Genomic DNA, 55,185 nt, shown 5'->3' on the forward strand with positions numbered 1-55,185 from the left:
GGTCCTCTAAGGATTCAGGCTGAGCCAGCCATGAGGAATAAGCCAGTAAGCAGCACTCCTCCATGGCCTCTGTGTCAGCTCCTGCCTCCAGGTTCCTGCCCTGCCTTCACTGATGAACTATGGTATGGAAGTATATGCAAAAATAAACTCTTTTCTCTCCGAGCTGCTTTTGATTACGGTGTTTTAACACAGCAACAGAAACCCTAACTAAGACAGTCAGAAGATTAAAAAGAAATGTTAACTGGAGAGAGAGCTCAGCAGTTAAATGTACTGCCTGTTCTTCTAGAGGCCCCAGGATGGATTCCCTGCACCCATGTGACAGCTACAACTGTATATAACTCCAGATTCAGGGGATCTGATGCTATCTTCTCTGTGGGTACTGCATGAACGTGATACACAGACATACATTCAGGCAAAATATCCATACACATAAAATTAAAAATAAATAAGTCTTACTTTTAAGAAAGTACAAATGGTCACAAAGTGAAATCACCTTTGTGAGCCAAAACTATCTAGTTTTTTTTTTATTGTTATTTATTTAAACATCACAGAGTCAACTAGATAATGCAGAAGGCCACCACACCAAAGGCAGGTGTAATTTCTGCATCTTTTACTGCACTTCTGTTATGTGTGCCCATGTACACTCAAAAAGAGACTTCACATTCTAAGTGCATTCCATGGTGTGGATCCTGGCCAAAACCTTGAAAATCACTGACTCGGATAATTCCACAAGACCTGGGTTTTTAAACAGCATGGTCTGAGGCTGGTGAGTGAGTACCAAATCCAAAATAGTTTGGTGAACTCTTACTTCTCTCTGTGGTTACCCCAAACCTAAATAGTTAGATCAGTACCCAATAGGATGGATATGGCACTTCACCTCGTAGCTTACTTTTGAATGGATTTTGTTTGCATTTTGAAAAGACATGGGGTATTCGGAGTGTAGGTGGGGCTATGGTGACTTTTCTAATCACTAAATGTGACACCTCATGGTGCTCTCACAACAAGGAGACAATGAAGGAGGCACCAGCCAAAACAGAAAACAAAAGAAATGTAAGGCTGTCTATCTGTATCTGCATTTGAACTATCATTTTATTTCATTAAATTTATTTCATTCCATATAGTGAACAAAAAGTTAATCAACTCTTTGATGGACTACATATAAAATAAAAATGTGGTTCACAGCATACAATATACCAGTCCCACGTAGGTTCACAGAGCTGATGTACTGAGCTTCTAGCATTTACCACTCGGCCTCACCAATGGCTTTTGCAAATACATAGTCTCTCCCTCCAAAGCACATGACACCATCCTTCAAGTAGAATTTCCATCTGTTCTTGCTTCGGTGAATCTGAAGAGAGAAAAATAATCCAGACTACATTTGTAAACTAAGAGGTCACTTCCATTCTTTAAAATAGCAAATGGGATTATTCTGACCCTAAATGTAAGACCTCCTCAAGATACTTTACTCATTCTTTGGCAAACATTTGGGTTCCTGTAAGCCAAACTGTAGTGCATTCCTGCTGAGCTCCTGGCCTGGCTCCAGAGAGCAGCACCTAGACCCAATCCTTCCTTTGTTCAACCACACCTTTTGTTTCTCCTATCACCCTGTGTGAATCTTGTCTGAGAGTCAAGGATCAGAGAGTCCCCCAAGAATCAAAGGCCTGTGCAAAACTTGGTTCAGGAAACCCGGAAAACCACGGTACCTGATAAATCAAGTAATTTGCACTTGGCATTTGGTCCCTGGAAGCTCCTTTTAGGTTGCTTTGAAGGTGCTGAAATTAACTGCTAAACTGTAAATAGAGAGTAAATAAAAATGCCCTAGGTGAAGGGATAGGGCTTCAGTCCTTCGAGGTTGGACACCCCTGCAGCCATGAAAGGCTATATTCATTCTTTGGATGCATCTGAGTCTTCATTCCACAGATCCCAGTTACATCCACACACTTAGTTACACCAAACACTAGCTTAAGTATTGGAGATATATCAAGTCATTCGTACACCATGGGAACCATCACTCCACATCTAAGTATCAATGATTGGCCCCACAGTTACTAGAGCCAAGTCTGTGGATTGCTCAGGCCCCTTATGTAAATGGTTTCGTGTGTTTCATACAACCTACACACATCCTTGTGGAAGATTTACATAATCTCTAGGTTATTTGTAACATCTAATGCTATGCAAAAATGTTTTTAAATAACAGTAATACTAAATTGTTCAGAAAATAGTGACCAAAACTAAGTCTGCACATGTTCAGGAAACATTTACATTTTTCAAAGGTTTTTGATCCCCTTGGTTGACTCTGCAGAGGAAGTCACAGGTATAGAGGGCTGACTGTAGACATGTTATGTATGTTTTTTTTAAAAAAAATCCTGCCTTTGAAGAGTTTACATTTTATTGGAGATGGAGACCAAATCTGATAAATTATCATTTTTTATCTATATAAAATGTTAGAAGGAATAAGGAGATTTTGTAGAGAAAAGCTTATTTTTATAGCACTTAAAAGCATTTCCTCTGTCTCCTTTAAGTATATCAAATTATGACTCAAAAACACTATATTAATACCCACTTCATACACACTAGGATGCCAAGGATCTGAATGTCACATGGCAAGCAATAGCAAGGATGTGGGCATCCCAAACAATGCTGGTGAGACTGTCCCGTGCACATACTCCATCCATTTGTGTCTCTGCTTTACATCGGGCTACACTCTGCATGCCTGCCTTCCATCCCTCTCTCCGAGATACAAATCATTCAAGCCCCATTTCAAAGGCTCACATTGCCCGTGAGGGGTTCGTGGAGAATTCTAGCAACAAATGATTTCTTGTATTTCCTTGCTACTTTTAGGTCTTGCTGTCTGCCACACAGCTTAAGGTTTGATTCATGTGTCAGCGGCATTTGCCTTACTTGTCACGCTATTCTAACATCTGACTTGCCTGCCATCTTATCGTGTGTGGTTTTTTTTATCCTGTAAGAAATCGTGTGCTTGAATAAGATCGTCCCCTCCTTAAGACACAGATTATCATTTAGGGGCTGGGGATGCAGCATGTGCTACATCCTAGGTTCAATCCACCACGGGGGTGGGGTGGGGAGAACAATGATTATCACTTTCAAGTGTCACTGTCCCATACAGCACAGTGGTAGACCCAAAACACACCCTCAACTTTACAGAATTGGGCTGCAGATCATTTACTGAGAATTAAGCCTTGCTACACAAACGTAAGGACCTGAGTTGGAGACCCAGATCCACATGAAAAGGAGCTGGGCACAGCAGTGCATGCTTATAATCCCAGTGCTGGGGCAGCAAGCATGGGCGGATCAAGGGGACTTGTTGGCCATCCAGCCTAGCCTACTTTGTTAGCTCCAGGCTAATGAAAAACCCTGTCTCCCAAAACAAGGTAGAAAGCTTCTAAGAAACAATAGCAGAGGTTGTCCTCTGGTCTCCATGCACATACACACCCATACACACATGTGCACCCACACAAGTGTGCAAATAATGTACATGCACACACATACAGGACTAAACAGCTGTTCTATGAGTCACTTGACTGCGAACTGGAACTCGCCATCATATTTCATACTATTTTATGTACCTTCCAGTATGAGTTCAATTAATAAACCCCAAGTCCAAAAGGTGAGCACAGTACCTTATCATACTGACAGACAATTACATTATCTGTGTCAAACAGGTCTGGCACGTCCTGCTCACTGACATCATCTCCGGAATTTAGAGGATCCTAAAGATGAAAGATGATCACATTAAGGGATTTCATGATGCTTCAGTTTTTTTTCAAAGATAGAAAGACATAGAAGTAAAGGGACCTGAAGAGACAGAATAGCATTTTTGCTTCAAAGTCAAATAACCTGGCTTTGAATTCCAGCATGACCACTTAATAATTACATGATCAACCTTGGGCAAATGATCAAAATTCTCTGTATCTCGGTTTTCTCATCTATGAAATGACAAGTCCAAATGAGACCCACAGGACGCTGGGACTGTTAAAGACGGTGACTCAGAGAAGGCATTACCACAGGCAGATACCTGAAGGCAGCCGCAAGCAAGAGTCAACAGCCCTCACCAACTTAGTCACCATATCCCACTCAAATGCCACCATGTTTATTAGAAAGAGGACAGAAACTGTCTCTCCTAAGCTGCCTACTACGTCTACTTAAGAGGAACAAATATGAAACCAGTTCCTAATCACGTCCCAGCAGGTGAAAGCACAGTTTAAGGTGGGAATGTTAAGGCCCTGCATACAAATCACTGATTTTGAAAGGGTGAAGATGAGATCAATCTTAATTAGATTTGCATTTGGCCATGAAGCACACAAAAGCACAAATCTCACAGTTAACAAAACCGAGTCTCGGCTCAGGTGAGCGCCTCACCTCTTCCATGGTGTCTATTTGGTGGTCTTCGTTGTCACTGCTGTTGGCTGTGGAATCTTCGTTGGACACACTGTCAGCTTCTTCCTCCAGCACCTTAAGGTCGCCTGCGTCCGAGATCCCTGGGAACTCATTCTCGTCTATGTCTCTTATGCTTCCCACTTCTTCAGTGGAAGAGTTATCACCAGTTCCATCTATTTGAATTATTTCGTTAATATCATCATCAGTTACCTGAATATTCAGGTCCCTCTCAGAAGTAGAATTCTGCGAAAAGAAGAGGAGCTGTTGAGTTCTTCAGGTCAAACAGGGCATTAAAACACTGAATCTGAATGGTCAGTGACTGGCAAACACCCGAGTGGCCATTTAAATGTATCTTTGCCTTCTAAGATCAGTCTCTAAACTTGGAATTCTGTGATATCTTTAGCATTTCTAACAAGAATGATTGTTTGGTTATAAGTTAAGTAAACATACTACCATACGCTGGCACCAAATGAGCTCACTGCTTTCACATAATATTTGCCACCATATGTGTGTGTATGTATGTATGTATGTGTGTGTGTATGTATGTATGTATGTGTGTGTGTATGTATGTATGTATGTATGTATGTATGTATGTATGTGTGTGTGTATGTATGTATGTATGTATGTATGTATGTGTGTATGTATGTATGTATGTATGTATGTATGTGTGTATGTATGTATGTATGTATGTATGTATGTATGTGTGTATGTATGCCCTTAGATAGCCCGTACCTACTGAATTTTAACTTGATTAAAATGGCAAAGACAGTGACTAGAGAAATTATGCAAATTCCAAAAGACTCTATAGGTCAAAGAAGCTAACACAGGATAGCTATATTATTTCACTTCACCAGAGGCACCTGTTGTAGAAATGTTCATGGAGATGAAGTAAAATGAGGACTACCAAGGTGTGGGAGGAAGAGAGAGATGGGGTGTGGGGGCAACTGTCTTAGTTAGGGTTTCTATTGCTGTGAGGAGACACCATGACCACAGCAACTCTCATAAGGAAACATTTAATTGGGGCTGACCTATAGTTCATAGGTTTAGTCCATTATCTTCATGGCAGCACACAGGCAGACATGTTGCTGTACAAAGGTAGCTTGAGAGTTCTTCATCCAGATTGGCAGGTAGTAGGAAGAGAGTGAGTCACTGGGCCTGGCTTGAGCATCTGAAACCTCAAAACCTGCCACCAGTGACACACTTCCTCGAACAAAGCCAAACCTACTCCAATGAGGCCACACCTCCTAAAAGTGCCACTCCCTATGGGCCTGTGGGGCCATCTTCATTCAAACCACTACAGGCATCATTTAATGCTTCTCTTCAAGATGAGGAAAACCTTCCGGAAATGCATAGTGATGGTGGAAGAATTTAATTATTAACCCTGGCTATATAGATACCTTTTACTTTCATCATTCTCTCTCTCAAACAGAGCTTACAAGCATCTGGTAAATATTTTATATACATTTTCAAATTTAAATCTAAGTGTAACATACTGAGATGAGACACTATGGCTTATAAGACCACAAAGGCAGCAAAGAGTGAACCGGGATTGAAACCCAAGCTTGATTACAGAAGTTCCCCACCAATGCTGCATATGGACTCTCATTCATCTGTCCCGGGTGGGCTAGAGCTCCCCGAAATGTCAAGGCTGTCACTGGTGGGCTAGAGCTCCCCAAAGCTCCAAGCTTCTTAATAAAAGGAGGTACTTTATGTAACCATAAATACCCCAGAATTTACAGCACAATTCTTATCCTTTTTGACAAAATCAGCCCCTTAAAAAACTAATCAAAGTGTGTGTGTGTGTGTGTGTGTGTGTGTGTGTGTGTGTGTGTGTGTATTATAAAAAGGGAATATGCTTTATGGACAAAACCTCAGATGAAAACACTCAGCCAAGGTCTTGAAATGTGTACCATGTTTCTAAGAGACATGTGCCTGATATGAACAGAGTTGTACATGATAAATGATTTTTCAGGACTCCTCTCTTTTGTGAAGATGATTAACATAAACATTCATTTTTTTTCTCATTAAAAGGACTTTATGTGAATTTAATCATTTATTTTAATGACTAAAAAATAAATTAAAATCATTTAAAAACTAATGGGAGTCCAGATCTGGTGCCAACAGCAGCTCTCTGGAGGCTAAGGCAGGAGGATCCTGTGACTTCAAGGGCACTGTCTCAAACACAAAACCTTGGTAATGAGCGCTAGATTCTGCATAGTAGCACAAGGCCGTGCTGGCTGTCTGGGAAGCATGGGGACAGGGACACACGTTATTAACAATGGGTCATGTTGGCCCTCAGGACTAGGTGCACAAGGACAGATCAAGGGCACAGAAAAGACAGCTAGCAGACCTCAAAGAGCCTTCACATATCAGCCTAAGAAACTGTTGGAATCTCCCAGATCACTGAAGCTAGGCCCAAGAAGCTTTGTTCTGGTTTGAACAAACATACTTTCTTAGTACTCCTGTGTTTGTGGTGGTTCAGGCAACACAATTACACACCTCAATGCATCGTTTTAAGACACTACTTTAACATAGGAAATATTCAACTTATTTATGAGTGGATGGCTAGCTTCTGGGATGCATATCCATATAAATATTCTCTACAATGAATCCTCACAAAGTCCTCTTTAAAAATAACCTTACATAGAAGATTTAACATTAATAAACATACAAGTAATTAGTTTACATGCAATTAACTTTTATAACATTGGAAACAGACTGCCTTCACAGATGGAATGAAGGTGCATCCCTTATGCAGAAATGAATGGCTATGGTGTGACTGAACTATAAATAAGTCTAAATTACAGAAACAAGATAATGTTTATTCATGGACAAAAAAATGGTCGCTGTCACTTACGATAAAAATGCTAAAAAGAATAGCACTGCCATACTATCAAAGAGCAGAAGCCAAACAAACTATCACATCACAGCTTTGCTTGATTCCATTAAAAAAAAAAAAATCTGTCCTGGGGTACAGGACGCTGAAGAACAAAAGGCCCTTGGTTGTGTGGAATGTATAAATACATCTCTCTGTGAAAAGAATGATGGCCATCTCCAAGTGCAAATACTATGTACCCGAGTCTCTCCTTGTCTATACAAGATGTCTGACCATCAGTCAAAATCAAAAATAACAGGAAACCAAAAAAAGCAAGAAAGGTCAACTATAGGCAAGAGAGCCAACCAGGAGAATAGGACGCAAATGTCAGAATCAGACTATGATTGACATTAGGCAATCCAGTGGGAAACATGGGCAATGTGGATAACATGGTCCTTGCATGGAAATTTCCTTGGACATATGGAAATACCAGTCAAGTGGAAATTCTATCAGAGTAGAAATTCCACGTGAAGGAGTCATCAGTACAATCAATACAGACAAAGGAAAAATCAAACGTATGCAGAAAAAAGAAAAGAAAGAACACAAACAACCAGCAAGCAGTTTAATAACTACACCAGGTATAAATGGTCTAAAGCACCAGTTACAAAGCCATAAGGCTGGACCAACTTAGCAACACTTGATACTATCCTGTGTGTAAGAAACCACTTTAAATATCGCGCAGGTCAGTTAAAGGTATCTAAGGCGACGGCTGCTGAGATGGCTCCGTGGGTACAGCCGCTTGCAGCCAAGCCTCACAACCTGAACTTGACCCCTGGGGCCCACACTGTAGAAGGCGAGAACCTATTCCTACAAGTTGTCCTCTGACCACACATCCATGCTATGACACATACATACATCACACACAGACACAAAATAATTTAAATGCAAAAGTATTTAAGTATGGAAAGACAACATGTACCATGCAAACACCAATCAATCGAAGTAAAACTAAAATGGTGATATTAGACTCAGAACAAGAAATAGTACAAAATATACATAAGAATATTGTCCAACAATAAGAGTCTTTTCAAGAAGAAAACAACAATCCTAAATTTTTATCCATGTATCAATACTGTCAATATCACTTCAAAAATACGTAAATCAAAAACAGCTGGGGATGTAGCTCAGGAGTAGCAGCCATGTTTATTATACACTAAGGCCCTGGGCTCAAGCTACAAGAACAAAAACAAAAATAACTAAAAGAATTAAAAAAAATAAATATGTTCACAACTGTAATTTCTCTCAGTAAACAACAAAGGCATTTGCAATAATTACTCAGTAACAATGCAGAAGACCTGATCAATGCATGCAATCTATACGACCTAACTGACATGTATAGAATATTCTATCCAAAAATAGCCAAACAGCTTTTTATCAAGAGCACTTGAGGGCTGGAGAAATGACTCACCACTGATTGCCAGTGTCAGGCAGCCTACGACTGCCTCTTCCTCTCAAATGCCAGGGTTAAGGGCATGCGTCTTCCCCCACTGCCTCCCCCAGGCAACTCTCAGCAATCCTTTGCTGAGGAAACTTTGTCCACCTGTAAAGGGCATCTACAGAAAGCCCACAGCCAGCACAGCACTTGCTAACAAGACTCGACATTTTCCCCCTTGGGATCAAGAGCAAACCGCTGGCTCTCTCCACTCGAATTCTGTACCAGAAGTCTTAAAGAGATGAGGAGAAAAAAAGAAAGAACAATGTTGACAAGGAATCAATTAAGCTGTTTCTGTTCACAATGATTATAACTATATAAAACAATTCCAAGGATTATACAGAATTACTTGGTCTTAACAGGTGACAGAATGTAAGATTGGCTTACAAAAATCAATTGTGTGTCTGCACAGTAGCAACAAATACTTAACTGAAACTGTGAAGCGGTACATTTGAGGCAGGATGGGAAAAGAAACTGTCTACATTCACTAACACTGTTGCCAGCTTCCAGCATAACACCCGACGGCAGAATGCAGTGGGACAATGTACTTAAAGAGTTTAAAATAGGGAAAGGGTGGAATGCAATCCCCATCCCAACAGAAAACACTGCTGTGGTTTCTATAGCTGTTGCCACGCTTCCCTGTCTCCCCTGCATAAACTCTATGCAGTTTACCTGGCATCTTAAACAAGAGGGGAAGATTAAAACATTCCCAGATAAAAGGTAAAGGGATCCATCACCACTGGTTCCCCTCGGAGCCCTTTGGGTTGAAATCAAAGGCCACTGTCAGATAGGAACTGGGAAACAATAGGAAGACATTTTCCAGGAAAAGGGAGTTGATGATAGCAAATACAGAACTGTAATTTCAGTTCCATTGACTTTTTATTCTTCTCTAAGACTCAAGAGACAAAAGCATAAATCTATGTTAACGTGTCTAACTATGTAAATACAACCTGTGACAATAAGGAAAAGCAGAGAATGGCTGAATTATGAGGAAGCAAGCTTTTGTGTGGCTGAATTTGTTGCTGTTGGACTCAGCAACAAATGTGAAGATAGTATATTTAATCCTCCTAATAACCAAAAGCTATAGAAAACAGCTATGGAATATCACACAGTGGGAAAGATAAGGAAATCAAAATGTACTAATACAAGAATGCCAATTAAACAGAAAAGAAGGAATTGAACAAAAACTCAAGGTACACAGAAAACAAGAAACAAAATTGTAAGAGTTAGCCCTTCTCAATCAATAATTACCTAAAACATAAATGAGTTAAATTATCTCTCCCAATCCATTTTGGGTTTTTTTTTGTTTGTTTGTTTTTTTTTCCCCGAGACAGGGTTTCTCTGTGTAGCTTTGCGCCTTTCCTGGGACTCACTTGGTAGCCCAGGCTGGCCTGGAACTCACAGAGATCCGCCTGGCTCTGCCTCCCGAGTGCTGGAATTAAAGGCATGCGCCACCACCGCCAGGCCATTTTGGGTTGTTCTAACAAAATATCTCAGCCTGAGAAATCTATAAAGAGGTTATCAATGATTATGGGACTCCAAAAGGAGCCAGCACTGGTTAGGGTCTGGTGAAGATATCACAAGCATAGGGAAGCACAATGGAGGGACCAGAGGGAGAAGTGACCGGAAACAGAGCCAAGCCAATGTTTTTTCACACCTGAAGTTCATGGAGACACTCTTTGAGCCATCCCATTTTAGGAGCTCAGCATGAATCTACCCTGATGGTGAACCGTGGTTCTGGCTGATTTCACCTTCCCTTTTCAAAAGCTCCTACAACCTCAGCTCCACCTTTCTGGAGAATGAACCAGCCGGAGCAGATTCTGTCCAAATTATTTCGCAAAACAAAACCCACAGACTGCAGACTGGATTGGAAAGGGCAGAATTCAACCATCTGCTGTCTACACGATCCTAACTGAAAAATCTAAGAACATGCATGGGTTGACAAACGAAAGGACAGAAAAATAAATGCCACACAGTAGCATTCAAAGGAGCTGCAGGGCCTGTGTCACTGTCAAAAGGAAAAAAGAAAGGAAAAAGAAAGGAAGAAAACAGGCTTTAAGATAAAAAACACTGTTACAGGCCGGGCGGTGGTGGCGCACGCCTTTAATCCCAGCACTCAGGAGGCAGAGCCAGGCGGATCTCTGTGAGTTCGAGGCCAGCCTGGTCTACAGAGTGAGTTCCAGGAAAAGGCGCAAAGCTACACAGAGAAACCCTGTCTCGAAAAACCAAAAAAAAAAAACAAAAAAAAAAACCTGTTACAGAAAGAAAAAAGAGAGGGAGAGGAAGGAGGGAGGGATGGAAAGAAAAACATAGAATCCTAAAAGATCATCTCATCAACAAAATTATAATTAGAAATGTCACCAAATGCCAAAGCCACATACACGACAAACACTGAAACAATGGAAGGCAGAGACAATACTAGAACAGGAAGAGACCTTAACACCACACTTCCGGGTGTATACAGACAGAAATTCAATGACATAATAGTGAATGTAATGATCTAATCAATAGGACTTAGGAAACTCTTCCTCTAGTTCATTTTCTCTCAGTGTTATGAACACCACGAACAAAAGCAACTCGGAGGAGGGAAAAGTTTATTGGACTTAACACTTACAAGTCATGGTCCGTCACTGAGGAAAGTCAGGGCGGGAGCCAGATAGGAGCAGAGACCGGAAAGGTGAGCACAACTGCTTCCTGGCTTACTCCCCGTGGCTTGCTCGGCTACCATCCTTATACAGCCCAGGCCCACCTGTCTAGGGATGGCACCACCCACAGTGGGCTGGCCCCGCCTACATCAGCTGGTGATAAGAAGCTACCCCACACACATCCCAGCAGGTCAATGGAGGCAATTCTTCAACTGTGGTTCCCTCTTCCAAGGTAACTCTAGTGTGTGTCAAGTGGACAATAACTAACGCTCACAGACACACAAAGGAACTCTCCATCCAACAAAAGCAGGATATATTTTCTCAGATCACAATAACAATCACTAAGATTAATTATTTTAGGATGCAAGACAAATTCAGAAAAAAATCATACTAAAGCATCTTTTATGATGATACTAGAAATAATTGTGAATAAAGTTACTAAAACAAAGAATTTAGAATAAATATTAGACATCCATAACTAGAACATGGTAGCATGAAGAAAACTAGAAAATCTATAAATATGTATCAATTAAACATCATATCTTCAAACCCAATGGTTTAAAAAAGAAATTACAAGATCTTAAGGTCTTAAATGAAAGGACAGTTAAGTATGGAGCACATACTCGTAAGCCCAGCACCCAACAGGCTGAGGCAGGAGGATTGTCAGTTCAAGGTCAGCCTGAGCTCTCAATAAATAAGTAATAAAATTTAAAATGAAGGGCACATAACACACATTCCAAAGCTTATAGGTCCTGGAAGGGAATTTTAAAGTTTTAAATACTTATATTTGAAAGACCAATCTCAAATTAACAACCTAACCTAACACCTTACAGGATGGCAGTGGTAGTGGGGATCCAAGGTTTTCAGAAGTACTAATAAACAGAAATAAGACAGAAAATGGGGAAAGATGAAAGAAAAATCACTAAAATTGAAGGTTGGTTCTACAGACAGATCAATGAAGTCGATGCCTCTTTATCTAGACTGAAGAAAAGGAAAAAGAAGAGTCAGAGGCCTCAAGTCCTAAGTAAAACAAGTGACATCACTACTGACCTTACAGACACAAAGAGCCTTCAGAGAACCCGAAGGACACAACTCCACCAACAAAATGAGAACTCTGGGGGAGCTGGGGAGGTGGCTGAGCAGGTAAAAGCATATGCTGCTCTTCTCAGTCCCCACACCCACACTGGGCAGCTCACAGACACCTGTAACTCCAAGGGACCTGACACCTTCTTCTGGCCTCTACAGGGGCCTGCAGTCATGTGCACAGACACATACATACACATACACAATATTAAAAATAGATCTCTAAAGAAAATGGAAAAGTAAATGAAATAGACAAGTCCTGGAGACCCAGCCCTACCAAGACTGAGTCATGAAGAAATAGTCACTCTGAACAGACTGTGGCTGTGGTTCTCTGTGTGCATATCTGTAGAGTCAACACAGTCCAAGAGAAGTCCCAGAGGCTGGGTTTCAGGTTTTTGTTGTTTTGTTTTGTTTTGTTTTGTTTTCAGTTAAGAAGCTGATTATCACATTTATATGGAAATGCAAAGGAATTAGAAAAGCCAAAATGACTTTGAAAAAGAACAAATTTGAAGGACTCTTTCTCTTTAAAGGCCCAGCTTACTTTAAAGCCACTACAATAAAAACAATGCCACACTGGTGGAAAGCAGATAGGCATGGATCGTGTAGGGGAGAGAAATAAACCTACACAGGACAACTGTGTTGAAGATGAACCGTCCAATAAAGCCACATGCTTTACACGGGGCTTCTCAGATGTTTACGCATGGCCCCTTTACAATAGAGAAATATTTATCCAGCCCCAGCTATACAAATTCCAAAACTAGGAAACCACCCAAACCCCCTACTGGTGGCCTAGGGTACAGGGCTACATGCAACAGCATAGGGTAATCTCAAGCATCCCGCTAAAGCTGCACTCTGCACAGTCCCAGTTGATGGTCATTCTGGAAAAGGCCACTCCTGCTGAAGGAAAACCGGTCCAGGGAAGGACTTTGGGGACTGGGGTAGAGGGAAGGCACCAACTACCAATGCACAAAGGGAGTCCTAGGAGTAAGGCAAAGGTTCTCCAGCACAGCTGTACTTCCTTCATATAACAGCCTGTGTTTGTCCAAGTCCACACCATACACCAAGAGAGGTGACTTTTAGTATATTTAGATTACACCTCAATGAATCTGACTTTTGGAAAGGGAGTTAGTCAGTCCTAGTCCTGAATCACGTGCCAAATGTGCTTTTCATTTTAACAGCAAAAAGCAAACCTTACGTTACAAATATCTCTTGTACAAAATGGACTGAAGTCCTTACAGGACTTGTTAAATGAGCTAGCAGCTTACTAAGGACTATGGCAAATTCCAGGACTGGCTGGGGAGCTGGCTCGGTGGGTCAGAGCACTGGCTGCTACCGAGTCCAGATCCTCAGCATCCTTCTGCCACTATGTGGGTGCTGGGAATTGAACTCAGGACCTTTGGGAGACTAGCCAGTGCTCTTAACCTCTGAGCCATCTCTCCAGCCCCCTCAGCATCCTTCTGAAAGCCAGGTGTGGCTGCTGAAGCCTGGAAGCCCAGGTTGAGAGGAGGCAACAGATCACTGGGTAGTCAGCTAGCTGGAAAACCCTAAGCTCCCAGTTCAGTGAGGCCCTGTTTGAAGGACACAGGCAGAGACCGGCAGAGAACAGTTTTCCCGTGACTGTGTGCAACATCCATACCACCCTCTTCTCCCTCCCCAGTCTCTCCCTCCCCCTGAATCTCTTCACCTCTCTCCCCCTCCCCTTTTCTCTCCCTGTTCCTTCCTCCCTACCCTTCTCTCCAGGACTTTTCCAATTGAATTAAAATAAGACCCTGTTTTTCTTAAACTAGGGAAGCTCTTTTTACTCAGAGGGAGAAGCAGTATTATAAACTCAAATTTCTAATAACTTCAATAGACTTTTTTTTATTTCTAACTTCTGTCTTCAGAAGCAAACATTGGAAAGTTCACATAGATGCTCGCTCTGACATCCTTCTGGCTGGACAACCAAAGAAGCCAATAATGTTCAACAGCATTCATAGTGAATGGGGAAGGACCATGCACAGGGAGATTCAAGTATTTCTCATGGCCAACCACCCACCAACAAATCCTCCAGAAGAAATGTTATGAAGGGGCTGTTGTTCCCTCCCCAAAAGAGCGAACAGTTCCCCAGACATTAAATAGAGGCTTCAGTGCTGTTCTTTAGAAAACTGAAAAAAAAAAAAAACCCTGCAGAAAGAAGAATATAACACTTTGTCCACATTTTTGATATATGCATTGAAAAAAAACCCAATAATTCAAACCCGTGGCTTGAAAGTCTTTGAGCTTTATGTCAAAAAAGAGGAGAGGAGAGTTCTGGAATTACTGGCTTTTGCCCAGCAGTAATACAGACCACATGCTGAAACCCACAGCATGGGCCCTCTACAGAAGCAGAGGAACCCTGTCTTGTGGAGGGAGCATCCTCGGACGCTCCACTGGTGTGCAGGGTCTCAAACTCTGCCAAGTACCGTTACAAAGTTGTCAGTCTCCAGCTTGAAAAGAAAAAAGGGCTCACAGCATAGGAATTGTTTAATGATGTCAATGTGTGAATGGAAATTAAAATTGGATGCCAGCTGCCCTCAAAGCAACTGGTATTTTTACCCTGTTGAATGTTAAAGGAATGTCAGCGCCGGTTCTTCCATGAATCCTGTGTGAATGTGGAAAATGTCAGCAGTTCTGCTGCAAGGCGATGTAATGAGGCAGGGTGGCTGCCTCAGCCTTTCTTCTGTACAGCAAACCAGCTGCTCAGTGGCCAAGATCTTCTACTGCAGGAGGTGTCTAAAGTGTGTGTGGGTTTTGTGGCTAGGTAGTACAATAAGCAAATAAAATAAGATTCCTTAGGATAAAGCTTTGCCCAATCCAGCTTCCAATCATTACAATTTAAGACATAACTATGTTATTGCAGCGGCGGGTAAGACAGAACTTCAAAATACAGGGTAATAAACACAAAGCATAAGAAACCTAAATTATAATTCAACAACCTCTCGCATTCCATCTTCAACCTAAATTATGTACAATCCAGTTGTTCACAGGGCAGGACCAAGCTTCTCTTATTCTTAACAGAAGCTGAATCTAGATCAACCACAATATGGTGACAGCAGCTACACATTCGCAGGCTGTGACAACAGTTCCCTGTGCCACACTACCCCCGTCTGCCAGGTGTGCCGTTCAGACTCCTTGTCACTGTGACAGGTACCTGAGAGAAATAATTTAGAAGAATTTACCTTGTCTCATGGTTTCAGGGCTCTGAGTTCACTGGTTTGGGCCTCCAATGAAGGAGACCATCATGGCAATGGAGCATGCTTTGGAGGAGGCTGCTCACCATAGCAGCCAGGAAGACAAGAATATTCATACTTCTGGGCTTTCTATTTCCTCCTATATTCCATCTGGACCCCTGGCCTATTAGATATTTCCAGTCATATGCCGGGAACATGAAAACACTCTCATCGACACACACAGAAAGGTACTTCAACAATCGCCTAAATGCTTTTCAATCCAACCAAGTTGACCATCAAAACCAACCTAACTACATCGAAACTAACCAATACAGCATGGAATATTATATTATATTTGATGAGTTTAAAAAATGTTCATCAGTTTTCCTTATCAGATAGGGCTTATAGAGAGATTTAGAAACTGTCCCGTGTCTGTGACATGGCTTAGCAGGGGAAAACATTGCTACCCTAATAGCCTGAGATAGATCCCCAGAACCCATACAGAAAGTCAGAGGCAGTGGTGCACATCTGTAACCCTAGCACTCCTATGGCAATATAAAATGATTGCTGCACCCATCATCCTCCATCACTGTTCCCATCATCCTCCATCACTGTACCCATCATCCTCCATCACTGCACCCCATCATCCTCCATCACTGTATCCCATCATCCTCCATCACTGTACCCATCATCCTCCATCACTGTTCCCATCATCCTCCATCACTGTACCCATCATCCTCCATCACTGTACCCATCATCCTCCATCACTGTACCCCATCATCCTCCATCACTGTACCCCATCATCCTCCATCACTGTACCCATCATCCTCCATCACTCTACCCCATCATCCTCCATCACTGTACCCATCATCCTCCATCACTGTACCCATCATCCTCCATCACTGTACCCATCATCCTCCATCACTCTACCCATCATCCTCCATCACTCTACCCATCATCCTCCATCACTCTACCCATCATCCTCCATCACTGTACCCCATCTTCCTCCATCACTGTACCCCATCATCCTCCATCACTGTACCCATCATCCTCCATCACTCTACCCCATCATCCTCCATCACTGTACCCCATCATCCTCCATCACTCTACCCCATCATCCTCCATCACTGTACCCATCATCCTCCATCACTCTACCCATCATCCTCCATTACTGTACTCATCTTCCTCTATCACTGTACCCATCATCCTCCATCACTGTACCCATCATCCTCCATCACTCTACCCCATCATCCTCCATCACTCTACCCCATCATCCTCCATCACTCTACCCATCATCCTCCATCACTCTACCCATCATCCTCCATCACTGTACTCATCTTCCTCCATCACTGTACTCATCATCCTCCATCACTGTACCCATCATCCTCCATCACTGTACCCATCATCCTCCATCACTGTACCCCATCATCCTCCATCACTCTACCCCATCATCCTCCATCACTGTACCCATCATCCTCCATCACTGTACCCATCATCCTCCATCACTCTACCCATCATCCTCCATCACTCTACCCATCATCCTCCATCACTGTACCCATCATCCTCCATCACTGTACTCATCATCCTCCATCACTCTACCCATCATCCTCCATCACTGCACCCCATCATCCTCCATCACTGCACCCCATCATCCTCCATCACTGTACTCATCATCCTCCATCACTCTACCCCATCATCCTCCATCACTGTACCCATCATCCTCCATCACTGTACTCATCTTCCTCCATCACTATACCCATCATCCTCCATCACTGTACCCATCATCCTCCATCACTCTACCCATCATCCTCCATCACTGTACTCATCTTCCTCCATCACTATACCTATCATCCTCCATCACTCTACCCATCATCCTCCATCACTCTACCCCATCTTCCTCCATCACTATACCCATCATCCTCCATCACTGTACCCATCATCCTCCATTACCATACCCATCATCCTCCATCACTCTGCCCCATCTTCCTCCTACCCTTGAAGGGGTAGAGGATGAGGATACAGCTCAGTACTTGCCTAGCATCTGCCAGGCCCCGGGTGACATCTTAGTAACATAAGAGACAGAGAGAAAAGAGAGGAAAAGGAAGGACCAAAGGAGGGGAAGAAGAGAAGAAAGGAAGAAGAGAGAAAGGAAAATAGGGAAAGGAGGAGAACAAGGAGAAAAGGTAGAGAAAAGGAAAGAAGAAAGAAATTGTAAATATTCTGAAGATACAATGTCAGGTGGTACATAATTGTCCACTGTACAGACTGCGAGCTGTGCTAGGGGATGAGTACTCTATTATCTGAGCATGATGTTTCATTTTCTATATAACACTAAACTGGATAAATGGAATTAGCTGTAAGAGTTTATGTTTGTAAAGAGAAAACAATATTGCCTTTGATTTTAATACATTATTCTTTAAGAATTTCATATAATTTATTTTTATCATACTCACCTCCCACTTCTTCCCTTAAGTCAAACTGACTTTTGAAACTTACCATGACACTATGAAAAAATAGAAACAATTTTCTATGGGAAAAACAAAACATACATAATTCTGATTCGTCTTCCACCTCAAGAGAACAACCTAGAATATCTAACCACAGGCTACCGTCTACTTCCTACTACCAAGAAGATGAACACAGAACTCTACCTTCTCTGACGCAGGGAGGCTGCCGGGCTCCTCTGTTTTCCTCAGTTCCTTTAAGGAGTCACATCCATACATCCTGTCTTTAAGGCCATGAAGTTGGGTGTCGAGCATGTGGTGATGGAGAGCTCCCTGAGGGCCCTGGGGGAAAGGACCACCATGCAGGTTCTGAGTCATGTTTGCTGAGACACCCAGCACCGGCTCCAGGCTAGACTCTGTTAGGGTGACATGAGGCGGAAACCCCACACCTGGAAGGTTGATGTACTGAGAGCTTTCCTGTGGCCTCAGCAAAGTTTCCGGCACAGCCTTATGCTCATTTCCAGGGAGACCACGCCTATCGGTGGTAGCATTTTCTAAGTGTTTCCTCTCTACTGGAGTGGAATGCAGAATGGCAGGCTGTAGCAGCACAGGTTCCATTCGGTGCGACTTCTCGGGAGCTGCTGGGAGCGAGCAGGGGTGCAATGGCGGAACGCTGGTCTGTATGAGTGAAGGTTGCCCCAGCTGCTGCAGGACTTGCTGAAATGGGTGCTGGAGAATATCTGTTCTTCCAGAAGTCTGTGTCACCATGACTGGTACATTAACTTTGTAAAGGTGACCTTAAAAAGGAGGAGGAAAAGGTAAGTATAATGCGATTCTCTTTCAGTTGTGTGTGTGGTGTATGTGTGGTGTCTACAGGTGTGCTCACAGACACCAGAGAAGGACATCGGTGTCCCATGCTGTCACCCTCCGCCTCATTCCTAAGGCAGGAGCTAGGCTGGTAACCAGGAAGTCCCAATGGTCCTCCTGTCTTTGTTCTGTGCGGCACCAGCTTTTTTCATAAGTGATGGGATTTGAACTCAGGTCCTGAGGCTTGCTGTGTGAGCGCTCTTACCCACTGCCATCTCCTCAGCCTAGTCTAAGAGAATTCTAATTTATTTCAATGAATAAATTGATATATGAATAAATTAATAGTGAATGTCTCTAGGAATTATTTTAAGATATTTTGTGTTTTCTGCAATAAATATTCATTACTTTTAAAAAATACCCTTTTTTAAACTCTAGCCTTTCCCCTCCTATTTTTAACTGACATAATTTGGTCATACAGGCCACCAATATTTAATCCACGAGTCTCTTCTACTGGAAAAATGGATGTTATTGACGCACAACAGAATTTTAACAAGCAGTCATGGAAAATGTATTGCACGTACTTAAGATTTGCATGACACAAAGTCTCTTCTCTCTCCTTCCTTTACACTAACACTCAGAAGGAAGCTATATTTTAGCAGTGAATTAGAAACGTAAACTTCACAGCAACCCAAATAAGTCTGCACATTTTTCAAACCAAGAGAAGGTCCTGCAAGTCTGTCCTTTCTACTAAGCCATGAACTGTGGAGTAAGAAAGGAAGCAGGAGTCGGGCAGCCTTGGTTAGCACTACAAAACAGAGGTGCATGTCTTAGTCAGGGTTTCTGGTGCTGCGGTGAAACACCATGACCAAAAGGCAAGTTGGGGAGGAAAGGGTTTACCCGGCTTTTACTTCAGCATTGCTGTTCATCACTGAAGGAAGTCAGGACAGGAACTCAAACAGGGCAGGAACCTGGAGACAGAAGCTGATGCAGAGGCCGTGGAGGGGAGCTGCTTATTGGCTTGCTTCCCCTGGCTTGCTCACCTTCTTATAGAACCCAGGACCAGCAGCCAAGGGATGGCACCACCCACAATTGCTGGGCCTCCCCCATTGATCACTAAATGAGGAAACAAAACGCCTTACAGCTGGATCTCAAGGAGGCATTTCCTCAGCTGAGACTCCTTCCTCTGATGACTCTAGCTTGTGTCAAGTTGAGGCAAAGCCAGCCAGTGCACACGCTTTCACTTTATATTTGCTAAAACTGAGATGAATGGGTCGGCAAGCTGTCTCGGAAGGTGCCGTCCCCAGGACTCTCGTGATGGAGGGGAAGAAGCAGCTGCCACAGGCGTCCTCTGCCCTCCGTGTGCACACATCTCCACCCCACAGACACACACATAAATTAAACATGACTCTACATTTTTGTGTTAATTTTTTAAGATTTATTTTATGTGTATGAGTGTTTAGCGTGCATGCGTGCGTGCATGCATGTGTGTGTGTACCATGTGCATACAGTACTCATGGAAGTCAGAAGAGGGCATCAGAGTCCCCTGGACCTGAAGTTATGGAGGGCTCTGAACTACCAGGTGGATGCTGGGACTTGGACCCAGGTCCTCTGGAAGAACAAGTACTCTTTACCACTGAGCCATCTCTCCAGCCCCTAATTTAATGTTTTTAATGAAAAACAATAAAATTAAGCTGGCTAATTTGAATTGAATGTGAATACATACTAAGTCTCTAATTCCTAGGAAAGAGAACTGGGGATGAGCCGTAGGACAGGTCCAGCTCAGTGTCTTCTGTGCTGCATTTCTTTCCTACCAATCACAACTGCTATTTATTTTCTACTTTGGAAATTTTATTAGAGGCTCCTATCACCTCTAACATACAGTTTACTAAAACTCAGGAAATCTTTCAGGAAGTGGAGGGAGGCTGTGAAGGGTTGATACAATCAAACTACATGAGAAATTCTCAAAGAACAAATACTTGTTAAAAGATCACATCACTTAATGTCCATGCTAAAATGAATGTCCTTAGAATAGCTCTCACCAGAGGCGGTCTGCAGGGTCACACCCGCTGGGACGTGGATCGGATAGCCAGGAAAGGCAAAGTTCGCACCACAGCTGGAGGTATTCTAGACATAACAAGCGTTTATTAGGAAGTTATAAAAAGATCCAAACCATATATTTTATCACACTATCACAGGGACTCAAAAGTATGATTCTCTAGAACACCATAGTTTGACTACACTTAACATTTAAGGCTGGACTGGACCGGTAGCTCAGCAGTTAAGAGCACTGGCTGTTCTTCCAGAGGACCCAGGTCCTCTGATCACTAATTGCTTAGTCCTCAGGAAGTCTCATAGCATTAGTGATCACAGTTATCATAATCCTGGCACCCACATGGCAGCTCACAACTGTAACTCCAGTTCCAGGGGATAGGACACCCTCACACAGACAAATGTGCACATAAAAAATAAATAAACATTTAAGGCTAACTTCTCTGACTAAACAGCATGTCAACATTTGGTTCAAATCATTCCATCAAGAGGAATTCCACTGCAATAGTTAGCCACGGGTCAATAAATCATAACGACTAGACTGGACACCATTCCATAACACTGGCCCCATGCACAGCTCTGCCTGAACCTCGGATTCTCAAGGGGCCAAATGTAAGAGTCATAACTGTTTGCAAGGATCTTCCAGTCTAAATTGATCTTTAGCTGCATTTTAAAGTAAGATATAATAGTGCATCTATAATGTATAATTTTATATGATTAAACCTAAGGTTTTTAAAATCCACTAAATGGAGACAAAGAAACATTTTTGTCTATCAGATCTGAAAAAATGTAAGAGGTAAGAGTGAATTGAAGTTCCTGAAAATGCCAGATCACTGTTAATAATTCTGCAAACTGATTGGCTGGTTAGAACTTCATCATCATAGAGAGTTGGAATGTTGCAGATTGAGAGCCAAAATTATCTTGGAATTTGTTTAGTTGCCATAACAGCCATGTATCATCCACCTATGTATCTGATCTAACATCCTTACTGACAGTTTGAACCTCTGGAATCTATAAGAAGGCACTAACTTCCCCAGCCCAGAAGCCAGGAGTGTCTTCAAACACCTCTAAAATCTACCACAGAGATGTCACTTTTTTGCTATAATCTGACTGCCTGATGTCCTTATCATGTATTTACTAGATACACTGGCTGAATCTTTGTTCTGTGACTATCAAAGGTCATATAAACATTTCTGTGATAAGTACATCATTCATGGCAGCCTGATCCTGTGTGCTTAGGCTATGGTCACTCTCTCCCCTAAAGCAAGAGCTGAGTTCTACTTTGGCATAAGCAACATGCAGTGTTGCTGAGGGCGTGGTGAAAATTTGCTTTTCTCAGACTGACTGTTTCTATAGCATGCACGCTGACTGGGACAACTCTTTGGAAGGACAATTTTGCAAATACCAAATGAAAGACATGCATGACCACTATCTCAGAAATTCAACCTCTAGGAATTTACCTGATTATCTCACAAACAGACATGTGCAAATATAACCAATAAAATTCTATTTTAGAAAATAGAAAATGTCCATCAACAAAATATTGCCTAACTACTATGGCAGGTCTTAATTTACTAGCAAAGAGAGTTGTATATTATAGTAAAGGAGAGTACCATGGGAAGAAAGGAGGGAAAAAGGAAACAGGGAAGGAGGAAGGGACAGAAGGGGGGATAAGATCACAGAAACAGTGAAGAGCAATTCTACTGTGTACCTAAAAGATAATATAGTATTCAGGAAATAAGTTAGTGGTTCCATTTTAAACAATTACAATGATTATCTGTGGGGAATAGGCTCTTTCAGGGTTTGCTTTATGAATTTGTTTTTATTTTTTACAGAATAGTATTTTTGTAATCAAGGAAAAAGATATTTCCATAAATCTTAAAGACTGAGACATCCCACTGGTCTCTCATCAAAACAAAGCCATTCTCAAGAAGACCCTCATGGGGGTGCTATCTTAATGAATAAGGCAAATGGCTGCCCGCTAAGACTCGCACCCTGGAAAGACAGCGTGAAATAGTTCATGGATTATGACCATCAGTGCCGTGGAAGAGAAGGAAATGTGGAAGTGTACCTGTCTATCTAAAAGCTACTCGGTTTTCTTTTTTTTTTTTTTTTTTTTTGGTTTTTCGAGACAGGGTTTCTCTGTGTAGCTTTGCGCCTTTCCTGGAACTCACTTGGTAGCCCAGGCTGGCCTCGAACTCACAGAGATCCGCCTGCCTCTGCCTCCCGAGTGCTGGGATTAAAGGCGTGCGCCACCACCGCCCAGCGTAGCTACTCGGTTTTCTATACATACAAATAATTTTATTTCTTGCCTCCAAGGCCTAAAGAAGAAAAATAATTCTACTTCACCCAAGTAAAAACAAACAAAAAAGCAAAATATTCTACTCAAATACAATGGAAAACTATCAGATAACTACTCTTGAAGAAAAGAAAATCGGGAAAAAAATAATCTCCTTCAGAGGCACCAGGTACGTACTTACACAGCACATTAAATCCCCACACACTGTAGTTCCAGGAATGTCCTAAGCTCAGTGAGCAGGAGCACTCTGGGAGAGCAGGGTACGGGAACACTCATTCACTCACTCATTCACTCAAGGCTCCTGAGGTTTCCAAGGCATAGAGACCTCTGCCGACACCTCTGGCTTTCCACCTCTCCTCCCACTCAAGCTGAGGGCTGTCAACTCCGTCTGTGCTCCACCGTCTGCCAGCCCTCAGTGAAGGGACAAGCTACATACCAGGTCTTCCGGTGTAAAACTCGGGAGAGGTCTACCAGCGGGGACCAGCAACGATGCTGCATGGAGAACAAAATGGGGCACAGCCATTAGAACTTACCTCTTTACATGGCCACATGTAGACTGTTTCATCTTTAATATGTATTTACTGAAATTAATTTGTCTTGCACTATAGTCTGATCACAGTCAATTGTAAATTATTTCTTAAACATATTCTCAATGGATCACGTTAGACCAAGCTAGATTCTAAACATAATGGCTCCATGTGAGGGGGAAAGTATTAAACTATATTTTTCCTAGCAACTTTAAAGACGTTACGACTAAATTACTTTAAGTTATCAAAGCCAAAGATCTCATTAAAATAAAACAGACTGTACTTCAGAAATCCATAATGAAACACACAGATTGCCTTTGGTAGTCAGGGAAGCTCTAACTCTCCGTGACAACTTTTCACCAGGGAAAGAATAATATTAGAACATTGATGAGAGATGATACAATCGATAAAAAGCACATAAGCTGGGACAAACACCAACAATAAATAAAGAAAATGTGGTGACTGAGTGGAGGGATGTCTCAGTGGTTAAGAGCACGGACTGCTCTCCCCTCAGACCCGAGTTCTCCTCTTACACCCCATCGGGCTCACCTGTAACTCCAACTCCACAGGGAGTTGATACTTCGGACCTCTGTGGGCACCTGCACTCATGTGCACGTACACACGCACGTACAGATGTGGAAGCATAATTAAAAAATAAATTTTTTAAAAGAAAATGTGGTTCGCGTACACAATGGAATTTTAAAAGAAAAATGAAATCATGACATTTGCAAGAAAATGCTTAGAGCTGAAAGTCCTCATGTTGCTCAGAACAGCAGACAGCTCATGATTTCTATCACGTGAAACCTGGATTTAAAATCGGTGGATGTGCGCTCGCACGCCTGTGAGACGTATGTCTGTGTGATGGCACGAGGGGGGACCATGACTGAGGAGGAAGAGATCTTCACGGGGGAAGGGGGAAGAGACGGGAATAGAATATGTGACATGACTATGGTGAGGGAGAGGGAACCAGCAGAGAATGACGGGCGGGCAGGCGCAGGAGAGGACAGAGGGGGAGGAGCCAATCATATCAAAGGCTAATGACACACATGCAGAAAATGCTGTAATAAAGCTCGCTACTTTTGCATGCTAATTTAAAAATAATTTCTAAAAACAATGTCATTTTTGCCTCTAATGAAAGCAGGTTTTTAGCATGCTAATGCAGCCACGTATGTAGTGAGTGTGTTGTTAATTATGGCTTTTTCACACACCGCAACTAAGGAACATTGCCCCAGGTCTGTTTTTTTGACGCTAGAATGGCTCCATAGAAAAGCAATAGAGCGCTGTTTTCAGAGCTAACCATCCTCCCCACGTTAAGCAGAAGTGAGGCTGTGGATGACAGCTAATGAAGCACACAATTATTTTTATCTTCCACTTATCTATGGCTCTGGTTATTAGCAGGCATTCTGCTAGAAAAGCCAAAGGAAGAACTGGAGTGTCAGGAACTCAGTGGTATTAGTCATGATTAGCTGGAGTGAGCAAAGCAGAAGCCACTCCAGCTTAAGCCCTGCTCTTGAACATAAAAAACTCTTCTTCAGCATCTGAAACGCGAGAAAAACCAGCAGTGACCCTTCTCTCCTAAGCCCCCTTGTGATAAATCCTAAAGGACAATTCTCCATATTTAAGGGGCTCAAACAACGCTATAAGGGAACTGCTAACACTTCTTCAGAGACCCCAGAATCAAAGCCAGAACTGACGGACCTGGGAAGTTCCAGGCACCTCCCCCACACTTAATTTTAATATGAGGTTTGCAAGTTCTATCTCTACGTTAAACTTGCCTGAAAATTTAAAATATTCAACCTCGTTTCATAACCAAGTAACTTTTCATTAAATATGTATCTTAAATGAAGTTTTATAATTTCAGATTCCATAGATTTATTCTAGGAACATTAAACTCAAAACAGTACATTTTTATAATGATAGCAAGAATTTAATTCTACAGTATAATGTAAAAATTTTCAGCATAATTATCTTATCTAACAATATTTAAATTTGCAAATACCTTTTCCCAATCCACAACCAAAAATTCTGATACATTATAACATTTGCTTTACAATTCCTGATCTCATTTGGAGTCTATACAAATCTTAATATGTGAGCCACATGTATTAGTTAGGGTAACTATTGCTTTGACGAAATGCCATGACCAAAGCAAGTAGAGGAGGAAAAGGTTTATTCAGCTTACACTTCCACATCACTGTTCATCACTGAAGGAAGTCAGGGCAGGAACTCAAACAGAGCAGGAACCTGGAGGCAGGAGCTGGTGCAGAAGCCGTGTTGGGGGCTGCTTACTGGCTGGCTCAGCCTGCTTTCCTATAGAACCCAGGACCAGCAGCCCAGGGATGACGCCACCCACAATGGGCTGGGCCCTCCCCCATCAATCACTAATTAAGAAGACGCCTTGGGCTTGCCAACAGCTTGATCTTAAGGAGACGTTCTCTCAATTGAGGTTCCCTCTTCTCAAATGACTCTAGCCTATGTCAAGTTGACATAAAATAACCAGCATAGCACACGATTAAAAAATTCAATATCTGGCCATTTTCCTCTTGAGCACATGGATGTCCTCTGTCTGTATGATGACCTGCTCATGATCATGAATGTACACACACACACACACACACACACACACACACACACACACAAAGACTAAAAGAAAAATAAAATCGAGGCATCACATTTCCCACTGTAAGATAACACTGTAAAGCCAGGCACAGTGGTATGCACACCTACAGCCCATATTCAGGAGACTGAGACAGTGAAGATTGCTTAAAAACAGGAGGGGGAAAAGAGTTCAAGCCCAGCCTGAGCCCTGGTTTAAAAATAATTACTTTTTAAAATACTATTACAAAGACATAGGAACTAAAACAGTATGCTACTGACGTAAAAACATACTGACCAAGGACTGAGGAGAGAACCGTATAAAAGCCAGGTGGTTGGGGCTTTTAACCCCAGCACTGGATAAGACAGAGAAGGTGGACCCCTACACCAGTGACCATACACCAATGGACAGTGAGAGCCCTGTCTCAAAATACCAGAAGCTACCCTCTGGTCTCCTCATGGATGTATACATACATTCACATACCTATACCTATATATACATACACACAGAGAGACAGACAGGCAGACAGGCAGATGCATACTAAGATCAGTGGGGGAAATTATGAAGTTGTAAAATAAATTCAAATGTGTTTGATCAACAACTCCAACAAGGCACTAAAAGGGACAATGGGAAAGAACCATCTCCTCAAAAACTGGTGTTAGATTTTTCAAAATATTGATTGGCTACATGAATTTTGAAAAATATTGCCTTTTGTGCCCTGATAAGTACACCCCACATGATCCTTTTCTGAGATGCACTTCTCTTTTCACACTGAACTTGGCATTATATATATATATATATACATATATATATCAATATTTTATATATATATAATCAATTGGAGCAGACAACATCTTTTCCCGATGTTAGAGGTCATTATTTCAATTTTTGAATACTGAATCCATCACTTGTATTATAGGAAATATTTAATTTTTATCTAAGTTACAAGATGACTTGGTGGTTTATAACATTCCTTTGTTCATTTTCCATGTCCATGAGATTACAGATCTATGGGGTGCCCTCTTGTCCTCATCAACAGGTCTCTCCCATGATCACCCAAGCATTGATGCAGCAATGAATGGAGGTAACAGTTTTTCATAGTTCACAAGCTCCCCAGTTGTTCACACTGGGATTTGAGACTGGTATAAATTATCCCATGCCTCTAGGTTAAAGTTTATGGGATGACTTCCAACTATGAACTCACCTCCTTCAATAAATGTGAACCAATTCAGAAAAAAAAAATGATACTTGGAAAGCTGAATCTTCACATGTAAACTAACAACACTGGATCTGTCTGTTATGCCATACACACAAAAAAAAATTAACTCACATTTACAATGAAAAGAAGATGTAAGCACTAGATCTGAGCCTTAATACTCCCAGAAGAAGACATCACAAAATCTGGGACTGTACAGGAATCAGTGGGACTTTTGTCACTCAGAACTTTGTCACTAGGACAAATGTCTAGGAGAAACAAGATGGACTGATGTGGTTCACCGTTTCAGTCCACTGTGTTGTCTGAAGTAAGGCTAGCAGTGATGGCGGAGAGGACATGATGGAACAGATATGCTCACACCGTCACAGCCAGGAAGCAAAGAGGAAGCCTGCCCGAGAGCTTCCTCCTGCTTACCCTTTCATCCTCCTCGGGGCCCTGGCCTCCAGGTGGGACTGTGTGCACTCTCGGGATGGACATTCTGCCATGGGATAATCATTTCTGAGGATTCCCACACTGACCCAGCCAGAGGCGGTTCCACTCAACTCCAGGCTTCCTCTCTCCACACAGTCAGGCTGACACATAAAATTAATCATGACAGGCTACATCAGACGAAAGAACTTGGGCACAGCAAGAGGATCAGTCGACAAAAAGGCAACATGCAGCTGAGAAAATATCCCCAAGCCATATATCTGATAAAGGGTGACTATCCAAAATATGGAAAGAATTCAGTAGTAGAAAAACAAACAACTCAGTGTGAAAATGAGCAAAATATCTGGACAGACGTTTTCCAGGAAGATATAAAAATGGTCAACGGACATCTGCAAAGGTGCTTGGCCGCACTGCTCATCGGAGAAACACGAATCAAAAGGGCAGAAAGGTGGATGTAGGGCAGTGGTGGTGGTCTGCCTAACACACACACACACACACACACACACACACACACACACACACACACACACACGGCCGCGATTTTATCACCAGCACAGGACTTCTAGGAGATACACCTGACCCTGTAAGGATGACTGTCGTCAAGAAGAGATGAGGGGTGATGATGATGATGCAGAGAAAAGGAACCCTGCCCCTTCAGACAGGGTCTGGCTCCTAGCCCAGGCAGGTCTGCTCCTAGCCCAGGCTAGCCTGGCTCCTAGCCCAGGCTGGCCCGGAAATCACTTATGTAACTTAGATGGTCTCGGATTCCTGCTCTTCACCCTTCTGCTGGGATTATACTGTGACACCACACCTAGCCCTGGGCTTTCTAGCTTTCAAAAAAAGAAAAAAAGAAAAGAAAAAACAGGCAACACAAACGTTCTATAAGTCTATACAAACTATTTCTCAGATTCTAACAGCCAAGACTCTGTACATCACTACAACACAGATGAACCTAGAAGACTCCACACCAAGAAAAAATGCTTTGTGTTCTCATTTACCTTTAGAATCTAAAAAGAAAAGGAAGTCAGTGAGATGGATCAGCAAGCAACTTGTCACCAAGACCAACAACTGAGTTTGATCCTTTGGAAGCATGGTGGCAGGAAAGAACTGACTCCTAAAATGTGTCCTTTGACTCTCATGTGTGTCCCATGGTGTGTGTGTGTGTCTGTGTGTGTGTGTGCGCGCATGCACACACACACACACACACACGCACGCACGCACGCACGCACGCACGCACGCACGCACATACATACACAATAATAATAACACCAATAACAAATTGTAAGAAGCTACCACACCGGCCAGGCTTCTAGGGTCTGGGGCTCTGTCCCATCCTGCACACAGCAGGTGCTTATCCACTGAGCCACCTCCCAGACCAAAATCCATAGTTTAAAAGGCTCTTAGAGGTCCTCAGTTATTAAGAGAGCAAAGAAATCCTGTGACTAAAAAAAAAAAAAATGTTGAAAACTAATAACACAAGCTATTCCTAAGAAGTGGAGAACACAGCCAAAAAATATATATAACAAAGGAAAAGCGTGCTCTAAAAACAGAATTGAAGAAGTAAATGACTTACTCAATTGTGGATTTTGTTTGAGCTCGTTATCAAAAGAGATAAAAAGACTGTAGCAGTTTAGGTTATTTTAATCAGGCTTTTTAAAGCCTACCATGAGAAGATACAATTAAGAAGTACTTCAGTTTCATGAGGCTCTTTATTTGAGACTCTTATTGAAGGAAACCCAGAAATTAAGACAGATAAGGACAGGGTCTGTAGCATACTCTCTTCTCCAGCCTCTTCATTGTGAATTTCAAGGAAGAGAATAAGAAAAACTGTCTTATTTTAAATGTAATTATTTCTATTATTCTAACCTCCAAGACAGAATAAAAAAGAAGGCGCTGAGTGAAAACTAGCTAGATCCAGACTTCGTTGGGCTGTTTTGTGATTTAAATCACTGGTAATGTTACCATCTTCTGGGCAAAATGGAGTATTGCAATTTTTGAATGACAAGAAAAATGAGACGTTTTTTAACTGTGCTTTTGATAAAAGACATTCAAATATTTTCCTCCTTCTTATGCCTCACACCCTCTCACCAACCTCAAGTGAAAAGAACCCTCGGGGTCATTGGACTGAGACACAGAGACTACTTAACCACGCACAGCAGCTTCAACCTGTACTACCAGCTCTCAGAGCTGAGACAGAGGACAACTGAGCTCCAGGCAGCCTGGGCAATGACAGTCAGTTCAAGGATAGGTTCCTGCCTCAAAAAAAAAAATATATATATATATATATATATATATATATATATATATATATATATATATGTGTGTGTGTGTGTGTGTGTGTGTGGTGTGTGTGGTGTGTGGTGTGTGTGGTGTGTGTGTGTGTGGTGTGTGTGTATGTGTATGTGTGGTGTGTGTGTGTGTGTGTGTGTGTGGTGTATATGTGTGTATGTGTGGTGTGTGTGTGTGTGGTGTATATGTGTGTATGTGTGGTGTGTGTGTGTGGTGTGTGGTGTGTGTGTGTGTGTATGTGTGTGTGTGGTGTGTGTGTGTGTGTGGTGTGTGTGGTGTGTGGTGTGTGTGTATGTGTGTGTGTGTGTGTGTGTATACACACACACACACACACATATATGAGATTTGCAAAAGGCTCAACAGAGTGGTGGTGAAGGGGACATCCTGATAAAACAGTAGCGTGTGAAATGAAAGAGCTAAAGAAACAATCGCTGATAAAAAATGTTTCAGCATGTCAGCTTCACAATGACGCTCTCGTGTGTGTATGTATGTATGTATGTGTGTGTGTGTGGTTTATACACATGTGTATGTGGCATGTGTGCAGTATATGCATGTGTGTATGGTATATACATATATGTATGACAGTGGATGTGTGTGTGTGCAATCTATGCACATGTGTGGTATGTGCATGTGTATGGTGGGTGTGTGGTATATGCATGTCTGTGGTATATGTGTGAGATATATGCACGTGTGGTATATACGTGTGTGGTTGGTGTTTGCGCATGGTAGCTGCACATATATGCATGTGATACGTGTGCAGCATATGCACGTGTGTATATATTTTCATTGGCTACAGGAGAACATCCAGTGTCCTACTCTGTATCACTCTCTGCCTCGTACCTTTTGAGACAGAGTCTCTCACTGAATGTGCAGCTAGGCCAGAGGCGGCCAGCAAGTCACGAAAATCCTTCCCTCTCTCCACCCCTCACAGTCTGGGGTTAACATGCTTGTAAGGCCACATGCGGGTCTTCACATGGGTGCTGGGATCAAAACTCAGGTCTCACGCATGCACAGCAAGTGTCCTTACCACTAAGCCATCTCGCCGGTCCTCCTATGACAGACCCTCACGGAGCATATCATATCTTACAGGTTAGTGAGATAAAATTTGTGCTTGGTAATTCATCATGCATTCGCTGATTTATTTCATTTTCATCATTGATGTTGTACTTCAACTAATTTTGAATGGAAGGAGTGAGGCAGGATGGGAAGACTGAGAACATCAAAGAGGAAAGGATGTCGCCCCTTGACAGCCGAGAATCAGAAAACCCAGCCCAGGAGCTGGAGAGATGGCTCAGAGGACCCAGGCTCCAGTCCCAGCACCCACATGGCAGCTCACCACCATCTGTAACTCCAGTTCTAGGAGACTCGATGCCGTCTTCTGGCCTCCACTGGCACTATATACATAATGCACATGGTGCACAGACATGCAAGCAGGTAAAATACCCATGTACATAAAATAAAAGTAAATCATTAAAAAAAAAAACCACTATGGCTCAGGATCAGGGTCTGGGGAAAGGGCTGCAGGCACCGTGTGAATGGTGACCAAAAGTCCCTGAAAGAGCCCAAGAAGTAGGCCAAGGAGATGGGTGGAGAACATAAGGCACTGGGGGGGGGGGGGAGAAAAGAGAAGCCAGCAGCAAAGGCAGCGGGGAAGGACGTTGGCCACAGGAGGAATCGAGAACTCGGCCATCAGTAGGCTCTGCCTGGATGGGGTGACCTCGTCCACTCCTGTTTAAACATCTGGATGCCTCGCCATCACCTCTTTGCTACCCGTTGCTAGAATGAAGTGCTGTCTTGGAGCCTGCTAACCACTGTAAGACATTTGGTAAAGATAAATAAATAAAAATCATAAAGTAAATCCAGTCTCAGATCCTGCCAGCGCCTACTGTTCATCTTTGCTCTGTTCTGAATTGTGTGTCACCTTGAATTAAACTCATTTAAAAGGATATATGTGTACACACACACACACACACACACACACACACACACACACACACACACAGTCTTTTAAACCCCAACTCTGCTTTGAACCGCCTCACTCTGGAGTCTTTTCTGCACTGAAGTCAAGGATCTCACTCTACCTGAGTTGAGGTCCCTGACTGAGGTCCTCAGGCCGCTTGGGTGGAGGGTGCAGAGCGCTGTCTCTGTCCCTGTGGCCACTGAGCAAAGCATTCTTTTGTCTTCACCATGGCTGACATGACATGGGGAAATAAGAATTTCCCCAAACACACGAAGAATAATCTACTTATTAACGACAACCTAATCCAAATACCACCCTTCCTTCTTAAACACTGTTCTACTAAACTTCAACCAGCACCAACAAATCAAATCTATTTGTGTGTACACACCCACACACATGTACTCAAGCAGCCTAGAGCTTACAGGGATGAGGAAAGAGAGGAATGAAGAAAGGCCAGATAGATTAGTATCCGTTTGATCTTTTATTAGTCTTTACCAGTTTAAATTGACACACATAAATCTGGGCAACATTTTTCCTTAAAAGCAAAGGTCTAGATTTAGAATAAAATAAAATAAAATGCATATCGTTGATCCCTTGCTACTACTTCATATAGTCAAAACTGTAAGATAGCCTGAATTACCTCCATATTCTTTTCACTCTGTCTTGCTTCCAATAATGTACAAGGGAGGGAGGGAGGGGACAGGAAGGGAGGGGAAGGGAGGGGAGGGGAGGGGAGGAGGGAGAGGAGGGGAGGGGGAAGGAAAAGGAGGGGAGGGGAGGGGAGGGAGGGAGGAAGGGAGGGGAGGGGAGGGAGGAAGGGAGGGGAGGGGAGGGAGGAAGGGAGGGGAGGGAAGGGAGGAAGGGAGGGGAGCAAGCAAGCACAAGCATCTACCTTTCCCACTGTTTCTTCAGCAATGATGGTTGGGTTACGCCCTCACAACACCCAGTTGACTTCTCAGAAATAACAGTGGATGCTGTAAACTTACAAACTATATCACTTGTTTCTCTAGAGTACGGGATTGTTAAAACTAGTTTTAATAATGTGAGTTTTTTTAAATAAACTATACATAAACTATAATAGCTTATAATAAAATATAAACTAAAGTAAAATATACCGTGTCCATCTAATTAAATCATCTAAAGGTGAGGCCCTCTCTGTCTTAAGAACATCAATTATCCTGACCAACCAGGAATTTGTTCTGAAAACAGAAAAGGTCTTTGACGATTCTCTCCAACCTGTGGACTGCAGCGCCGGTAAACCATGTGGCAGCTGAAGGGTGAACAGGGGCGAGTGGACACTACTTCTGAAGAAGTCCTCTGTCGCTTTAGACTGTAAAACTTTGGTCTCCCAGAGCTGAGAGGAAAAAAAAAATACTGTTTTATTTTTGTTAATAGTGTTTTTAAAAAACACTAATACTATGTTGTTGTTTTTTTCCCTAAGCATCTAAGCTTTCAGTGGACAACACAAGGAACATATACTAACACATACTAAAGTATTATAACGGATCGAGTTTTGAAAACGAAACAGGAGAGACGTGAGCACAAACCTTCTTCAAGTCTTTTAACACCTGCTCTTCAATGCCCTCCTCGGCAAACAGGTCCCGAACACCTTCAATTACGTCTTCAATCACAGACCGGTAGAGTTTGGGCTACATGAGAGCAACTGTTAGAGGCTTTGGTTCTCAAATTAGAATGCACTTGCCTTAGACAGGCCGACGGGGGCGGGAAAGGTGGCTTGTCTCTACAGAGCTCTTGATGCTCTTGAGGAGGCCCTGGGTGTGATTCCCAGCACCCAAGTCAGTCACAACTCACAACTGCCTGTAACTCCAGCTTCAGGGGACTCTGGCGCTTCTCCTAATCTCCTGTGCACATATCCCCACGCAGATGCACACACATGCACACACAACTAAAACTAAATCATTAAAAATACACTCTCCAATCCTCGGTTTGAAGAGAACCACCACCACGGTTACTAAGTACGCCCTGCCCCCAGTACGGTCTTGGCTCTTTATAAACTGTGTTCACCGTCTGTCATCCCTTGCAGGCCCCACCCACAAGGCTGAGTCACACGGCTACAGCACACCTGGGGTGATCTCACAGATGTGCGGGGTGTGCTATGCTCATCCGTCTTGACGTTCGTGTATCTAACCTTCCTGTTCCTTTTGGAAAGGGAAATTGGAGGCAGCTGGGAATAAGCCCCTGTTTTCAATCTACCATTTTCTCAACGTAAACGGACCGTTAGAGAACCACCATGGATGTAAATTAACTTCAGCCTTAAAAGCGGGCCACTCGGGGCCCACCCTGCTCCCAAAGTAGATGTGGAGAGAGGGTTGTCCTAACCCTACCCCTGCGTCCCGGTGAATGTCCTGTGACAGTAAGTGCACAAAGAAATAGAAGGTGTTAAAATCATGCCGTGAAACAAAATCAGGCAGGCTCTACCCAGAGTCACATATTATACCAACAGCACAAGAAACATGTGAAATATACTCGGCTCTTCTGTTCTGCATAAAATGTGTCCTGCCTAGGTCTCCCATGCAACAATACTGATCCAGGTGAAGGCCACAGACCACATGGTCAAACAAGAACTCCGGTTGCTCTTACTCTGGATTGCCTAAATGCAGCCCAAATGAAAACCGTGGACTGCTTTTCCACGCTTCCCACAAAAATACTCTTGCTCCAGGAACAGCGCATTTTCAACTAATCCTTCCAAAGATCCAGGGTAAGTCTATGAACAGGCCAATCAGTAACATCTAAATGTTAGTCACAGGCAGACCCATTAAGACTAAGTGCTCCCAGATGAGTTGCTTCTTTTAAAACAGTCTACCCTGATAAAGGCTTCTAAACTGACGGCTGGGATTTAATCCCAGCTAAATGATCACACTCTAAGAGCTGGAGGGGAAAACTCCTAGGGCTAAAAACATCTTTTAAGATCTTCCCTTGGAGTGTAACAGTGGCTGTCCAAAAGAAGCCAATAAAATACAATTTTCCAAAAGCGAAGTAAGTATTGAACGTAGTCTCTCTTGTAGGACTATCATTAAGCTTCATATTGCTTTCTCTGTGTTATCTTTATTAAAACTATATATAGTCTGGACCTCCATATTACCTGTGTCTCTAAAAGAAAACATATTCTCATTTGGCAGTCACACTCAGGCAAACTGGTACTTTACACTTCTTAAAGCATCATAAAATGAACATACATGAGTATGTCTCTCAAAATGGAACCTTTTTGTGCTGCATAGATACACATGGAATTTTACAGACACAAACCTCATTGTCTTTCAGGAAATGTGCCTCTGTTGATACTGGTTTTGCCCTTAACTTGGGGCTCTCACTTTGATGGAGGGTCTAATAAGCGCTGTCTTGCTGGTAAAATCTCACTGTGAGGTTTTGAAACCCTCAAGGCAGTGTGTGTGGCTTTCACATTTAAGCGTTAAGATCTTAAGGGACACGGAGAGGCAAGATCGTGGGGCAACAATCCAAATCTCATCACCTACCATTCCAGGATAGGGAGCAATACAGCGTGAACTCGCTATGTCCTAATCAAGAACTAGATTTAGGGCTGGTGTTTGGGATGAGAGGAGGCGGTGGAGATCCAGAGTCGGAAGCCAGACTGGGGTTACTTCACACATTTAAAAAATAATAAAAAGGAAGGGAACGTGGAGGAAACCATCCTGATGGAGGGTGGGTGCTCTGCCGCTACACAATTTCTGGGCGCCCTAACCTAGGTAGCCTCAGTTGGAGTGGGAAGCACAACTTTTTCCAGTGGCACCAGGGCCCACGTGGCTGTCTTCAGCTTCCTCTAACCCATGGTGAGACAGGGTGCCTATCCAAATCTGCGACTTGTCATGGAGGGCCAAAGGGTGTCGGCAAAGCCTACCCGCCTCCTTACCACCAGGTTGACGAAGGCCATGCCAGCGGCTCTGCGCCCGACCGTTTGCGCCTGCGCCTGCGTGGCAGAGAGTCGCCAGGCTGGCTTTTGAACCGCGGCGCTCGTTGCTGCGCAACCGCGAGGCCGCTGGGGGGGCGGAGCTGAGTAGGGCGGGACAAGAAAGAAGGCTAGTGATTGGAGGGATGGAGTTTGGGCGTGGCACGGGTGTGGTAGGCGCCTGACCAGCTTTAGCAGGCTAAGCCAGCCTGTGCATTGGCAGATGGGGCAACTTCATCTTTGAAGGATGTAGGGAGAAGAAAGAAGGCAGATGAGTTATTTCTGCTTTTATCAGTTTGTCATGCCTCCCTAAACCCCGTTCCCAGCTGCGCTCCATGCTGCTATACAAAAGTGTGACGAGAGACACACTCTTCTATAACTAGCTGTTGAAGTGTGGGCCAAAGCAGCTGCAACTTCACCTGGGAACCTGTTCAAAACACAAACGGGAGCCTTAAAGACGCTTGCTCCCAAGCCTGACCCGTGTGCTAGGAGGAAGGTGGGGCTCTAGAAGCTTGTCCGCGGACCTCCAAGGGTGCGCGAGCAGGCCCCCAGACACAATCCATGCATCAACCCATGGAGAAGAATTAATACAAAGGACTAAGGACCCATGAATGCAAACACCTCTCCTGAATCAGAGACTGGCAACCAGGGACCCGGCACACGGTGACTTCAAAATGTTCTTCGGATGACTCTGGTGGGCGTTAAAATGAGACCCGCTGTCCTAAGACACGCTCAACATTGGGTCCACATTAACATTACCTGAAGAGCTTTTTCTTTTTAAAGGTTTGGTGCCTGAGTCTCCCCCAGAGCATATGTTTTTAAAATGCAGCGAACATGGAGACCTACGGTTTAAACCAGGTCAGCTCAGCTCCCCAGAGCAACTCTTTTGCTCCTCAGGCAGAAGTCTCCATCTTTACCCTGTAATTATATTCTCTCCTAACCGCCCCCCGCCCCCTCGGGCATGGAAAGATTTAACTAGCTAAAGCTGAAGATGGATTTAAGCACACATAACCCCACTAGTTCAACAAGGAAAGAGCCATCTACTTCCATGACCCTGCCTTCAAACAGCCTTTTCGATCTGAAGATAGATCTCCGCCTAACAGATGGTTATGTGATGATTTAAAAATCCCATCAGGGTTTAGAGTTGACTGGTTATTTGTGAGTGTAAGGGCAGTAGAGCTGTGTGGGCTAGCCCACTTGGAAGAGGCTTGCCTGGACCAGTTGTAAGTTTCTAGCAGCTGATTCATTTGGTATCGTTTAGAAGACTTTCCCCAAATTGAAAAGTACTGGGAATTTATTTTACAAAAAGCCATTAAGTATGTGTGGTGATTTTTAATGGTTATGTCTCTCTGCGTGGCAATTTACTACCAAGAATATTCAAAGTGACTTACCTTTCACCCAAAATAGAAAAGCTAAAAGCAAGCATTGATTCCTTCTGATATTATAAAATCCAATTAAATTATTCAAGCTGGGAAATAAGAAAGCTGAAAGGTCTCTTGTTTTCCGTCTTTCTCTCTTCAAGGTTTTAAAATTTTAATCCTAAATGCATAGAATGGGTAACAATCTAACATTTTGTGACAGCATACCATTTCCTTGTATTTCATTATGAGCTATAGAGTAGACCATGTGTACTTTTAAATTTAAATTTGGATGTTGGTATGGTACCCATAAAGAGTGTGACTAACAATTGAATTGTTAATGCCTGGTATACTTGATACACTTTTTATAGAAAAGCTATGCAACGTTGGATGAACAATCTCAGCGACTCTCTGTTTGCCCCCTTGTGTGTCCAAGTGGTCACTGGCAGACTCTGCTTTGGACCCTTCCCAACAGCGAGGGAAGTGAGCTTGAATCCAAGATCTAAGTTGTTATACCTCAGATATGAAATGTCTCAAAAATACAGGTGTTAAGGCTCAGTATGCAAAGCAACAGTGTGCCCAGATGTGGCTTCCAGGGGTTGATTGGGTCACTTTTGTCGTTACTCAGACCGAAATACATGACAGGAATAACCGAAGTTGATGAAGACTTATTTTTATTTGTGGGTTCAAAGGATTCCGTCCATCAAGGCAAAACAGTTCAGTTCGTTGCTGGAGTTGTTGCTGGCAACGCTACAAGCTAGGTGCCATCCCCCATCCTCAATAGACTGATTAAAGAGACACATAATGGTTACAAGCTCAGAAAGGGGATTTGTTCAGTGTGATCACACTAGGATGAGGAACATGTAAGGCGACTGAGACGCCAATGTCCACCTTAGTGTCTTGATGTGAGTTTTAGTTTCAAACAGAACAAAAGCTATCTGTAACTGGGCAGTCCCTGTCAATCAGCTGTGGTCCCGCCCACGACTGACCCATCATTGCCTCAGCGGCAAGGTGGTCTGACAAGCCGGCAGCACGGGAGAAATCTCTTTTCCAGAGACAAGCTCCCTTCTGTCACCAAAGTCCCAACCTTTCCCTTCCCCTGCATGAGCCTCCTGGGAAATTCTAATTGGCATCCATTGTCTCAATCATCTGATAGCTGAGGGGAGGGGCATAAGTGTCTGTCTCGAGACATCTCAGCAGAGCAGGATGCAGAGAAAGAGGGAAGTGTCATCCCTTGTTGTCTTCCCCTTTATCCTCTCCTGTTCTGACTGGACTCCCAGCCATGGCATGGCATCATCCATGTTCAGAATAGCTCTTCTGCTTCAGTTAATCCTCTTTAAAAATGCGCATGAGGACATGCCCATAGGTGTGCTTCATTAATCTTCTAGGTTGGATGAAAAAAAAACAAACAAATAAAAAAGGAAGGATGACTGCTCCCAGGTACAGTGGAGAAGGTTTATTGTAGGTAAAGTGAGAGCATAAGCCAGATGCAGGGACATCTGTAAGAGTCCAGAATGAACATGACCCTGAGCTACGTGAGGAGAGGAGAGGAGAGGAGAGGAGAGGAGAGGAGAGGAGAGGAGAGGAGAGGAGAGGAGAGGAGAGGAGAGGAGGGGAGGGGAGGGGAAGGGAGAGGGAAGAGACGGTGAACCGGCTGCAGCAGCCAGGAGGCCCGAAAGAGAGCAGACGGAAGGACCAGGTAACCAAAATGTCTGGATTATATAGGGAAGGGCAGCCCAGCCCCTGGGCTGGAGAAGTTTAGGGTAGGGGTAAGGGTATGCCAGCCAGAAGGACCTTGTTACAAGTAGAGACTGAGGGGTGCTGGGAGAACCCGGCAGCCAGGTCCACTTCGATATGTAAAATAAGCACCTCAGTTAGCCATTTGTCCAGGGTTTGAGACCTAACATCCCAGCCTTTCTGTTGATAATAAATGATAAGTGACGATGTAATCTTTTCTATGCTGATGTCAGGGTGTCATTGTTGGGGACCCAAGAAAGCTGGAATGCTGGCCAAAGCTGGGGGAAAAACAGGCTGCTTTCCTCGCTGTCCAGGCTCTGAGGGACCATCTGGGGCTAAGGAAGTGCAGGCCACTTTGGAGCAGTTTGTGAAGCTGGACCACCTGGGGCTAGCTGCTTTGGAGCCATCCAGGATGCAGAGGCTCAGGCTTGTTGGTAAATTCTGTCAGAAGCACCTAGGGCTGGTGACTTTGGAGCAGTCTGCAGTCTTTAGATGATGGTAAGTCTGCTGGAATAGACAGACTTTAGGGACAGAAGGTAAAGTTAAGGAGTTTAGGGGAAAATTTTTATTTTGGGTATAAATTTAAAATTTCCAGGCCCGTGTCCTAGTAGTTGGGGGAGGGGAACCTCAAGACCAGGGAAAGGGGAAGAGATTCCACCCTCAGGAATAGGCAGGTGGGGAAACTTAGGCTGTTGGTTGACTGGAGTACTTATCAGGAGTCCCGTGACCTGTGAGACATAGATCCAAGTCAGCACCCTGAAGCTTACAAGATTTTTTTTATGTTTATGAAAAGAGATAAAAGTTTTAGATATATTAGTATTACCACTGTAATAATCCACAATGTAGAAAAGGCAGTAGACTCATGCCTTTGAGTCACAGTGAAAGCTTGGGGACCCAAAAATGATTCTGGGTTCAAAGTATGTATGCATTTGGCCCCTTGCAGAGTCTGGTAGCAAGGTAAACTGTCTGTCTTTCTCAACTGGAAACCTGGTAGCTCTAGGAAAGTGAGGCCTGAGGTATAATTTTTACACATGGGGAGAAGGTAGCTGAAGCCTAGGGGGAGGAACTGGTATGCTCACTGCTGCTGACACTACAGTAGTCAGTCAATATGATCAGAGATCTGAGAAGGATAAATTATAGCAGAAGGTATAATCTAAATGGCCTACGTATCAATTAAAATGACAAAGACTTACCCACTATCTGGACAGTTGCCCCCGGCTCCCATAGTCTGGATGGCTTTGTGGGGACAGTGGTTGGTCTTCGGGTGCCATACAGGACAACATCAGATCCTCAGCTGCCACACAGAGCAGCATTGGCCTTCGACTGCCACACTGAGGTCTGAGAGATTTTCCTGTGGAGAAGGAACTTGGGGGACTGGCCTTACTTTAACCAGACAGAGTAGGACAATCACCCCAAAAGTATCCTCAGTTTGGGCAGAGCCCTGGCAGCACGTGAGGCATGGGGAAACTTTGCCCAGTGGTTAATGTTACCATAATTCAGGTAGAGTCATCGTGCCCCATCTGTCTTCTATGGAGAGCTTAGGGTTCCCACTAGGAGCATTTCTGTCTACAGTGGGAAGCTTTTTCATTAAACATTTTAAGTGTCGTATTCAGCAGATCTCTGAAGAGCTTGAAGACCATCTATTAAGTATACCTGAGTTTAGGCTTGACCTTGAAAATACATTGAGTTGATGTCTTGACTTTCTTTAACCGTTTAAGTTAGTAGCATTCATAAGAGTGGGATTTCACAGCTTTATCCCTGCTAAGTTTGAGTCTTAAAACTTTGAGTTGAAGGTTTAACTGAAGAGCCTTTAGTAGTCCACTAAGAACCTTACTTCCCTGATTCTTTTACAGTGCACTATTACAGAATATTACAGTTTTTGTATGGCTTAGTTTATCCAAATAGCTAAAGCTTAACAAAGAAGCTAGACAAATATTATTGTGAACCTAAGCAGACCTTAGGAATTTATAACCTTATAATCAAATATACTTTGTAGTGGGTAGCTGTTCCAGCTTTGTCCTGGAAGTACTACCCCCATTGAGGCTTCCGGTAACTGTCACACGCTTAAGACCTGAAATCCGGATGCGCTGGCTCTCTTGGTTCCTGGATCCTGGACACTGGAGGTAGACGGAGCAGACACCTCTCCTGGACCCTGTAATCTATCCCTTTACTTGTAAGTTACCCCACGAAATAAATCTCCCTTTTAACTATGCAGAATTGCCTTAATACTTCCACCAATAATACTTTATTATCAAACACATGTTGTTACATAATTACCTAAATCTTTTAGAAGCCTGGTGTTGAACAGTTAACAAAGGTGTAAGTAGTTAGGCCCAAATCTCCAAGTCAGCTTTTGTTAATCTGAGTAGATCTTTATAACCTTAAAATTTGTCATCATACAAAAATCAAAACAATCCAAAGTGTTTGGAGACTTGCTGTTAGTCTGAAAAAGAGATATAATGGTAAGTGGAGAGCTCAGTAGGACTAAGAAGTTTTATAGGTACTGCCTTAGTTGGTTTGTTAGTTGGAGGGATAGCTTAAGATGGTCTATGGCATGTACCTTTTAACCTTAGTAAAAACTGCTGCCAACCATGTGGTTGTTATTTAAAAGATCTAATTTTTTTTTTGTAGATCTATTTTTTAAAAAAGAGTTGAATCCAAGTTACATACACAGTATATTCCAAACAAGAGTTGAATCATATATATAGTAAGGTGTAGCAAATTAAGATTATCCATTTTTTTTTCATTATAAGCCTTTTGTTATCATTTTAAAGCCAAGTTTTGTTACAAATTTTATAGATTTTTTTAACCATACCCAATGAACTTACTAATCCTAAAATAGAGTTTACAGCCTTAAGAGATTTTTTGAGAGCAGAGCACAGAGAGTAGAGATAAAAGATTGGGTGTGAAGTAGAACCTTCGAGACTCTTGGAAGCATAGAGCAGAGCAAGTCTATACATAAGAGATCTGGGATCATTTGTTTGTGCAGTGGCAGAAGTCGTTATCATGTGAGAGAATTTGGAAATCGAGCGTGCCAATCTTTAGCTATTGATCTGTACTGAGGCCAAGCTGTTTGCAGGATCCCATATGGGCTCAGGCTTAGGGAAGCTGAAGGAGGAGCTCCACCCAAGAGAGGGGAGGCCTAGGAAGGCTTAAAGAGATAGAGCAGATATCTCTGAGAGGGTAGAGAAAACTTTAGGAAGGGAGCAGAGAGCAGAAGTTGCAGGACTACAGGTGGGAGCCGAGGGATCGCTTGGTGGACTACAGGCAGGACTGTTATTCCTCAGGAGAGGCGAGAGAAAGTAGCCAAGCTGTGTAACCAGAGGCCTTTCTGTCCTGCCTGGTCCTGCAGCCACTTTTAAAATAATCACTCAGAGGCTTATATTAATTATAAATATTTGGCAGATGGCTCAGGCTTATTACTAATTAGCTCTGATATTTAAATTAACCCATATTTCTTATCTATGCTTTACCACGTGGTTCATGGTTTGTTACCTCATTTTCTATATGTCTTGCTTCCTCAGTGGCTGCTGGCATCTGCCCCTGACTCCACCCTTCTTCTCCTTGTATTTCGGCTTGGATTTCCTGCCTGGCTCAATCCTGCTTTTCTAGAAGCCAAAGCAGTTTCTTTATTAACCAATGCTGATAAAACATATTCCCAGCATACAGAGGGGTTATCCCACAGCAGAGCTGAGATGGATAAAGTGTCTTTCTGGCAATAATTTCCACCCAGGGCATCCACAAGCAGAACAGGAAACTTGTCAAAGAGAAAAGTATTCCAAGTCACAGAGGAAAGGGGTCCCTTGTCCTCACGATTGGAGCCCACTGGAGGTGAGAGGAGCTTCCTCCAACACCAGTGTGACTTTTGTAGTCATAGTAGACAAAGCAGGCGGACCAGGGTGACACTTCCCCAGTGGGGAGAGATGAGAGAGCATGGGAAAAGGGAAATGGTAAATGTCTTTGGTAGAGATACCCAGATGGGTGTAGCAGGCCAGACCCAAGATATGCCAGTACCCAGGTGGGTTCCCTGGGAGGGTTCAGAAGGCTCTTGAAGCCAGAAAGACACTTGTGACATAGACAAGGAGAGGAATGGTTAGCGCACAGGGATGGGAGAGCAGCTGAGAAAGCAGACTCTAGAATCTAGGGTCAAATTTAACAGATGGCAGGTGCCAGCAGAAACAAATGATCTGTACATACCTTGGGAAGTCAGGTCAACAGCTTGGTTCAGAGAAACCTAGTTCCTTGAAAGGGAACTCATGTATGCCAATCCCAGGTTTTGGTACCGGATGAATGAAATAAATAAATAAAAAAGGAAGGTATGGTGAAGGAGAAGGTTTATTGTAGATAAAGGGGAGAGCATAGCCAGAGGCAGGGACATCTAGGAGAGTCCAGAGTGAACGTGACCCTGGGCCATGTGAGGAGAAGGGAGAGGAGAGAGCCTGAAGAGTAAAGGGTAGACAAAAAGGGACAGGTAACCAAAACGGCTGGATTGCATAAGGAAGCTCAGGTGGGGGAGGGGCAGCCGAGTCCCTGTGCTGGAGAAGGGGGAGGGGCATGCCAGCCGGAAGGACCCTGTAACAGGGACTGAGGGATGCTGGGACAGCCTGGAGGCTGGGCCCGCTTGGATATCTTAACTAGTCACCTCAGCCATTTGTCCTGGGTTTGAGACCTAACATAAATGATTCTAAGTCCAGTCAGGTTGACTGACCCTTAACCATCACATAAGTGTCCTACCTGGGTAATTCCATGGATTATTTCATAGCTTACTGGACTGTGGGGCCTAGTTGGAAGAAGTAAGCCATGAGAGACACGTATGATTCCTGACCCTTTTCCCCTTGTTTTCTAGCTGCCACAGGGTACACAGCTTTGCTCACGGGCCCACAGTGATGGATCAAAGACCATGGATTCAAACCCATGAAACATGAGCCAAAATAAGTCCTCCCTCCACCGAAATGATTTCCTCAGGCACCCTGCCACAGAGTCAGGAAGAATACAAATCCTCTCTGAACACAGGAGAGCTAGCCTCTAAGATGGGGCCCCAGTGGATCTCCCCCGTCCCCAGTATTCAAAAGCTGGTGTCATCCTTCCCACAATGCAACAGTCTTCTACATGATGTGTGAATGAGGCAAAGGTAATGGTTTCTCCAAGACTGTTGGAAATGGTGGTGTGTTGTGGAATATTACTTTAACTGTGTAAAAGTGTGTTACATTTGTTTCTGCTGCCTTTGTTTAATTATGAGAAGATGTGTTGCTGTTTCACCTTGCCTGCCTAAGGCACCTGATGGGTCTAATAAAAAGCTGAAGAGCCAATAGCTAGGCAGGAGAGGGATAGGCGGGGCTGTTGGGCAGAGAGAATAAGGAGGAGGAAAAATCTAGGCAAAAGAAGAACAAGGGAAAGAGAGAGTCACAACTGACCGGGGCCAAAAGCCAGGCAGCTGCCAGCTGGACACACAGAAGGAAAGGTCAGAAGCCCTGAGGCAAAACGTACATAAAAAGAAACAGATTAAAATAAGAGCTGAGATAAGGCCAAACATTCAAAACTAATAACAAGCCTCCATGTAACGATTTGGGAGCCGGTTTGTGGCCTAAAAAAAAAAGCCTGCAACAGGGGAGAGATGCCTCTTTCTCGGCTGACAGCCATTTTGGAAGAAGCCCGCTGTGTGATGAGAACAAGGTAAACAAACACCAAAGGCAGAAGGTGTGAGGAGACGAGGAAAGAAGCAGCCACGTCCAGAGCGTCACGGAGTGCAGGTATGAAGGACTATGGACAAAATGAAGTCCTAGGTGGCATCAGTGATGCAGAGGCCATGATGACAGGCCCCCAGTCCTGGCAATAACATAAGCAGGACGGTATAACTGATAACTAGATCTATTGTGATGGGAACGAAGCTGTTAACATTCACTTGACAACGGCAGAAAAATCTAGTTGTCACTCTCCTGAACCAGCTGCCATGTCTCGGGCATCACTAGTGTGTGGATGAATTTCTAAGTGGTCTTAATAAATAAGAAACACAGAGCCAAATACAGGGGTAAAAGCCATAAAGATCCGAGAAACAGTGAGAACCACCAGCTAACCTTAGCTCACCACACCGCTGTTGCTTCCCAAGAAAACCAGCTTCTTTCTGTCTAACCTGCGCCTTTATTGCCTTGCTGTTCTGACTTCTCATTGGCTCTTAACCCAGCTACCTCACTTCCTTGTCACTGCCTGTCTGTACAGACCTCCAGGTCTCTATGGTTGGTACTGGGATTAAAGGCCTGTGTCACCACACTTGGCTGTTCCCTAGTGTGTCCTTGACCACAGACACTCTGCTTGCCATGGTCAGATTAAGGGCGTGTGCTACCCTTACCTGACTTTTGTTTATGGCTGGCTGTGACCTCTGATCTCCAGACAAACTTTATTTATTAACATACAATTAAAATATCACCACATAGTGTAAAAGTGTGCCTGGGGTTTGGTCCTCTTCGGTGGTCTGTTTTGTAAGTTGTCATGCTTAGGGTAGAACTATTTCCTTTTCTCCTCCTCTCCTTTCTTTCAGATGCTAAGTGTGCTTTTTCTGGTGCTTTGGGCTTCCTTGGTCTTTCCCTAATGACCCCTCTTCCCACCATGAGGCTGCCCAACACCCTGTGTTGACCGCCATGTTGGCTAAACTCAAATGACGTGGCTTTTTTTCCTTTATCTTCTTCATTCTCTTCCCCTGGGCAGCACCAGAGATGTAAGCTTACCTGCCATGAGGTTTTTCTTTTCTTTCTTTCTTTTTTAGACTTAATTCTACGTGTATGAGTACTTCGCCTGCATGTATGTCTGTGCGTCAGGTACATGGCTGGTGGTGACTACAGATGTCAGAAAAGGATTTGAAGAGGGTGTCAGATCCCTTGGGACTGGACTTGCAGACAACTGTGCATCTCCAAGTCGGTGCTGGGAATGAAGCCCTATTTCTCTGCAAAAGTAGTCAGTGCTCTTAATCACTGAGCCAACTTTCCAACCCCAGGTTTTTCTTTTAAATGCTAATAAAATTTTCCCCAAGTCTTAAATCATTTTCTTAATGAGACTAAGAACCACAAGAGAGCACCCCAATTTCCCCAGTACCATCCGGTGACTCAAATGAGACTCGCCCAAATTCCCATTAACAAAACCAGTTAAAAGCAGCCTGACATAAAACAATCATAGCTTACAATCTTAATGCTTTCATTCATCCATAGGACATGGATCACCAGATTCACCTGACAGGCAAAATGACAGTCACAAACTGAGATGGGTACAATCAGGTCGAGCGGAATCCCACAACAGTCATGCCACAGGAACACTGTGTCACCTGTGGAGAGGTCCACGTGGTACGGAACTCTGACTGTGGTATCCATCTCTGGTATTAGAAATGATCAGTCATACTTGGGCTTGGATCTGGAGCCTCCGCAGCTGCTCTGTTGTGTGATTCTGGTCCTGATGAGAGTGTGAATGCATCCTCATGGAGATCCACCAGAAGCCCCTCTAAGGACCTCCCGGATTTCTAAGTTTCAGAAACTGATGGAAATGGTATTCATCATGTTAAGCGTTTTAAGTGTTGGAGTTATGGAGCAAGAGGTGAGTAATGCAAGGCCTTTGTCAGATCGCACAGTGCCTGTGGGAGGTGTGTCTTCCCCTCACTGTAACCTCGGTGTTTAAAGCTTCATCCGTCACAAGAGCACTTTAAAAGAATGGAATATAAAATAATCATCAGAGACCAGTACTGGATGGCTTTGACGCAGGATTATCAGGAAACAAGCAGATTGCTGGAGTCCCATCCTGGTCACATTGCTCTTGGTAACGTTTCCAAATCCAACTGGTAGAGTGTTGCACACACCACGCACTTTGGATAGCCAAACTGAAATCTGCAGATCCCAAAGTCTTGGTGATGCAGTTTTACAGGGACAATATTATATGTGAGTAAATAAAAGATAAAAAGGGAATTCTAAACCTCGACCCTTCTTCGGGTTCTTCTCTGAGATTAAACATGTGCAAAAGCAAGAAGCTCTTCCCAGGCACCCGTCCGGCTTTTCATTTTCTCCTGCTTCACTTAGAGACTATAATGCTCATCTCTATATCCTTGGTAATCAACACTAGCACTTGCATCACTGAAGAAAATCTTAATAATCAGATTAATTTTTTTCATATTCTGTATGATCTCATTATTTTTACCCAGAAAGTCTATGGGACTGTTCCAAAAAGTAAAGAGAACATTTCAATTCATTTCCTGTGCCAAAAAGATATATGACGGTGGGCCTCCCCCTGAGTACAAGTGTTTGAATGTGTATATTTTAAAGACAACCCATTTCTTCTTCATAGTAAACTCTACAGTCAAATGTGGTTTTCTTTTTCAGTAATGACACAGGTTCTAATAATATATTTATCTGTAATGAAAAGTGTGATTTAGTTTTCAGGCATATGGCTTAAGGCAGCAAATAGTCCAAATTAGCTTCTGAACATTTTGCCACAAATGCATTAAATCTAGCAGTACTGTTTCCCGGCCTCTGCTTCAACCTTCACATTTTACAGGAAATGAAAATTCAGGTCATCTGTACCTCCTTGTAACTCTGAAATGGTTCCACTGTTGGCAGTTCTGATTTATTTAGACTCCGCATCTCTGTAACATTTTCCATTTTCTAATACAACTTCAAAATCAACTTACATTATTTGAACATCAGATACTGTTCCATTGCGATGAATCCCTTCCCACACCCCAACAGGATTTCAGTTAAAGTGACGACAGGACATTACATGATGGCCAGCTGAGGGCCCACCTTATCACACCGTGGGACACAGTTGTCAGCTCTTTAAAATTCAAGAGAGGTAGCCTTTGTGTACATTTGTAAGCTCACTGGTAGCTCACAGAAAGCATTCAAGATGATCTCAGACTCAATTTTCCCCATCATTTCTTATCCAACACTCTCACCAACGTCTTGATAAGAATGCTGTAATTTCCTAGTTAACAAATGTTCCACTTTCATTTCTCTGTCATAATATGGATAATTATACACGAACATGAAATATTAGCAAGGATAATGTTCACTGTCTATTAATTCTCCAACATAAGTCTGTATTTAAAGAGGACGGGTAAAGCCGATAATCTCAGTTGTAGGTTCTCTCCTCCGGCCACCCAGCTTTGTCCTCACCATAACTGTGCTTTTCCTCGTGCTTAATCTGTCTCGCTTCATGAGATGTGAAAACATCCTAAATAGTTTCCTCTGTTACCTTAGGTGCTTCAGGTATCAATAGAGGCAGAGACATACATGGTGGACCTACTTCTTCCCATTCCTCTAAGAACAGCTAAATATGCTGGATATTAAATATAAAATAAACACATGGAAGCACTAAAAATTAAAAAGACACTGAACTTTGGGACCTTACAACCCCAGGGATGAGTTCCCTGGTTGTTTTGCCATAAACATCATGGGCTGGTTAGGGTGGGGGAAGCTGGTGATCTGGTAATTACCAAATGGCACAAACAAGAGAAAACAAGGCCAACCTCTTTGTGCAGAGGCCTGAGACAGAGGTGTTAAGACAGAAAACTTTAACAAGGTGTTGCTGTGCACACCTGTAATCCCAGCGGGGGATTCTGGGGCAAGGAGTGTAAACTTTACCGCTCTAACAGAAAGGGATCCTGACAGCCAGGAGCTAAGGGACACCACAGAGTCACACCACACAACAAACCTCACACGAGAGGTTTATTGGGAGGGGAAAACCCAGGAGGGTGGTTGTCTCTGCTAGGGTGAGAAACAGCAGCAAACTGAGCAGGATAGAGGGCTTATATAGAGTTTCTTGGGAAAGGGGTGGAACTTTTCAGGGTGGAGCTTTCCAGGGTGGAGATTGGTGGAATTTTATGTCCAGAGATTGGGCTGTTTGCTCTTTAGGGTGGGGGCAGGGCAGTTAAAGCAGTTAGAGTATTCTGTGGATAGAACCTGGCAATTAGAGGTCCTCCAGAAAGGGGCCTGGCTTACATGAGGAGCATTAGGAGTGTGGCGAGCACATACCCCAGTTACGGGGGAGAAATAATCACTCTTGATGCAGACTTGGTATAACACTCATTTATTCACACGATAAGATTACAAGCAATATTTATCCCACCTTCCAAGTGGAAGTGGGAATACCTCTCCGGGTGTACAGGTCCGGACTTGTCACGTCTGTTCCTCTGGATCTTGGGTCAGCCTTCCTGTGGTCAACCTCATCTGGCCTGAGGACAGGATTTCATGTCTCTGGCGGAGGAGAGTCGTCTCACATGAGGGTCTGACGAGCTCTGTTGGTCGTGTCCAAGGCTTCATCTTTTATACCCCTTTCTGGCTAGGTTTCTAGTCTTATCACTACTTCCACACATAGTTTATCACTACACCATTTATGGTTTATTTACGTCATTCTATTGCTTATCACTCCTGACCAGGGTTGTTCACCCTAGGTCTTACATGTTCCTTACACGGAGTGTGAAGTCAGTTTGGGCTACCACACTGAGTTCCAGGACAGGTAGAGCTAAGCACTGTCTCAAAATAAATCCAAAACATAAAATAAATTAAAAAAAAAAGAGAGAGAGAAAGAAAACAGTATGGTAGCTCATGCCTTTAATTCCAGCACTCTGAATGCAGAGAGGCTAATAGATCTCTGTGAGTTTGAGGCCAGCCTAGTCTACATAGCAAGTTCCAGGACAGCGTGAACTAACTACATAGAGAGACCCTGGCTTAAAAAGCAAAACAACAGGGAAAAAGGAAAACCTTTAGACAATAACCACGCCCCTCTCTGCAGATGCCACAGAAGGACGGACATCAATTCTCCCCACCCTCACTGGCTGATGTTTTCTGTTGGCTTTGGGAGTCACTCATACCATGGTCCCTTAGGTTAAGGACACTGATCTGTAGCCTCCATTTGTCCCCAACAGCCTGGCCACATAAGGGATCCCCAACAGCCTGTCCACTTGCGTTCGCTGGCTTAAGGGAAACTAGTAATTCTTTCCCCAAATGTTTTGCATTTGAGGCTACATTAGTTTCCTTATGTGAAGGAAATTAAGTGCCAGTAATGTTTCAGGACCAAGGAAGGCTGGAATCCTCAGAAGTCACCGATGCATGGTACTTCCAAGACACTCTTAACAAGAAACATGAATGAGAAGCAATACTTTTTAGGTGGCCTGTAGTAAATAAGAAAACATATTCCATGGCACACAACAGGTGCTAAAAACCTACAGCTGCTTCCTCTCAACCTCTGTCAACTTTCAAAGACAAGATTGAATCAGATTTCAAACATACTAATCTTTTCCTGGCTATACGTGCATGTTTACCTCTAAGACTGCACGGTCACTATAAATGTGGTCAGTTTTAAATCCTTTGTTTTATTCAACCTTATGTGGCCCTTGAGTTGCTAGCATAGGATCTCAAATATGGAAATTATTCATTAAGTAGCATTGGTTGGAATTTACATTATGGAATATTACAATATGGAATCACTAACCTAAATATGGGGGGAATTAAGAGCTAGATAACAGATATGCTTGAAAGAAATGATGTGCTGGTCTAAATGCATCCTGTCATTCTTCCCTGCAGCATTTTTTGTAGGTCATCAGCCCGGCTAAGGAGTCAGCCCCACACCGCTGCCACTGATCTCCCCCTACCTATCACCCTTATAATGTTGTGGGGCCTCCACCAGAGAAGACTGCTCAGACACAAGTTAAAGCCAACAGAAAGTCTTTATTAGCAGCTGGTCAGTAACTACACTGGGTGTTCAGGATCCCAATGTAGCCTTGAGCTATTCTGGGTGAGCTTTTAAACACAAAAACCATATCACAGGCCAGGCAGTGATGGTGCACGCCTTTAATCCCAACACTCGGGAGGCAGAGGCAGGTGGATCTCTGTGAGTTTGAGGCCAGCCTGGTCTACAGAGTGAGTCCAGGAAAGGCTCCAAAGCTACCCAGAGAAACCCTGTCTCAACCCCTCCCCAAAAAAAATTATGGTGATATTTTATTTGTACTGAAATGTGATTTTATTTGTATGTTAATAAATAAAGTTGCCTGGGGGTCAGAGCTAATAGCAAGCCAGAGCAAGAGCTGGGTGGTGGTGGTGGTGGTGGTGGTGGTGGTGGTGCACGCCTTTAATCCCAATCACATGACAGGCAGATCTCTGTGTGTTCAAGGATACAGCCAGCATGGAGACACACGCCTTTAATCTCAATACCAACCAAAGAAGACCTGGAGGTCTTTATAGACAGGCAGTGACAAGGAGGTCATGTGGTTGGGTTTACAACCAATGAGAAGGCAGAACAGAAAGTCAATAAAAAGATCCACAGAAAGTAGCTCTCTTGCTGAGGGGAAGGACAGCAGCGGCAGGAAGGTAAGAAGGCGGTTTTAAGTCTCAGTTCTTAGCTACTGGTCTGACCTCTTGGGCTTTTAACTCTGCATTTGGCTCTGTGTTTCTTATTTAATAAGACTGTTACACCTACAAAAAAAAAAATCATAGATTGACAGACTTCAATTAACAAGAACAGTTGACCAGAAGCAGAAAAAGCCAAAAAGCAAGGTTAGTACATTTAGAGAAATTCCCAGAACTATGGACTTTGATGGATTGGGTCTTTGTTTTCATTTTGGCAGGTGGTGCTGTCTCCATGCTGAGTTTTATGGCCTGAATGTAATTCCATCATGGTGTCAGTTGTGCTAAAGTCTGGAGCCTGTTACAGTGTGTGAGTGTCTTCCACAAAATAGAAAAATCACTGTGGGTAGAACCAGCCCCAATTAAATTCCAGGCAGAATGAGGTGAGAGAAAAATATGCAAATAATTTTAACATAATGTGCTTAGTTTTTAAAATCATCTTCAAGGCCTACCTCGAATAGGAAACTCCAGCAGGATTTCCTAGGGCAGGACCCCTAACCTGGAATGGAAGAGACAAAGGAAGGGTCGAGGAAGAATGGTCCAGGGAGGATGCTAATATTATTATATTGGCCAGAGCCTGAGGTTCGGGGTGGGAGGGCAGCTCAGTTTGGAGAGAGAACAGAGAACAGAGCCATCTGCTGATTGAGCTGAGGCTGCTCTGTGCCCCCACCCACTACAGCATTGAGCTAGGGTAGAGGGTGTGCCCCCACCCACTACAGCATGGAGCTCAGGGTGCAGGGTGTGCCCCCACCCACTACAGCATGGAGCTCAGGGTACAGGGTGTGTTCCCACCCACTACAGCATGGAGCTCAGGGTGCAGGGTGTGCCCCCACCCACTACAGCATGGAGCTCAGGTGCAGGGTGTGTTCCCACCCACTACAGCATGGAGCTCAGGGTGCAGGGTGTGTCCCCGCCCACTACAGCATGGAGCTCAGGGTGCAGGGTGTGTTCCCACCCACTACAGCATGGAGCTCAGGTGCAGGGTGTGTTCCCACCCACTGCAGCATGGAGCTCAGGTGCAGGGTGTGTTCCCACCCACTACAGCATGGAGCTCAGGGTGCAGGGTGTGTTCCCACCCACTGCAGCATGGAGCTCAGGTGCAGGGTGTGTTCCCACCCACTACAGCATGGAGCTCAGGTGCAGGGTGTGTCCCCACCCACTACAGCATGGAGCTAGGGTACAGGGTGTGTTCCCACCCACTACAGCATGGAGCTAGGGTTCAGGGTGTGTTCCCACCCACTACAGCATGGAGCTAGGGTACAAGGTGTGCCCCCACCCACTACAGCATGGAGCTCAGGTGCAGGGTGTGCCCCCACCCACTACAGCATGGAGCTCAGGGTGCAGGGTGTGTTCCCACCCACTACAGCATGGAGCTCAGGGTACAGGGTGTGCCCCCACCCACTACAGCATGGAGCTCAGGTGCAGGGTGTGTTCCCACCCACTACAGCATGGAGCTCAGGGTGCAGGGTGTGTTCCCACCCACTGCAGCATGGAGCTCAGGTGCAGGGTGTGTTCCCACCCACTACAGCATGGAGCTCAGGTGCAGGGTGTGTCCCCACCCACTACAGCATGGAGCTAGGGTTCAGGGTGTGTTCCCACCCACTACAGCATGGAGCTAGGGTACAAGGTGTGCCCCCACCCACTACAGCATGGAGCTCAGGTGCAGGGTGTGCCCCCACCCACTACAGCATGGAGCTCAGGGTGCAGGGTGTGTTCCCACCCACTACAGCATGGAGCTCAGGGTACAGGGTGTGCCCCCACCCACTACAGCATGGAGCTCAGGTGCAGGGTGTGTTCCCACCCACTACAGCATGGAGCTCAGGGTGCAGGGTGTGTCCCCGCCCACTACAGCATGGAGCTCAGGGTGCAGGGTGTGTTCCCACCCACTACAGCATGGAGCTCAGGTGCAGGGTGTGTCCCCACCCACTACAGCATGGAGCTAGGGTACAGGGTGTGCCCCCACCCACTACAGCATGGAGCTAGGGTTCAGGGTGTGTTCCCACCCACTACAGCATGGAGCTCAGGGTGCAGGGTGTGCCCCCACCCACTACAGCATGGAGCTCAGGTGCAGGGTGTGTTCCCACCCACTACAGCATGGAGCTCAGGGTGCAGGGTGTGTCCCCGCCCACTACAGCATGGAGCTCAGGGTGCAGGGTGTGTTCCCACCCACTACAGCATGGAGCTCAGGTGCAGGGTGTGTTCCCACCCACTGCAGCATGGAGCTCAGGTGCAGGGTGTGTTCCCACCCACTACAGCATGGAGCTCAGGGTGCAGGGTGTGTTCCCACCCACTGCAGCATGGAGCTCAGGTGCAGGGTGTGTTCCCACCCACTACAGCATGGAGCTCAGGTGCAGGGTGTGTCCCCACCCACTACAGCATGGAGCTAGGGTACAGGGTGTGTTCCCACCCACTACAGCATGGAGCTAGGGTTCAGGGTGTGTTCCCACCCACTACAGCATGGAGCTAGGGTACAAGGTGTGCCCCCACCCACTACAGCATGGAGCTCAGGTGCAGGGTGTGCCCCCACCCACTACAGCATGGAGCTCAGGGTGCAGGGTGTGTTCCCACCCACTACAGCATGGAGCTCAGGGTACAGGGTGTGCCCCCACCCACTACAGCATGGAGCTCAGGTGCAGGGTGTGTTCCCACCCACTACAGCATGGAGCTCAGGGTGCAGGGTGTGTTCCCACCCACTGCAGCATGGAGCTCAGGGTGCAGGGTGTGTTCCCACCCACTACAGCATGGAGCTCAGGTGCAGGGTGTGTCCCCACCCACTACAGCATGGAGCTAGGGTTCAGGGTGTGTTCCCACCCACTACAGCATGGAGCTAGGGTACAAGGTGTGCCCCCACCCACTACAGCATGGAGCTCAGGTGCAGGGTGTGCCCCCACCCACTACAGCATGGAGCTCAGGGTGCAGGGTGTGTTCCCACCCACTACAGCATGGAGCTCAGGGTACAGGGTGTGCCCCCACCCACTACAGCATGGAGCTCAGGTGCAGGGTGTGTTCCCACCCACTACAGCATGGAGCTCAGGGTGCAGGGTGTGTCCCCGCCCACTACAGCATGGAGCTCAGGGTGCAGGGTGTGTTCCCACCCACTACAGCATGGAGCTCAGGTGCAGGGTGTGTCCCCACCCACTACAGCATGGAGCTAGGGTACAGGGTGTGCCCCCACCCACTACAGCATGGAGCTAGGGTTCAGGGTGTGTTCCCACCCACTACAGCATGGAGCTAGGGTTCAGGGTGTGCCCCCACCCACTACAATATAGGGTGCAGGGTGTGTTCCCACCCACTACAATATAGGGTGCAGGATGACCACACTGGAAGCCAAAAGACTGCTTGAGAGCTGTGGACACATGAGCATCTCCATGTGAAAAGCCACAGAAGCAGCATGGGAAGGGTGAACACCAGGATATGAGTGGCTGCTGTCAATCACATGAAGTAGAAAGGAAGGGGGGAAGACCCCAGGAGCCTCACGGAGATACAGGCTTACAGAGCTGGGCTGCCCACCCAAGGAAAGAGATGAAAAGACAGCTGCAAACACCGTCTAGTTG

The 55,185-nt window shown here is 44.2% G+C and overlaps 1 protein-coding gene across 4 annotated transcripts; it reads right to left on the reverse strand.

Moving 5' to 3' along the window:
- Positions 1-1,065: 1,065 nt before the first annotated feature.
- Gtf2a1l (general transcription factor IIA subunit 1 like) lies at positions 1,066-36,232 on the reverse strand. Of its 4 annotated transcripts, none has more exons than XM_028893092.2 (9): positions 36,127-36,232; positions 33,785-33,886; positions 33,474-33,591; positions 23,657-23,712; positions 20,912-20,996; positions 18,273-18,862; positions 4,381-4,641; positions 3,642-3,731; positions 1,066-1,348 (listed from the first exon to the last, which is right to left on the reverse strand). In XM_028893092.2, exons 1-9 carry the CDS (start codon positions 36,145-36,147, stop codon positions 1,241-1,243), a joined length of 1,431 nt encoding a protein of 476 aa, XP_028748925.1. In that variant the 5' UTR covers positions 36,148-36,232; the 3' UTR covers positions 1,066-1,240. The 4 variants fall into 4 exon arrangements, with proteins under 4 accessions (XP_028748925.1, XP_037053859.1, XP_037053860.1 ...); XM_037197964.1 differs by having other exon boundaries at positions 36,115-36,232; XM_037197965.1 differs by lacking the exon at positions 36,127-36,232 and adding an exon at positions 35,732-35,848.
- Positions 36,233-55,185: the final 18,953 nt, after the last annotated feature.

The sequence above is a fragment of the Peromyscus leucopus genome, chromosome 22 (genome assembly GCF_004664715.2).
Source record: "Peromyscus leucopus breed LL Stock chromosome 22, UCI_PerLeu_2.1, whole genome shotgun sequence".
Lineage (NCBI taxonomy): Eukaryota > Metazoa > Chordata > Mammalia > Rodentia > Cricetidae > Peromyscus > Peromyscus leucopus.

Coding starts and splice junctions, on each gene's coding strand:
- Gtf2a1l (XM_037197964.1), bottom strand. CDS start 36,147: ATGGCCTTCGTCAACCTGGTGGTAAGGAGGCGG. Junction 18,863..20,911: donor GACCCTGCAGACCGCCTCTG/GTGAGAGCTATT, acceptor CTCCTTTTTAAG/GTCACCTTTACAAAGTTAAT. Junction 4,642..18,272: donor GCCTCCCTGCGTCAGAGAAG/GTAGAGTTCTGT, acceptor TTCTTTTCGCAG/AATTCTACTTCTGAGAGGGA.